The sequence below is a fragment of the Argopecten irradians genome, chromosome 10 (genome assembly GCF_041381155.1).
Source record: "Argopecten irradians isolate NY chromosome 10, Ai_NY, whole genome shotgun sequence".
NCBI lineage: Eukaryota > Metazoa > Mollusca > Bivalvia > Pectinida > Pectinidae > Argopecten > Argopecten irradians.
Window position 1 is genome coordinate 1,764,659 of NC_091143.1, and position 72,089 is coordinate 1,836,747.

At 40.7% G+C, this 72,089-nt stretch overlaps 2 protein-coding genes across 2 annotated transcripts; both read right to left on the reverse strand.

The window, feature by feature from the left end:
- Positions 1-44,212: 44,212 nt before the first annotated feature.
- Positions 44,213-45,083, reverse strand: LOC138334028 (uncharacterized). The gene is made up of 2 exons (XM_069282745.1): positions 45,003-45,083; positions 44,213-44,815 (listed from the first exon to the last, which is right to left on the reverse strand). Exons 1-2 carry the CDS (start codon positions 45,081-45,083, stop codon positions 44,213-44,215), a joined length of 684 nt encoding a protein of 227 aa, XP_069138846.1.
- A 552-nt stretch (positions 45,084-45,635) lies between these two features.
- Positions 45,636-48,119, reverse strand: LOC138334029 (uncharacterized). Its single transcript, XM_069282746.1, has 2 exons — positions 48,019-48,119; positions 45,636-46,332 (listed from the first exon to the last, which is right to left on the reverse strand). The coding sequence occupies exons 1-2, from the start codon at positions 48,117-48,119 to the stop codon at positions 45,636-45,638; spliced, it is 798 nt and encodes a 265-aa protein (XP_069138847.1).
- Between the last annotated feature and the right edge of the window lie 23,970 nt (positions 48,120-72,089).

The window sequence follows — 72,089 nt, forward strand, 5'->3', positions numbered from 1 at the left end:
CCGAATTACTTATCGTCTGTTCACCTCCCCGCTCGCCGAATTACTTATCGTCTGTTCACCCCCCCCGCTCGCCGAATTACTTATCGTCTGTTCACCTCCCCGCTCGCCGAATTACTTATCGTCTGTTCACCTCCTCGCTCGCCGAATTACTTATCGTCTGTTCACCTCCCCGCTCGCCGAATTACTCATCGTCTGTTTCACCTCTCCGCTCGCCGAATTACTTATCGTCTGTTCACCTCCCCGCTCGCCGAATTACTTATCGTCTGTTCACCTCCCCGCTCGCCGAATTACTCATCGTCTGTTCACCTCCCCCTCGCCGAATTACTCATCGTCTGTTCACCTCCCCGCTCGCCGAATTACTTATCGTCTGTTCACCTCCCCGCTCGCCGAATTACTTATCGTCTGTTCACCTCCCCGCTCGCCGAATTACTCATCGTCTGTTCACCTCCCCGCTCGCCGAATTACTTATCGTCTGTTCACCTCCCCGCTCGCCGAATTACTCATCGTCTGTTCACCTCTCCGCTCGCCGAATTACTTATCGTCTGTTCACCTCCCCGCTCGCCGAATTACTTATCGTCTGTTCACCTCCCCGCTCGCCGAATTACTTATCGTCTGTTCACCTCCTCCCTCGCCGAATTACTCATCGTCTGTCAACCTCCCCGCTCGCCGAATAACTTATCGTTTGTTCACCTCCCCGCTCGCCGAATTACTTATCGTCTGTTCACCTCCTCCGCTCGCCGAATTACTTATCGTCTGTTCACCTCCCGCTCGCCGAATTACTTATCGTCTGTTCACCTCCCGCTCGCCGAATTACTTATCGTCTGTTCACCTCCCCGCTCGCCGAATTACTTATCGTCTGTTCACCTCCCCCGCTCGCCGAATTACTTATCGTCTGTTCACCTCCCCGCTCGCCGAATTACTTATCGTCTGTTCACCTCCTCGCTCGCCGAATTACTTATCGTCTGTTCACCTCCCCGCTCGCCGAATTACTTATCGTCTGTTCACCTCCCCGCTCGCCGAATTACTTATCGTCTGTTCACCTCCCCGCTCGCCGAATTACTTATCGTCTGTTCACCTCCCCCGCTCGCCGAATTACTCATCGTCTGTTCACCTCCTCGCTCGCCGAATTACTTATCGTCTGTTCACCTCCCCGCTCGCCGAATTACTTATCGTCTGTTCACCTCCCCGCTCGTCGAATTACTTATCGTCTGTTCACCTCCCCGCTCGCTCGCCGAATTACTCATCGTCTGAATACTTATTCACACCTCCCCGCTCGCCGAATTACTTATCGTCTGTTCACCTCTCCGCTCGCCGAATTACTTATCGTCTGTTCACCTCCTCCGCTCGCCGAATTACTTATCGTCTGTTCACCTCCCCGCTCGCTGAATTACTTATCGTCTGTTCAACCTCCCCCCTCGCCGAATTACTCATCGTCTGTTCACCTCCCCGCTCGCCGAATTACTTATCGTCTGTTCACCTCCTCCCCTCGCCGAATTACTCATCGTCTGTTCACCTCCCGCTCGCCTCTCATCTCTCTCCGCTCACTGAATTACTTATCGTCTGTTTACCTCCTCCCTCGCCGAATTACTTATCGTCTGTTCACCTCCCCGCTCGCCGAATTACTTATCGTCTGTTCACCTCTCCGCTCGCCGAATTACTTATCGTCTGTTCACCTCCCCGCTCGCCGAATTACTTATCGTCTGTTCACCTCCCCGCTCGCCGAATTACTTATCGTCTGTTCATCACCTCCTCCGCTCGCCGAATTACTTATCGTCTGTTTCAACCTCCCGCTCGCCGAATTACTTATCGTCTGTTCACCTCCCCGCTCGCCGAATTACTTTCATCGTCTGTTCTAACTCGCGCTCTCGACGAATTACTTATCGTCTGTCAACCTCCCCGCTCGCCGAATTACTTATCGTTCTGTTCAACCTCCCTCGCTCGCCGAATTACTTATCGTCTGTTCACCTCCCCCTCGCCACGTGGGAAATACGTATCCGTCGCTTCGAATTCAACCTCCACGCTCCGCTCGCCGAATCAAGTATCGTATGTTCACCTCACCTCCCCGCTCGCCCCTCGCCCCCTGTCGATGTTCAAATCAAGCAAAAGTCTTAGTGATTTAAAAAATGTTCAGATTCAATCATTACGCACTTTTAACTATTTTCGTCACTCTCAACAAAGTCACATATCACAAATAAAACAGAAAAACGCAGGCGAACGCGGAACGGATAAAACAATGAAATGTATTGGAGGACATGTTCAATTTTCTGCTCCATTATTGTCAAACAGTATCGGTGCTGATATGGATCTTGTAGCACAGATTTGTGTTCCACGTGAACTTGTGTACAGTGACATAGCAGCACCGATATTGTAGTTTAGATATTGATAGTTCAATTCACAAGGGAGCATTTATGTATACGCGAACCGCACCAGCGGTTACATTAATCAGAATCACTGATTGATTTATGAAACTGACCAATCAGAACTCAATTTGTCATGCCTCAAGAACCCATCGTATTCCCATAAGAAATGCAAATGTAAGTGGATTTGCTACTTGAAGCGAACGACTACAAATGACCCGACATTATGACTAGTCTATAGTATTCGGCAAAGACAATATTATATGTATCAGTAATTTGTGAATATTTTTTTATCTTGATTTTAATGTCTTTTTTGCCCCCCCCCCCCCATTTTCACCGAGTGAAATGTTCTTAAAATGCACATTTGAAAGAAAAAAGGCTACTTCTGCGAATTTTTCGTACTTCATTTTCTAAAATTTTCCGCTGCGTGGCGCGTTTCCTAAAACGTTCAAGCATGTTATGCTCAAACCTATATAATGAAATTATTACACACGAACTAGACTGAAAATGTCCATCAAGGGATTATACTATTCCAAAAAATGTCTCTTATAAGATTAATTTGTTTATATGTCTCAACAAGATAACTAATTTATTATTAATTTGAGTTACACAACAATGTGCTGATGGTTTGAATCCGGTAAGTTCAGATCGAGCAGAATGCATAATGGTATGACGACATTCACAATGATCATTTCTAAATGCACGTAACTTTAAATCGAAAAATTACCGTGTTAAGAACGCTTTAAAATCATCAAAATACATCGTAAAACTCATCTCAGCTATTCTAAATCGTAATTTTTTTACCGGGGGAGACCCCCGGATCCCCACCAAATACAAATATCTCGCGCCTTCGGCGCTGGTAAATTCATAAAAACACATTATAAAAATCTTCACAGCCATTCTAAATCATAATTTTTTTCCAGGGGAGACCCCCGGACCCCCAAAATACGAAAATCCATCAAATCAATCAAAATACGTTGTAAAACTCATCTCCCCCATTCTAAATCGGTAAAAAAATCCCAGGGGAGAGACACCCCCCTCCCAAACAACAAACAACAAAATCTCGTGCCTTCGGCGCTCGCAAATCCATCAAAATGCATCGTACAACACATCTCAGACATTCTAAACAGTAGCATTTTTCCATTTTGCATATTAATTAATATACTCTGTTAGCGCCCACTGTATATAGATGTGTACAATGATTATATCTAATGATATATGAAAAAAGTATATAAAGTATCTCCTGTGGGTGCGAAGACCGCAAGGGGGGGGGGTGTTACGAAATATTGGGGACCTTTGCATCCCCCCCATAACGTTTCATCTTCCTACGCCACTGCCGCATAAAGGGAGTATAGAAGCTGGTTGGGTGGGGTGGTCGGTATCTTTGGCGTCATACCTCAGTGAGATAGCAATGTTCGCACATGCACAACTAACTTTAATCATCACCACCATGTTCATTTTTCTCTCGGAATGCTTCTCGATTTTACTTGTCGTGACTGCAATATGCAAATTATATAGTGTTGTGCTTGTCTGTAAAATCGAGAAGCGTTCCGAAGAACAAGTGACCATGGCGGTGATGGTTAAAGTAAGTGAGCTACATGATGTTTAAATGAAGTTTCTACAAAGTACGGGTCATGACACCTCCAAAGGAGATTGTGGACGAACACAGTTATGGGTATTGTTTACCATCACAAGCGTAGATTTTATGATTTTGGCTTGGTTTTGAGGTACCTATTAGAGTGAGCCTGGTGTCCTGGCCTACCCATAATGTTCTCTACTATGCGGAGCATTATGGGTGAGCCAGGGCACCAGGCTACCCATTAGAGGCGATACGACATTTCGACCGGACAGGGAAATGTCTACCTAGCATATTTTTTTGTGAATTTTCCGATTCATCAAGCCACAACTTCGTCAATACTTGGCCAATTTTGCTCATCAAGCACGTACTGGAAAGATACATTATTTCACTTTAAGATAAGATGTGCGTCAATGGTGTATAGAGCTCATTTATTAAAATAATCACGGTTTTTTTAAAAAAAATTGGTCCGTTTTTCTCGACCGCTGAGTTCATACCCTTGATACTATAATATATATATGTATACTGGTAGTTAAAAAAATCGTGTCAGGTCCCTGTGCGCACATGTAGCAGTTATAGCAACGTGGATATAACGACAGTGATAGTAACCCATGTGGCAGATTCCCTGTTCTATTATTCGTTTTCCTTGTACAGTAACACCTCTCACTCGCTTCCATCAGGACCATTCTCAATACTCCAGGGGTTACTATCACTGACGTTATATCCACGTCATTGATAGTAACCCCTGGAGTATCGAGGATGATCAGGACCAACTCTACGGTACATACAACTTGTTGGAATAAATTTTCTTCTATTATTATTAGGCATAATCTAACTACTTCGGCCTTAAAATCATTTATTGATAAAATCATGAATAGAAAATTACCTATTCATTACAATTTTGTAACTCCTAAGGGACAAATGCCGGTTTGAACTCCTCTTTTAAGAAAATACTATGTTTGCGGTAAAATTGATAACCCCAATGCCTTTTAGAATGTACTTTAGGTACACTATCATATACTATAACTGAAGATCTTCTATTTGGGAACGAAACACGAAAATAAGGTAATCTTATTGGCAGTTCATAATTACATAAACCAGTAGATTTTCAACTTTTCCTGTAATGCAAACTCTTCCACCTCCTCTCTATTTATTCAGAATTCCTATCTTAACTTTTTCCTACATCAATTTATTTCATACCTTGCTATCTCTAGACATATAGCAGCCGCGGTGGCCGAGTGGTTTAGATGTACCGACATATTCACCACAAGCCCTCCACCTCTCGGTCGCGAGTTCGAATCCCATGTAGGGGCAGTTGCCAGGTAATGACCGCTTGTCGGTGGTTTTCTCTAGGTACTCTGGCTTTCCTCCACCAACAAACCTGACACGTCCTTGCATTACCCTTGCTGTTAATACGACGATAAACTAATAAAACATAAAACTCTCTCTAGACAGCTCCGTTACTGCATTGTCATTCAGATTATTTTCAATCATTATAAAAGTTAACTTTATATGTCCTGCGATCACGAACGTATCATTCACATTAATATTTACATATGTGTCTTTTAATGTCTATTTTCTTTTATATCGATTGTGTATTATATAATTGAATAAAAAATAGAAAATTTCAAATTAAATTAAAGCGGAATTTGAGTTTTAAAATACCTTCCAAGATCGAAGTTGTCAGACTCTCACAAACACATGCTTGTCAAACAAACAATGACATGGCAATGCATTTTGTCTAATTAAGCACAAATCATTCATCAAATATGTCTGTATAATATAAAGGTAGTGTGTCAGTATGGATGACAATTAATCGGTGTAATCGCATGCCACAGATATATATTAACTTAATGTTCTTTCTGGAATGGCTGTTTCACGAACATCTCAGCTATGTTCTAACCACACACGTTACTTCTGTGTTGGTCTGTATTGCCAGGTGTTGACCAGACTATATGGACGAAATCATCACTGACCACTAGAGGTCATTGACCATGGACAAGACATTTTACCTTGTCTCAGAGCCAAGTTGACCAGTCGTGGTTTTGTCCGTCTGTAGGCACGAGCTCATCAAAATGTCTATAAATATAAGTTACAGAATCAATTCCTGGTCAATCACATATTTTCCCTGTTCGATAGTGCACATTTGATTACATTCACACAGCATGTTTGACCGTTTATGACGGTACGTAAGCTGTCTCATCAGTACAGGTATATCCTTATGTACATGCCTTAGCAGACATTTAGAAATAGCATATTGATATCAGTCATAAACTATGCCATTTGGAATGGAATAAAATTTGAATCAGTAAACACAGTGTGCCTATATTTATACGCCCTGACGTGTCCGATAGGTATATACTGATAGATCATAATTGTTGAACTTGTTTAATTTACATGAATATATTACCAAATTTTGGAAAGACATCATACAAGTAATAGATAACGACTTATACCTAGATATCGTATATGTGTAAGGACACAAGCATGCATATCTTAATCAGGATAACTATATCGGCGTCACGGATCCTTTGGGAGCCCCTATTAATTTGAATATGTGGTTGTTGAACAGTACATCATCGTATGTCCGACAGGTATTCTCTGTTTGATGTATCGTGTGATTAAGACACAAAAAGTCTATGTGTCAAAATAATTTAACCAGAAACTATCGTAGATGGATGAGAGTTAATGATCGTTATACGTCACAAATAGCCATACGGATTTCGACTGATACTGTGTAGGATTAGTCTGTTTTGTGATGGAGAAGTCGACGCCCTTTTGCTTCTATTGAGCAAGCTTATTAATACATTCTTCTAGCGTTCACGTGGAACACAGGACGAAGGGCATTGAGTAGGCCCCTAACGAATACGGTAAATGACGTTGTCATCCCGCAGTATATACCTAGAGGATGATACGGACATGTGTGTAGAGTACATACAGTCACTGATACAACGATCGCTTACCTGTTCATTGGCTGTAAACAAGGTTTCCTACTTACCGACGATAGGCATAAAAACGTTCACTCTGTTGTCGCAATACATTTTATTGCCATTCGCTTTAAAACGAGACAGGGACCAAACGAGGTCACATTATAACCCGAGTTGTGAGGACGGCACCACGCTTTCTGGATTTACAAGAAGAAAGACCAAAGGGGATTTATCGAGAAATCTGTTTCACCACTATGGACAAATTTCACGTGATTTTATCACTTTTAGTGCTTTTATCAACATCACGTGACACCATTGCTCATGAAGATGAACATCCCCATACACATCCGCATGAAAAGGAATTCGCAATTACTCAGAGTGCCGGTTTTAGTGGATTCGGAGACTTACTTCCGCCAACATGCCGCAATCTTATGGATACATTGAAGATTAATATGACCAGAATACAGAACAAATCGATCCCGGTCGAGGATGAGTTCACCAGTCTAGCGGTATATTGTCCGTTTTCGTCCGTACTACTAACGTGTATGATGCAGAACGTTTACGAAATTAGACAAACGCCGAACTCTCTTATTTGGTCATCCGGGTACTTGTTAAACTTTCGGATGGCCTCGGATCTCTCCCAAAAGGTTTGTCTTTGGTATCAATACCCTTCGAAAGGTACGAAAGAGTGTTTAAAGAAGACAGAGCATGCGCGAGCACTTTGTCGAGATAGGGTTATAAAGAATCTACAGTATGTCCGCACGACAATGTATCCAGAAATCAAAACATTCGACCAATTTAATATGATCTGCTCCGTTCAACAGCAACTTCCGGATTGTGTAGCAAGTGAACTAGCAGGTCACTGTGACAACGAAACAGTAGACAAAATGAGAATGTTCTACCAAATACTCGGTCGCCAAAACTGTTCCATCATCGACCCTTCAAGCACAGAATCAAAGGCAGCAGCCATGGTCAATCTAAAAGAAAACCTAGTGCGGACAGCGTTATCCGAATGTGGGTTCGAGGAGGCTTTGTATGGCCTGCCTACACAAAGATTCTCGTTTGACCGGTATGTCTCCTCACTAACTAGAATTTGTGGCAAACTTTCCAGTATTATTACATGTTTGAATGACAAAATCGGAAATCCTAAAACAAGCAATGAGAGATATCTTAAAGAGAGTATTGATCTTAAAGCCATGATGTCGTATACCCGCACTCTCTGCAGCGCCGAGGACATATTCCAGAAGGAGGTCAAATGCTTGGAAGGTTTGGATAATAATGTTGAATATTGTATAAACACTGTAAAAAGTAACAATATGATCGATAGATATTTTGATGTGAAAAAGCGCAATGAACCAATGATTTGTTCTGTACTGGAAGACTTTACGAGTTGTTTTACGATCCAGTCCAGTCGATGTAGCTCAAAATTATCCGATGTTTTAAGGAAATCTCATTCGGACGGAATGCATGGCATGTGTAAATTAGGAAAACACACCCCTAGTCACATTGGAGGAGCCGTGCTTCTACATTGCGGCGTTACCATGGCGATAAAGGTGGAGGGACTAATGGCGACGGTAAAAAACAACAGTGCCACCATGCTCACCATTATTGATCGGCTGATAGATTTTGGGTGTTCAGAGATAAATAACTACATGGACTGTCTCGATCGCTATTTTGATAAATCAACCAGTTTGTTAGATGGATTCATGAGAAGTATTTTGAATTTCTCCAAAAAGGATAAGATTAGAGCCGTGCTTACGGAGACATGTCAACACGCCAGTCACATTAAACAGAATATGCCATGTCTATTACAGCACCAGAGGGACTTCCAGACATGCGCAAGTTTGTCTCTCCCAGTAGTGAAAAATAATCTAATGACATTACATAATTCTAGTGGACGACAAATCCGGGCCAAATTCTGCTCCGATCTTGCCGCCATGATGGCGTGCTCGATCGATGCTTTAGGACATTGTGATCCAAGCTTGGCCACTTTCGCTAACAAAACTGTCTTACAGCTCCTTAACCACCAACACTGTGGCGAGGTGGACACCGGTTTCCATGGTAGCCTTCAATCCCATAATTCCGCAGTGACGTTGGACATCCGAATAGGACTTGTGTTTTTATGTTTATTATTTTTATGTTTTCTTTAATTAATGTGCAAATATAGCTTATTTCTATTATTTCTTTTAGTTAAGTTAATTGTGTTTCCGGTTTTTGTTACATGCACATGTACAGTTGCATGTCGAGGACCTGACAGAATCTGTCACAAGGGGATACTATTTGGTCTGTTGAGGGGTTTTAGTATAATTATGATACTTAAAGGCCCACTACCTTTCCGGAGCAATATTTAAAGGTTTCTTGAAAACATTAATAACATAAGAATATACATATCGATGGCCTAAGATGAGGTAACAACACCAAACAAATGCAAGATTTCCTGCGTAATATGTGATAAATGTCGAGATCCACTTCGCTGTTTTGCCGTCTGGCGCAGTAATAATCAACTACCGCGCGGTATTTAGGACGACGGCGGGAAACATAAGACGACCCGCGTTATGAAATTAACATTTTATTTATTTTAATTATTTTTTTCCTACGATGATGATGAGTGTAGTATTAACGGTAAGTTAATAACTTTTGCGACTCTTCAAAATTATCGACCTCGTTTTCCATTCCCATTTTAAAAATTAAAAGCTGTTTCGGAAAGGTAGTGGACCTTTAAAACTTGAAATTACTTCACGAAGGCAACTAATAATTGTCGAACATTAAAATTTTATTTAACTCATAACACTTTAGTGAATATGATAACGCGTGGTAGGAATGTAAAAGTAGTTCGGACTAACTTCCGGTGCAGAATGCCAGCACGCGCTAATCAGTTACTGATGTGCTGATACTGTATTCATTGATATACCTCTTTCAAGAGTACATAGATAAGCTCTTTAATTCAATTAAACAGCATGTTAGCATAAGTTTAGGCGGAAGGTGGATATAATTTATGTAAGATGTGCAACATTGGAATAATGACAAAGAATAAACAGTACATACATCGATCGTAGATAATGCTGGTGGTCGTGAAAATTTCCTAGTTTTCCTAAACAATTCCCGAAATTAAACCCCGCCAAAATAAGAAATGGCGGTAATTGCGAAGGTCAATTTGGTTAGCCTTTGAGCTACATACTCGTTAAACACACACGGGATCAATACGGCGACAGGCGATCGACGTTTCGGTTTACACCTCGCCAGTAGATATCTAGTTTGTCGGATTGATTGACACATTTGAAGGTGGCAGTACTCGTCAACGAAACGCAACGTCACACAATCTCAGACTTGTGTGGAATAATTATCCCCTAATTGCCATCTCTGTACGCTCAATAAAAACCCGAAGGTCTTAAGTCACATCGGCATACTTCTTATTCATTAATTTTCTTGTGTTTTTCCTATTCAAGTGTATGTTTAAGATTTGCATAACGGCATTCGTTTCAAGTCGCGGTAGAGATTGGTTCGGATTTTAAAGGATTGTTAAAGGCCCACAGTTGTGAGAGTTTTTCAGTGTAAAGCATATTGTCTACATGGTAGGGTTTTAGAAACAAACTTGTGAAATACTATTTCTTGATTTTGTAAATACAACATAAAATCGGTTTTCCGTAACATTAAAACTGGTTTCCATATTTCATCATGGAGTAGGCATATATTTTTATCAATGCGGGAACTATTAATTGGTTTGTTTGCGTTTCCATTCAGTTTTCGTACAATACAAGTTAATAATGGAAAACTGTAAACCGGAAGAAATGTCTATTGCATTTGTTCACATTGCCCTTGAGTTGACGAAAAGCGCCATTTTCTGCAGTTTCTGTGCAATAATTCCAATTAATAGACTACTATATTTCCTTGAAGATGCTTCACCGCCGATAGACCATAAACGATATTCATTATTTGAACAACAATTGGTGTTTAATCGTGTATATTTATGTCTAATTAACACAAAAAATATTATGAAATAATTCATTTTGCTTTTGGTGCATGCGCAGTCAGAACTTCATTCTATATAGAACATAGTGCCACAGATTTTTTTCGGGATGCAATTAATTATTTCTAATATTTTTATCTTGAAGTAAAATTAGAAGCTCAAACTTTCCAATGGTGGTAATGGTGTGAAGTACGTTACTTTTGTAACTGAAGAAAAATTCCAAATCGTCTGATCCTATTTTTGATAGTGAAAAAATACCATTTGTCAGCGGTGGAGCATCTTTAACTTTATAAATTATCTTATGGGAACTGCCATACTACTTCCGACAAACGTAATGATGTTGTTGTGAACTGATTGGATTAAAACTTGGTTCTACAGCTTTAGTTTATTATTGTAAACTCTGATCTGCATACACATACATATACATGTGAAGCTAGGAGTCCGCTAATTCTACATACACATACAAATACATGTGAAGCTAGGAGTATGCTAATTCTACATACATATACAAATACATGTGAAGCTAGGAGTCCGCTAATTCTACAAACACATACAAATACATGTGAAGCTAGGAGTCCGCTAATTCTACATCCACATACAAATACATGTGAAGCTAGGAGTCAGCTAATTCTACATACACATACAAATACATGTGAAGCTAGGAGTCAGCTAATTCTACATACACATACAAATACATGTGAAGCTGGGAGTCAGCTAATTCTGCATACAAATACATGTGAAGCTGGGAGTCAGCTAATTCTGCATACAAATACATGTGAAGCTAGGAGTCAGCTAATTCTACATACACATACAAATACATGTGAAGCTAGGAGTCCGCTAATTCTACATACACATACAAATACATGTGAAGCTAGGAGTCAGCTAATTCTACTTACACTTACAAATACATGTAAAGCTAGGAGTCTGCTAATTCTGCATACACATACAAATACATGTGAAGCTAGGAGTCAGCTAATTCTACATACACTTACAAATACATGTAAAGCTAGGAGTCTGCTAATTCTGCATACACATACAAATACATGTGAAGCTAGGAGTCAGCTAATTCTGCATACAAATACATGTGAAGCTGGGAGTCAGCTAATTCTGCATACAAATACATGTGAAGCTAGGAGTCAGCTAATTCTACATACACATACAAATACATGTGAAGCTAGGAGTCAGCTAATTCTACTTACACTTACAAATACATGTGAAGCTAGGAGTCCGCTAATTCTACAAACACATACAAATACAAGTGAAGCTAGGAGTCCGGTAATTCTACATCACACACACAAATACATGTGAAGCTAGGAGTCAGCTAATTCTACATACACATACAAATACATGTGAAGCTAGGTGTCAGCTAATTCTACATACACATACAAATACATGTGAAGCTAGGAGTCCGCTAATTCTACATTCACATACAAATACATGTGAAGCTAGGAGTCAGCTAATTCTACTTACACTTACAAATACATGTAAAGCTAGGCGTCTGCTAATTCTGCATACACATACAAATACATGTGAAGCTAGGAGTCCGCTAATTCTACATCCACATACAAATACATGTGAAGCTAGGAGTCAGCTAATTCTACATTCACATACAAATACATGTGAAGCTAGGAGTCCGCTAATTCTACATACACATACAAATACATGTGAAGCTAGGAGTCCGCTAATTCTACATACACATACAAATACATGTGAAGCTAGGAGTCCGCTAATTCTACATTCACATACAAATACATGTGAAGCTAGGAGTCAGCTAATTCTACTTACACTTACAAATACATGTAAAGCTAGGAGTCTGCTAATTCTGCATACACATACAAATACATGTGAAGCTAGGAGTCAGCTAATTCTGCATACAAATACATGTGAAGCTAGGAGTCAGCTAATTCTACATACAAATACATGTAAAGCTAGGAGTCTGCTAATTCTGCATACACATACAAATACATGTGAAGCTAGGAGTCAGCTAATTCTGCATACAAATACATGTGAAGCTAGGAGTCAGCTAATTCTACATACACAAACAACATGATACATGTGAAGCTAGGAGTCCGCTAATTCTACATACACATACAAATACATGTGAAGCTAGGAGTCCGCTAATTCTACATACACATACAAATACATGTGAAGCTAGGAGTCCGCTAATTCTACATACACATACAAATACATGTGAAGCTAGGAGTCCGCTAATTCTACATACACATACAAATACATGTGAAGCTAGGAGTCCGCTAATTCTACATTCACATACAAATACATGTGAAGCTAGGAGTCCGCTAATTCTACATACACATACAAATACATGTGAAGCTAGGAGTCCGCTAATTCTACATACACATACAAATACATGTGAAGCTAGGAGTCCGCTAATTCTCCTCCATGTGGATATTCTCTTATCAATGTGATAACTGTTGAGTGTTGTTGTAATTGTTATAACATTATATCCCCCGGAGACTGTGTTGTTTGGTGTCCTACACTGAGATCGTATTAAATGCAATGAATGAAAAGCGTCATGACCTTACTCGGTCTGATGACTGCACACTTATGATTATATAGTCATTAATCATTGAAAATTTAGTTTAAAAAGCCTGTCGACAGGTGTCTGATAAGGTAGACGTTACTGTACTGATATACGTACATGTAAGGATCCTTATTTACCTGATGCAAATCATTTTACCTACATCTACAAATAGTATCTATATCTGGGACTGGTTTTAACTTAACATATAGCATTTAGTTACATGTATGTGTAGTGACACTTTAAAAGATGATTATATATCAGTCTTTATATAGATGTTCCACAAACAAGAGGTCGTTGTATACAGGTAATAAGAGTGACTGGTCAGTTTAAAGAGGTTCCACAGACAAGAGGTCGTTATATATATACTTGTAACCAGAGTGACATGTCTTTATATAGATGTTCCACAGACAAGAGGTCGGTATATACAGGTAATAAGAGTGACTGGTCAGTATATAGAGGTTCCACAGACAAGAGGTCGTTATATACAGGTAATAAGAGTGACTGGTCAGTTTAAAGAGGTTCCACAGACAAGAGGTCGCTATATATATACTTGTTACCAGAGTGACATGTCTTTATATAGAGGTCCTAAAGACAAGAGGTCGGTATATACAGGTAATAAGAGTGACTGGTCAGTATAAAGAGGTTCCACAGACAAGAGGTCGCTATATATATACTTGTTACCAGAGTGACATGTCTTTATATAGAGGTCCTAAAGACAAGAGGTCGGTATATACAGGTAATAAGAGTGACTGGTCAGTATAAAGAGGTTCCACAGACAAGAGGTCGTTATATATATACTTGTTATAAGAGTGACATGTCTTTATATAGAGGTTCTAAAGGCAAGAGGTCGGTATATACAGGTTATAAGAGTGTCTGGTCAGTTTATAGAGGTTCCAAAAACAAAAGGTCCTAAGAGGTTATAAGAGTTGATTGGTCACTATATTGAGGTTTTACTGTAGACTTATATGTGATCAGACATTGTAAATTGAAGACCTAAACATGACTTATCATAAATCTCAGTAGTTTACTTTAAAACTGGACACTTTCAGTTGTTTATTTAATGATTATCGACCATCTTTATTTTGTTTCTATTGTCGACACTTAAAATAATTAAGATTTTAGTATTAAATACAACGCCTTTGGAAACATATCCAACAGTTTCTGTTTTTACCACTGTTTTCGTCATGTTCTGTAAACTTCAATATTATTCCGTTTCTATAATATGCACGTTGTAGATAAAAGCATATTTCTAGGTAATTAACACTTGACAAATTAAGCGCAACAAGTAGTGATGGATCTATCTAAAGTGAAATTGTGACATTACAGCTAACTTTGATAAATCTATTTTGCAGAAACAGAACAACTGATTTATGAATATATAGCTCTTGAGAGGTGACAAAATGATAACTTTTACAGCTATAATTCTACTAGTGACATATATTATGTACTACGCAATGTTAGAGATCCAATCAGTACAGCGGACTTAATTTCCCTCATTAGAGCTCCTAATAAACCAATTTTTATTACAGCCGATCATATACAGGTATATGTCCCTATTTATATACCGATTATTCGGGACAACTGTCATATCCCCTCACTTAAACCCATGTCATGACGGAGTCATATACACTGACTTTCCGTAGGTACTCTAACCCAGATTGTAGCCTTTATATATCACGATATATCTCACGACATAACCCGGCCTTTTACACTCTGTATCCGTTCACTCAAGTCCCCCGACCCGGCCACCAAAACTTACACATAGACCCTAAACACTCACATCAAAGTGCCCTTTATACTCATATCCCCTCACTAATTTATAGGTGCCTGTGTGAAGAAACTTGGTTACACTCATATCCCCTCATCTCAAATCCGGCCTCAAACCCGACATCAGTATCCACGGTTCAACTCATAACCGACCCATTACACATTCAATATCCCCTCACTCAACCCATCCGACCCCTTTATACTCATATCCCCTCACTCACTCAACCCGACCCTTTAGAGTCATATCCCCTCACTCAAACCCGACCCCTTACACTCATATCCCCTCACTCAAACCCGACCCCTTAGAGTCATATCCCCTCACTCAAACCCGACCCCTTAGAGTCATATCCCCTCACTCAAACCCGACCCCTTAGAGTCATATCCCCTCACTCAAACCCGGCCCTTTACACTCATATCCCCTCACTCAAACCCGGCCCTTTACACTCATATCCCCTCACTCAAACCCGACCCTTTACACTCATATCCCCTCACTCAAACCCGACCATTTACACTCATATCCCCTCACTCAAACCCTTCCCTTTACACTCATATCCCCTCACTCAAAACCCGACCCTTTTACACTCATATCCCCTCACTCACATACCCGACCCCTTTACACTCATATCCCCTCACTCTCACGCCCGACCCCGTTACACTGTCATATCCCCTCACTCAAGCCCGGCCGACCCTTAGTGAGTCATATCCCCTCACTCAACCCGACCCTTTAGAGACTCATATCCCCTCACTCAAACCCGGCCCTTTACACCTCATATCCCCTCACTCAAACCCGGCCTTTATTCACACTCATATCCCCTCACTCAAAACCCGGCCCTTTACACTCATATCCCTCACTCAAACCCGACCCATTTACACTCATATCACCCTCACTCAAACCCGGCCCATTTACACTTCATATCCCCTCTCTCAAACACGACCCCTTTATCACTCATTATCCCCTCACTCAAACCCGGCTTTACCCTTTATACATCATATCCCCTCACTCAATCCCCTCACTCGATCGACCCTTTACGAAATCATATCCCCTCACTCAAACCGACCCCTTTACACTCATATCCCCTCAACTCAAAAACCCTTCCCTTTACACTCATATCCCCTCACTCAAACCCGTCCTTGATTTACATCATATCCCTCACTCAAACCCGAACCACTTTTTAACAATCATATCCCCTCACTCAAACCCGCCCCCTTTACATTCATTATCCCCTCTCTCAACCCGACCCTTTACGACTCAACATATCCCCTCACTCAAACCCGACCCTTTACGACTCATATCCCTCACTCAAACCCGTCCCCTGTACTATATCATATCCCCTCACTCAAACCCGGCCCTTTTACATTCATATCCCCCTCACTCAAACCCGACCCTTTACGACTCATATCCCCTCACTCAAACCCGTCCCTTTACACTCATATCCCCTCACTCAAACCCGACCATTTACATTCATATCCCCTCACTCAAACCCGGTCCCTTTACACTCATATCCCCTCACTCAAACCCGTCCCTTTTTACACTCATATCCCCTCACTCAAACCCTCAATCCAGCCCTTTACATTCATATCCCCTCACTCAAACCCGACCATTTTACACTTCATATCCCTCACTCAAACCCGACCCCTTTACAAGTCCACAAAACGCTTAGAGGATACCCCTACACTCAAACCCGTCCATTTACAATCATATCCCCTCACTCAAACCCGACAATTTACACTCATATCCCCTCACTCAAACCCGCACCCTTTACACTCATATCCCCTCACTCAAACCCGTCCCTTTACACCATATCCCCCTCACTCAAACCCGTCCCTTTACACTCCATATGCCCCTCACTCAAACCACTCTCCTTTTCAATCATATCCCCTCACTCAAACCCGTCCCTTTACATCATATCCCCTCACTCAAACCCGGCCCTTTTTTACACTCATATCCCCTCACTCAAACCCGACCATTTACACTCATATCCCCTCACTCAAACCCGACCCTTTACACTCATATCCCCTCACTCAAACCCGTCCCTTTACACTCATATCCCCTCACTCAAACCCGACCATTTACACTCATATCCCCTCACTCAAACCCGACCCTTTACACTCATATCCCCTCACTCAAACCCGTCCATTTACACTCATATCCCCTCACTCAAACCCGTCCCTTTACACTCATATCCCCTCACTCAAACCCGTCCATTTACACTCATATCCCCTCACTCAAACCCGTCCCTTTACACTCATATCCCCTCACTCAACCCGACCCTTTACATCAAAACTCATATCCCCTCACTCACAAACCCGACCCTTTACACTCATATCCCCTCACTCAAAACCGTCCCTTTACACCCATATCCCCTCACTCAAACCCGACCATTTACACTCATATCCCCTCACTCAAACCCGACCCTTTACACTCATATCCCCTCACTCAAACCCGTCCCTTTACACTCATATCCCCTCACTCAAACCCGTCCCTTTACACTCATATCCCCTCACTCAAACCCCATATTACGCAAACCCGGCCCTTTACACTCATATCCCCCTTTACACTCATATCCCCTCACTCAAACCCGACCATTTACACTCATATCCCCTCACTCAAACCCGACCCTTTACACTCATATCCCCTCACTCAAACCCGTACCTTTTACACTTCATATCCCCTCACTCAAAACCCGTCCCTTTACACTCATATCCCCTCACTCAAACCCGACCATTTTACAAATCATATCCCCTCACTCAAACCCGGCCCTTTACCACTCATATCCCCTCACTTTCAAACCCGGCCATTTACACTCATATCCCCTCACTCAAACCCGTCCCTTTACACTCATATCCCCTCACTCAAACCCGTCCCTTTACACTCATATCCCCTCACTCAAACCCGACCCTTTACACTCATATCCCCTCACTCAAACCCGTCCCTTTACACTCATATCCCCTCACTCAAACCCGTCCCTTTACACTCATATCCCCTCACTCAAACCCGACCCTTTACACTCATATCCCCTCACTCAAACCCGTCCCTTTACACTCATATCCCCTCACTCAAACCCGACCCTTTACACTCATATCCCCTCACTCAAACCCCGTCCCTTTACACTCATATCCCCTCACTCAAACCCGACCCTTTACACTCATATCCCCTCACTCAAACCCGACCCTTTACACTCATATCCCCTCACTCAAACCCGACCCTTTACACTCATATCCCCTCACTCAAACCCGACCCTTTACACTCATATCCCCTCACTCAAACCCGACCCTTTACACTCATATCCCCTCACTCAAACCCGACCCTTTACAGTCATATCCCCTCACTCAAACCCGACCCTTTACAGTCATATCCCCTCACTCAAACCCGGCCCTTTACACTCATATCCCCTCACTCAAACCCGTCCCTTTACACTCATATCCCCTCACTCAAACCCGTCCCTTTACACTCATATCCCCTCACTCAAACCCGACCCTTTACACTCATATCCCCTCACTCAAACCCGACCCTTTACACTCATATCCCCTCACTCAAACCGACCATTTTACATATCATATCACCCTCACTCAAAACCCGACCCTTTACACTCATATCCCCTCACTCAAACCCGACCATTTACACTCATATCCCCTACTCAAACCCGTCCCTTTACACTCATATCCCCTCACTCAAACCCGTCCCTTTACACTCATATCCCCTCACTCAAACCCGACCCTTTACACTCATATCCCCTCACTCAAACCCGACCCTTTACACTCATATCCCCTCACTCAAACCCGACCCTTTACACTCATATCCCCTCACTCAAACCCGTCCCTTTACACTCATATCCCCTCACTCAAACCCGTCCCTTTACACTCATATCCCCTCACTCAAACCCGACCCTTTACACTCATATCCCCTCACTCAAACCCGACCCTTTACACTCATATCCCCTCACTCAAACCCGACCCTTTACACTCATATCCCCTCACTCAAACCCGACCCTTTACACTCATATCCCCTCACTCAAACCCGACCCTTTACACTCATATCCCCTCACTCAAACCCGTCCCTTTACACTCATATCCCCTCACTCAAACCCGACCCTTACACTCATATCCCCTCACTCAAACCCGGCCCTTTACACTCATATCCCCTCACTCAAACCCGACCCTTTACACACTCATATCCCTCCCCTCACTCAAACCCGACCCTTTACACTCATATCCCCTCACTCAAACCCGACCCTTTACACTCATATCCCTCACTCAAACCCGACCCTTTACACTCATATCCCCTCACTCAAACCCGGCCCTTTACACTCATATCCCCTCACTCAAACCCGACCCTTTACACTCATATCCCCTCACTCAAACCCGACCCTTTACACTCATATCCCTCACTCAAACCCGACCCTTTACACTCATATCCCCTCACTCAAACCCGACCCTTTACACTCATATCCCTCACTCAAACCCGACCCTTTACACTCATATCCCCTCACTCAAACCCGACCCTTTACACTCATATCCCCTCACTCAAACCCGACCCTTTACACTCATATCCCCTCACTCAAACCCGCCCTTTACACTCATATCCCCTCACTCAAACCCGACCTTCACTCATATCCCTCACTCAAACCCGACCCTTTACACTCATATCCCCTCACTCAAACCCGGCCCTTTACACTCATATCCCCTCACTCAAACCCGACCCTTTACACTCATATCCCCTCACTCAAACCCGACCCCTTTACACTCATATCCCCTCACTCAAACCCGACCCTTTACAATCATATCCCCTCACTCAAACCCGACCCTTTACACTCATATCCCCTCACTCAAACCCGGCCCTTTACACTCATATCCCCTCACTCAAACCCGGCCCTTTACACTCATATCCCCTCACTCAAACCCGACCCTTTACACTCATATCCCCTCACTCAAACCCGACCCTTTACACTCATATCCCCTCACTCAAACCCGACCCTTTACACTCATATCCCCTCACTCAAACCCGACCCTTTACACTCATATCCCCTCACTCAAACCCGACCTTTTACACTCATATCCCCTCACTCAAACCCGCCCTTTACACTCATATCCCTCACTCAAACCCACCCCTTTACACTCATATCCCCTCACTCAAACCCGCCCTTTACACTCATATCCCTCACTCAAACCCTTCCCTTTACACTCATATCCCCTCACTCAAACCCGACCCTTTACACTCATATCCCCTCACTCAAACCCGGCCCTTTACACTCATATCCCCTCACTCAAACCCGGCCCTTTACACTCATATCCCCTCACTCAAACCCGACCCTTTACACTCATATCCCCTCACTCAAACCCGACCATTTACACTCATATCCCCTCACTCAAACCCGTCCCTTTACACTCATATCCCCTCACTCAAACCCGACCCTTTACACTCATATCCCCTCACTCAAACCCGACCCTTTACACTCATATCCCCTCACTCAAACCCGTCCCTTTACACTCATATCCCCTCACTCAAACCCGACCCTTTACACTCATATCCCCTCACTCAAACCCGACCATTTACACTCATATCCCCTCACTTAAACCCGGCCCTTTACACTCATATCCCCTCACTCAAACCCGACCCTTTACACTCATATCCCCTCACTCAAACCCGACCCTTTACACTCATATCCCCTCACTCAAACCCGACCCTTTACACTCATATCCCCTCACTCAAACCCGCCCTTTACACTCATATCCCCTCACTCAAACCCGACCCCTTTACATCATATCCCCTCACTCAAACCCGACCCTTTACACACTCATATCCCCTCACTCAAACCCGACCCTTTACACTCATATCCCCTCACTCAAACCCGACCCTTTACACTCATATCCCCTCACTCAAACCCGACCCTTTACACTCATATCCCCTCACTCAAACCCGACCCTTTACACTCATATCCCCTCACTCAAACCCGACCCCTTAGAGTCATATCCCCTCACTCAAACCCGACCCCTTAAAGTCATATCCCCTCACTCAAACCCGACCCTTTACACTCATATCCCCTCACTCAAACCCGACCCTTTACACTCATATCCCCTCACTCAAACCCGACCCTTTACACTCATATCCCCTCACTCAAACCCGACCCTTTACACTCATATCCCCTCACTCAAACCCGACCCTTTACACTCATATCCCCTCACTCAAACCCTCCCTTTACACTCATATCCCCTCACTCAAACCCGACCATTTATTTCACTCAACCCACCTTTCACATCCCCTCACTCAAACCCGACCATTTACACTCATATCCCCTCACTCAAACCCGACCATTTTACACTCATATCCCCTCACTCAAACCCGACCCTTTACACTCATATCCCTCACTCAAACCCGACCTTTACACTCATATCCCCTCACTCAAACCCGACCCTTTACACTCATATCCCCTCACTCAAACCCGACCCATTTACACTCATATCCCCTCACTCAAACCCGTCCCTTTACACTCATATCCCCTCACTCAAACCCGCCCTTTACACTCATATCCCCTCACTCAAACCCGTCCCTTTACACTCATATCCCCTCACTCAAACCCGCCCTTTACACTCATATCCCCTCACTCAAACCCTCCCTTTACACTCATATCCCCTCACTCAAACCCGACCCTTTACACTCATATCCCCTCACTCAAACCCGTCCCTTTACACTCATATCCCCTCACTCAAACCCGACCCATTTACACTCATATCCCCTCACTCAAACCCGCCCTTTACACTCATATCCCCTCACTCAAACCCGACCTTTACACTCATATCCCCTCACTCAAACCCGACCCTTTACACTCATATCCCCTCACTCAAACCCGGCCCTTTACACTCATATCCCCTCACTCAAACCCGACCCTTTACACTCATATCCCCTCACTCAAACCCGACCATTTACACTCATATCCCCCACTCACTCAAACCCGACCATTTACACTCATATCCCCTCACTCAAACCGACCCTTTACACTCATATCCCCTCACTCAAACCCGCCCTTTACACTCATATCCCCTCACTCAAACCCGTCCCTTTACACTCATATCCCCTCACTCAAACCCGTCCCTTTACACTCATATCCCCTCACTCAAACCCGTCCCTTTACACTCATATCCCCTCACTCAAACCCGTCCCTTTACACTCATATCCCCTCACTCAAACCCGACCCTTTACACTCATATCCCCTCACTCAAACCCGACCCTTTACACTCATATCCCCTCACTCAAACCCGACCCTTTACACTCATATCCCCTCACTCAAACCCGACCCTTTACACTCATATCCCCTCACTCAAACCCGACCCTTTACACTCATATCCCCTCACTCAAACCCGACCCTTTACACTCATATCCCCTCACTCAAACCCGTCCTTTACACTCATATCCCCTCACTCAAACCCGACCATTTACACTCATATCCCCTCACTCAAACCCGACCCTTTACACTCATATCCCCTCACTCAAACCCGTCCCTTTACACTCATATCCCCTCACTCAAACCCGACCCTTTACACTCATATCCCCTCACTCAAACCCTTCCCTTTACACTCATATCCCCTCACTCAAACCCGTCCCTTTACACTCATATCCCCTCACTCAAACCCGTCCCTTTACACTCATATCCCCTCACTCAAACCCGTCCCTTTACACTCATATCCCCTCACTCAAACCCGGCCCATTTTACACTCATATCCCCTCACTCAAACCCGACCCTTTACACTCATATCCCCTCACTCAAACCCGGCCCTTTATACTCATATCCCCTCACTCAAACCCGTCCCTTTACACTCATATCCCCTCACTCAAACCCGACCCTTTACACTCATATCCCCTCACTCAAACCCGTCCCTTTACACTCATATCCCCTCACTCAAACCCGACCCTTTACACTCATATCCCCTCACTCAAACCCGGCCCTTTACACTCATATCCCCTCACTCAAACCCGTCCCTTTACACTCATATCCCCTCACTCAAACCCGACCCTTTACACTCATATCCCCTCACTCAAACCCGGCCCTTTAAGAGTCATATCCCTCACTCAAACCCGACCCTTTACACTCATATCCCCTCACTCAAACCCGACCCTTTACACTCATATCCCCTCACTCAAACCCGACCCTTTACACTCATATCCCCTCACTCAAACCCGACCCTTTACACTCATATCCCCTCACTCAAACCCGACCCTTTTACATTCATATCCCCTCACTCAAACCCGACCCTTTACACTCATATCCCCTCACTCAAACCCGTCCCTTTACACTCATATCCCCTCACTCAAACCCGTCCCTTTACACTCATATCCCCTCACTCAAACCCGGCCCTTTATACTCATATCCCCTCACTCAAACCCGTCCCTTTACACTCATATCCCCTCACTCAAACCCGACCCTTTACACTCATATCCCCTCACTCAAACCCGACCCTTTACACTCATATCCCCTCACTCAAACCCGACCCTTTACACTCATATCCCCTCACTCAAACCGCCCTTTAACCTTATCCCCTCACTCAAACCCGCCCTTTACACTCATATCCCCTCACTCAAACCCGACCCCTTTACACTCATATCCCCTCACTCAAACCCGACCCCTTAGAGTCATATCCCTCACTCAAACCCGACCCCTTAGAGTCATATCCCCTCACTCAAACCCACCCTTAGAGTCATATCCCCTCACTCAAACCCGGCCCTTTACACTCATATCCCCTCACTCAAACCCGGCCCTTTACATCATATCCCCTCACTCAAACCCAACCCTTTACACTCATATCCCCTCACTCAAACCCCTAACAGGTCATATCCCCTCACTCAGACCCGACCCTTTACACTCATATCTCCTCATCCAACCGTCCCTTTATACTCATATCCCCTCACTCAAACCCGGCCCTTTACACTCATATCTCCTCACTCAAACCCGTCCCTTTATACTCATATCCCCTCACTCAAACCCGACCCTTTACACTCATATCTCCTTACTCAAACCCGAACTTTTACACTCATATCCCCTCACTCAAACCCGTCCCTTTACACTCTATCCCCTCACTCAAACCCGACCATTTATACTCGTATCCCCTCACTCAAACCCGTCCCTTTATACTCATATCCCCTCACTCAAACCCGTCCCTTTACACTCATATCCCCTCACTCAAACCCGACCCTTTACACTCATATCCCCTCACTCAAACCCGACCATTTATACTCGTATCCCCTCACTCAAACCCGACCCTTTACACTCATATCCCCTCACTCAAACCCGACCCTTTACACTCATATCCCCTCACTCAAACCCGTCCCTTTACACTCATATCCCCTCACTCAAACCCGACCATTTATACTCGTATCCCCTCACTCAAACCCGACCCTTTACACTCATATCCCCTCACTCAAACCCGACCCTTTACACTCATATCCCCTCTCTCAAACCCGACCCTTAACACACATATCCCCTCACTCAAACCCGGCCCTTTATACTCATATCCCCTCACTCAAACTCGTCCCTTTACACTCATATCCCCTAACTCCAACCCGGCCCTTTACACTCATATCTCCTCACACTTGACTACAGTCTCACTTACCCTCATCTATTCTCCAATCAAAACATATAAGAGAAACTTTCGGCAATCTTCGGAAGTTGTCGTGTTATATTTACAAAATAATGATTCTTTTAACACATTTAATAACAAGTTTAGTTTTTATTTTAAGCGCTGTTACGACTAATCTTTGACCATACGTCAAACTGGTTCATAGTGTTGGTGACGATGGAAGGATACACAAAGCCTGCTGTCTTTCCGTAGTCGATAGTGCAAATAGGTTAGCGAAATACAGGCGAATTCCTATAACTATCGCCACTGACGGCTTACAGATAAACAAAAGCTTAACATTTCACGATCCTAACATAAATGGTCTTATTACATGTAAATATTCTACTGTGTATGGGTAATACATGTAAATCTAATTAGTGCTACACAAAGAGGCCAATCATTATCATAATTATGTTATCATATATACATGTATATTGCAACATCTACATCTATCTATGTAAACATACAATGTATGTGTGTATTGGGCACAAATATTAGACTACTTCCGTAAATAGTTTGTTCTATAAGGTAAGAACATAAAATTATATCCTTGAGGACAAATCTCAATTACATGCATTTTTACATATAAATACAACAATTATGAAATGAACAACAAAATTATGAAATTACTCCTGTGCATCACAACCTTAGGAAACCCGACAGTGTAATGTAACCACCAAGTTTAATTGAAATCCATCCAGTAGTTTAGGAGTAGTCGTTTAATTCTATTGCTCCAAAGGGACGTTCATTGGAACTCTCAAACCAGGCGGAGCTATATTGTTCTACATTGTTCACTGTATAAGGATTATTGCCACACAATTTCGTTGAAATCTCTCCAGTAGTTTAAGAGGAGGAGTCGTCTGGTAATAAAAGGGGCACAACTTTTAAAAGTGGAGATATCTTGTTCCGATATAGATTATGTACATTTACATTGTATAATGATCATTTCCACTAAGTTTCACTGAAATCCTTCCAGTAGTTGTGTAGACAGACAGACAGACAGTCAGACAGACAGACGGACAGACGGACAGACGAACAGACAGACAGACGGACAGACAGACAGACAGACGGACGGACGGACGGACGGACGGACGGACGGACGGACGGACGGACGGACGGACGGACGGACGGACGGACGGACGGACGGACGGACGGACGGACGGACAGACAGACAGACAAACAAACAAACAGATGGTCAACTGAATCCACTAATGTCGTTACTGGGTATGAGTATAAAATAAAAAAAAAACGAACAAAATGACAGAAAACAGTCACCATAGAAACGCCATTAAATACAAGCCCTATACGTTGGTGTTGATATTTTGGTTGGGAAGAAGGTTTATTGATATTAAAAGGATATGGAAAGATGATATTTGTTGACGTCTCCAATCGGAAACCACGGACATTTTCCGTAGGAATCGTCGGCACTTTCCGACACATGCGTCTCACATAATCGGCAATCGGATCGGATCACCTCGGGATTTCCGGCAATCTTCGGTAATAATTCCCGAAGGTTGCCAGATTGTTGCGATTGGCGCGTCTTATAAACAGAACATTTCATGGTCCTGAGGCGCCTAAACTGATCAGTATTCTAAATGGCAGTCGTGTTTTCTATCCAATTAGCCCGAGATACTCTCGCTCTGACACCACACTTAGACATTATGACAGATAGATGTCTGGCGGACATCAAGAAATGTCTAAGTCTGGTGTCAGGGCCAGAGTATCTCGGGCTAGACATTGCCCAAGTTTTGGTTTGCGTTCAGTTAGGTAACACTACACATATCGAAAGTCACAATAAGTTTACCTCAGGACTATGGCGGAAATCAATCGGCCATTGGCCAATGACCCCATAATATCTGTCCACGTTTTTTCATCTGATTTAAATGTATTTTCTTGTGATATTTACGTACAATGGAATTGGGCACAAGTTTACCAACTTATAAGAAGCCCTCTCCTTACAGAATTATAATTACTAACGTAACATGGAACACAAAATGGCATGAATATACATATTTACATATAGACATGTTTTTCCACGTTGTACCTGACTGTATTAGTATCGTCCATGTTACCAATGTCAGAATTATTTTAGAGCACAACTGAAGATAAAGCAAGATAAACACGATAGTCTTACAGTATATCAAACCAGACGAGTTACCACTAAAAGACTAGCAACCAAACTAAATGCATCGCACCTCCAATTAGGCGAATGAAGGGCAGAACGGTCGACTAATGTATATGTGAATTAACGAAGGCATTGTAAAATGTGAGACATGATGATTGAGCTAGGAAGGGATGAATTCATTTAGGGCAATTGATAAAGGTTTTACTAGACATCATCAATTGTCTTCAGATAAAAATAGGCTGAAAAATCTCAATATTACGTTCTTCAGACTTATATGTGGCGTTACTACTATGCCATGATTATAGATTGTCTAAATGGCTTATTATCTTTTTAGTGTTGCAGTGAACGTGATTACTGTTTCTACTGTTAGTTATCGTTGCTTTTGTTGTAACTATTGTTAACGTCACTTTTGTTATAACTGTTGCTACCGCTGCTTTTGTTGTAACTGTTGCTACCGTTGGTTTTGCTGTAACTGTTGCTACGTTGGTTTTGCTGTAACTGTTGCTACCGTTGGTTTTGCTGTAACTGTTGTTAACGTCACTTTTGTTATAACTGTTGCTACTGCTGCTTTTGTTGTAACTGTTGCTACCGTTGGTTTTGCTGTAACTGTTGCTACCGTTGGTTTTGTTGTAACTATTGTTAACGACACTTTTGTTGTAACTGTTGCTACCGTTGGTTTTGCTGTAACTGTTGCTACGTTGGTTTTGCTGTAACTGTTGCTACCGTTGGTTTTGCTGTAACTGTTGTTAACGTCACTTTTGTTATAACTGTTGCTACCGCTGCTTTTGTTGTAACTGTTGCTACCGTTGGTTTTGCTGTAACTGTTGCTACGTTGGTTTTGCTGTAACTGTTGCTACCGTTGGTTTTGTTGTAACTATTGTTAACGTCACTTTTGTTATAACTGTTGCTACCGCTGCTTTTGCTGTAGACTGGTTCCCTTCCCTTAGTTCTCTACTCTCCGCCAGGCTGCGCTCCGCTCACTAGGGACTAGACTGGTTCCCTTCCCTTAGTTCTCTACTCTCCGCCAGGCTGCGCTCCGCTCACTAGGGACCGGTAGCGGGTAACCATGATGATTTTTTTGATTGGTCAATCTACATATCCGGTTCGCCTGCATCACTTTTTTTAGGCGTGGGAAACCCCTTTACGCACGAAGCGACGGATCTTAACGTAAAGAATAAATAATTTATTTGAACGATATATAAACAAAAGTAAATGAGATCTTAATTTTTGAAATTATTTCGTGCTAACAGAGTTTAGAGTGTTCATAGGAACGACGTTAATGACGTTATTTTTTCTTAACGGAAGTAGCCGTCTCCATGATGACATATCATGCGCAGAAATGATGCGCACTACTCTGGAGTTGGAATTCCCACTCAAGATGGCTACCCGCTACCGGTCCTCAGTGAAGCGTACGTAAGGGAGGTAACTGAGGCGGGAACCAGTCTACTTTTGTTGTAACTGTTGCTACCGTTGGTTTTGCTGTAACTGTTGCTACCGTTGGTTTTGTTGTAACTATTGTTAACGTCACTTTTGTTATAACTGTTGCTACCGTTGGTTTTGATGTAACTGTTGCTACCGTTGGTTTTGCTGTAACTGTTGCTACCATTGCTTTTGTCGTAACTGTTGCTACCGTTGGTTTTGCTGTAACTATTGCTACCGTTGCTTTTGTTATAACTGTTGCTACCGTTGGTTTTGTTGTAACTGTTTGCTACGTTGGTTTTGCTGTAACTGTTGCTACCGTTGGTTTTGTTGTAACTATTGTTAACATCATTTTTGTTATAACTGTTGCTACAGTTGCTTTTTTATGAATGTTGCTACCGTTGCTTTTGTCGTAACTGTTGCTACCGTTGCTTTTGTTGTAACTGTTGCTACGTTATTTTTGTTGTAACTGTTGCTACCGTTGGTTTTGCTGTAACTGTTGCTACCGTTGGTTTTGCTGTAACTGTTGCTACCGCTGTTTTTGTTGTAACTGTTGCTACCGTTGGTTTTGCTGTAACTGTTGCTACGTTGGTTTTGTTGTAACTATTGTTAACGTCACTTTTGTTATAACTGTGCTACCGTTGTTTTGTTAACTGTTGTGTTTGCTACCGTTGGTTTTGCTGTAACTGTTGCTACCGTTGGTTTTGTTGTAACTATTTTAACGTCACTTTTGTTATAACTGTTGCTACCGTTGGTTTTGATGTAACTGTTGCTACCGTTGGTTTTGCTGTAACTGTTGCTACCATTGCTTTTGTTATAACTGTTGCTACCGTTGGTTTTGCTGTAACTATTGCTACCGTTGCTTTTGTTATAACTGTTGCTACCGTTGGTTTTGTTGTAACTGTTGCTACGTTGGTTTTGCTGTAACTGTTGCTACCGTTGGTTTTGTTGTAACTATTGTTAACATCATTTTTGTTATAACTGTTGCTACAGTTGCTTTTTTATGAATGTTGCTACCGTTGCTTTTGTTGTAACTGTTGCTACCGTTATTTTTGTTGTAACTGTTGCTACCGTTGGTTTTGCTGTAACTGTTGCTACCGCTGTTTTTGTTGTAACTGTTGCTACCGTTGGTTTTGCTGTAACTGTTGCTACCGCTGTTTTTGTTGTAACTGTTGCTACCGTTGGTTTTGCTGTAACTGTTGCTACAGTTGCTTATTTATGAATGTTGCTACCGTTGCTTTTGTCGTAACTGTTGCTACCGTCACTTTTGTTATAACTGTTGCTACCGCTGTTTTTGTTGTAACTGTTGCTACCGTTGGTTTTGCTGTAACTGTTGCTACCGTTGGCTTTGTTGTAACTGTTGCTACCGCTATTTTTGTTGTAACTGTTGCTACCGTTGGTTTTGCTGTAACTGTTGCTACCGTTGGCTTTGCTGTAACTGTTGCTACCGCTGTTTTTGTTGTTACTGTTGCTACCGTTGGCTTTGCTTTAACTGTTGCTATCGCTGTTTTTGTTGTAACTGTTGCTACCGTTGGTTTTGCTGTAACTGTTGCTACAGTTGCTTATTTATGAATGTTGCTACCGTTGCTTTTGTCGTAACTGTTGCTACCGTCACTTTTGTTATAACTGTCGCTACCGCTGTTTTTGTTGTAACTGTTGCTACCGTTGGTTTTGCTGTAACTGTTGCTACCGTTGGCTTTGTAACTGTTGCTACCGCTATTTTTGTTGTAACTGTTGCAACCGTTGGTTTTGCTGTAACTGTTGCTACCGTTGGCTTTGCTGTAACTGTTGCTACCGCTGTTTTTGTTGTAACTGTTGCTACCGTTGGTTTTGCTGTAACTGTTGCTACCGTTGGTTTTGTCGTAACTGTTGCTACCGTTGGTTTTGATGTAACTGTTGCTTCCGTTGGTTTTGCGTAACTGTTGCTACCGTTGGCTTTGCTGTAACTGTTGCTACCGCTGTTTTTGTTGTAACTGTTGCTACGTTGGTTTTGCTGTAACTGTTGCTACCGTTGGTTTTGCTGTAACTGTTGCTACCGTTGGTTTTGCTGTAACTGTTGCTACCGCTGTTTTTGTTGTAACTGTTGCTACCGTTGGTTTTGCTGTAACTGTTGCTACCGTTGGTTTTGCTGTAACAGTTGCTACCGTTGGCTTTGCTGTAACTGTTGCTACCGTTGGTTTTGCCGTAACAGTTGCTACGTTGGTTTTGCTGTAACAGTTGCTAACGTCGCTGTTGTAACTATTGTTACCGTTGTTTATTGTTGATGTTGCTAACGTTGTTTTTGTAACTTTCTAACAGGTCTTTTCTGGTGAAAGTATTTTTTCTCAAATATTCAAAGGTATTCGTCAAGGTGGTTTTTTGGTCCCTTAGTATTCAAGCGTTATAGTGTGTTACAGATTGTTTTGTTCACAAGACAGACAATTTGCTTTATTTTACCCCAAATCTGCCAATCTCATAAAATATGACAATATGTTCGGCTTTAAATGTTACAACAAACGTAATCGATTGTAAAATAAAAATGTAAACAAGGTCACAAACTACAGGGGACTGTATCCTGTGTGTGATAGAGAAACCTTATTTATCGACTACATGACTCTGCCTTTTGTTTCTATGTGACAAGCCCTAGTCTATTACAGTCAAACTCGACATACGCATGCGTCTCCTCTTCCGAACTCCCATTCAATAAATAGTTACTGGATATCTATATATTAAGTGAATTGACAGATGTGCCAAGTTCCTATGTTTACTCGTGCATCCTCCCGTACACAGGGGAGATCGTAACTCGTTTTGCCGGACCATAGCTGTCCAATCGACCGCTTCCAGTTGTCCCTGTGTCCAGATCCATGTTTGTTATTTGTATTCCGCCGTAAGGAGCTGCTAGGTGAAGATAAGAGCTCCAATTCCACGGCCGATGATAGTCAACCATAGCAACCGTTTTACATTGGCCGAGAACGGCTCAGTTGTGTTAGATAATAATATCTAAAGAATACAGTTCTCTAAGTAAGGACTTACGAGGCTTATTGCGCACCAGTTGGGGTTTGTTTTCTGTACAGCGTATTAAATAACTTCATAGAAACGCTCATCCACGGATGAAAGTGGCATTAAAATCATAAAACATCGAGAATAACTTGTTGTTGTTAATATCAATTCAGAAATATTCGGAAAGAACATAAAATCATATTGATATATAGCTGCAATAGTGTAGCTCAAAAGACTTTTTGACAGAAAATGGTGTCGTGACCGAAAGGTATAGTAGGCCGGGTACGCATATTCGTTCTAATTGATATACAGCCCGGAATTGCTTATTTCTCAGGCTTAAAGGCCCATTACCTTTCCAAAACGGCTTTTAATTTTTAAAATGGGAATGTAAAAAGAGATCGATAATTTTGTAGAGTCGCAAAAGTTATTAACTCATTTTTAATACTTCACTCATCATCATCAGAAAAATTTGATAAAAAATAAGTAAAATGTTAATTTTCATAACGCGGGTCGTCTTATGTTTCCCGCCGTCGTCCTAAATACCGCACAGTAGTTGAATATTTCTGCGCCAGACGACAAAACAGCGAAATGACTCTCCACTGTTATCATATATTACGGAGAAAATCTTCCATATGTTTGATGTTGTTACCTCATCTTAGGCCATCGATATTGGATAGGCATTTTCTTGTGTTATTGATGTTTTTAAGAAACCTTTAAATTTTGCTTCGGAAAGGTAGTTGGCCTTTAAAGAAAATAGCTGCACCCTAATTTTCGTTCATAATATTTTCTTTTCATATCAAATTCAGCCTGAAATAGCAATTGAACAGCTATCCCATGTCATGTTAAAAATAACAGAATTCGATTGAAATGTGTCACGTACCATAATCATTATTTTGCCAGTCGTGTTACAGGTGCCCTGTTTTAGACACCTCATCGCCCCGGTTCTCATGTGATAGCAGTTCTTTTACCGTCGATTTGGTTCTTGTACAGCTTTGTATAACATTTCCCCATTCTCCTCTACTTTCTTCCAGTTACTACTACAAATACACGTGTGAGAATAGTGCCTCCAAAGAACTATGACCCTAGGTTTGGGGCTTAATGATTTAACATAGCGTTATTCCAGTGTGATAAAACTATAAAAGGTTCTGTCAACATAAATAAATATCATCATCGTTTGGTGGTCAGGTCTAATTAGGATTTCGCCACAAACTAAACTAATTGAGATGACCTCTGTCCCTTGTGTATACGATATACGGTTTATGAACCTGACTTTCTGACGAACTCTCTAAATCGACCGAAATGTGAATAGCGTTAATACCGTTAGCAGACCAGGGAGTAATAACTCTCTGGCCATCCCCATCCTATATGTATTATACATGGTTATGTATGATTGGTCCCCAGTGTTTTACTGTGCCCGAATCGTCTCGATCTTTTCCCCCTGAAAATCATCCTTGCTATAGCAATTCTCGGCTTCCCAGCTGCTGCCCAGTCCGTGGTTCTCCGCGCTAATAATATTGTGCTGATAATTGCAATATGCTAATAAAAAGACCTCACTATATGAAAGGGATTTGCAACCAATCTGGGCTTGTTTGCATTTGACGTCGGACTAAATGCCAGGGGAACGATTTCTATAGCGACACACGTATCTTATCGCGTAGGATCATTATAATAATAGCGGGTTATTGATAAATCGAGCGAGTTATTGGTGACTCGGCGATGATAACTTAAATTTTTGTGTAATGACTATAATCTGCAATAAGAGAAACCGTTGGCATTATATTCCGTAGATAGAGGGTTGGTATACACGTGCACCTGTGTATGTGTGGGTATGTACACACCTTTGACCTCCCCTAGATATCTATACATAATATCTGAGGATCCCCCTTGCTATTCCTATCAATAAGCACCGTTCCGATAGGTCTGATCGCCAGCCTCGCTGGAGATGAGAACAGAGAGCTAGTGTTTTTACGTTTTCATGGTAGTGTCATGTCGAATCCACTCCTGCAATGGCGAGAGTACAGTTGTTAAAATAACACATGTTGTTTAACACAATTTCTATGATGTCAAAATTTCCACGCGCGATGAGATGAAGGACAATATTTTCACGCCTGCCGCTAGTTACTACATGTGAGATGTTTGGCGATACATTGTAGACGTGGGGAGCGTATCGATGACCAATATTGGGTGTTTGAATATAGTGATAACAGGTGTGACAGCCACCTGGTCACTACTGATGGCAGCCTGTGTTTAATCGTTCACAGCCGGAGGAAATGGGTTGTGCTCCGAGTATCCATGTCAATCAAACTGGTGTTGTTGCCTATTGTAAGGATTCAGAGGAATCGAATTCTCCCTACAATTCCCAAAATGTTTCATACAATGCTCAAATAATGTTTCCCGACGGGTCGGGCGAGCCCGTGGGGGCGGGAGGCAAACGAGACATTCCTGTAATCGAGGATACAAATGAATCTAGTGGAATTATCAATATTGAAGCTGAGACACAGACAAGTCATTTACACACTCAGGTAGGTATATATGTGTGTGTGGTGTTGATAATTACTATAGCATATTGGGAACAAAGAAATGGAACCATTAAAATGTCGTTTCTGGGACAGATTTATCACAAAATTATGGATTTTCCATTCAACTATGTCGTTTTCCATTATCGGGAATGTAAACATTCATAACTGTACTCGTTATGTAACGCGCACGTGTCCTGCATGGTACATGTATAGCAGTGAGGATAACTGTTTGAACCAAAAATAATTAGAGTCAAGCTAGAAAGTTACATTAGACTGGAGAAAAACAGACAGTATTTCAAGACAGCATGAGATATTTTTTCACACGGCAACCCTTTCAGCATTTATCAGCTTTGAGCGAAGAGGATATCTGCAAACACGATCAAGTAAAGACTGACCTTGGTCTCGAGGTCACGTATCAAACCACTGCGCGTGCAGTATTACATATGCTGCCGCTTGGAGTTTAAACGTGTGTCGGGAGCTGTTAGTACACAGCAAAGAAGATAATTCATAACTATAGTCCATACACAGCCAAACAGTTTGTGTTGAAACTGTGAGCTGGCTACCATGGAAACCGTTCATTGAAAACAACATTTATCTAACGCGTTAGTTGTAGACAAAAACAGACTCATAACAAGTTCTTAATATAACCTCCAGTTTGCTGTAGGTAAATAATATTTGAACGTTTTTGCAGGAATCTGTTTTCAAAATAATATAAACTGATGCCAATGGCTTAGAGTTACAAGGAGTGAGTGCGTTCCTACGAACTGTAAGCATTCCTCGTGCCGTTCCTTAGTCGTGTCGTGTCTAAATACGTAACAAGCTTGCCATTAGTTCGGAATTCGATTTTATTTTTAAACTTTCCAGTTTCTACAATAATGTTCTAATTATGTAATGAAGCTCTGATAAAATCTACTAATACATTCACGGGCACATACATGTATCTGGTAATGCATGCCTTCAGGACTAAGTTAATATGAGATTTTGTGCAAGTCGATCAAATCTATGAAAATATATTTGTGTGTGTTTTTTACATTTAACTCATGATTTTGGGTGTCAAAATGTGTTTGGTGAGAAAGGCAGCCCCGTCCTAACGATGGGTAATTAACTATTAAATTATTGCAAGCTAAAATTGTATTTGAATTAGGATTTTGTCTATGAATCATTTTGAAAAAGACACTAGTGTCATTTGACCATTAATGACGCCACGACATAGCGTGACGTCAGGAAGTATAATCATGGCGGAACAAAATGAGGTTGTGATTGGTTTAGTCGAGCTTTCTGATTGGTTTAGTCGAGCTTTATAATTGGTTTAGTCGAGCTTTCTGAGACGAGCTTTCTGATTGGTTTAGCCGAGCTTTCTGATTGGTTTAGTCGAGCTTTATAATTGGTTTAGTCGAGCTTTCTGATTGGATTAGTCGAGCTTTATGATTGGTTTAGTCGAGCTTTCTGATTGGATTAGTCGAGCTTTATAATTGGTTTAGTCGAGCTTTCTGATTGGATTAGTCGAGCTTTATAATTGGTTTAGTCGAGCTTTCTGATTGGATTAATCGAGCTTTATAATTGGTTTAGTCGAGCTTTCTGATTGGATTAGTCGAGCTTTCTGATTGGTTTAGTCGAGCTTTCTGATTGGTTTAGCCGAGCTTTCTGATTGGTTTAGTCGAGCTTTCTGATTGGCTTAGTCGAGCTTTCTGATTGGTTTAGTCGAGCTTCTGATTGGTTTAGTCGAGCTTTATGATTGGTTTAGCCGAGCTTTCTGATTGGTTTAGTTTATAACAGATTTAGTTTATAACAGATTTAATTACATGTGAAACCAAAATGTGAACACTGAGAGTGATTATTAATTTGCTAAAAAAGAATCCAAAATGTCAGTGTCTTGAAAATCAGCGATGGAGTATCCGATTTTCAATTTTATCAAGGTATGGGAACACGTATATTACTTCCCAATACCTTGGATGTGTGTAGGTGATTTCGCAAGGACCTTATTTCAGTGTCTCTTTGTACTGATTTAATATTTTAGGCCCCACACGACCTACCTTCTTCTACGTCTAGAATATAACCCCTCAACCCTAGACTGTCGCTAGCCCCACACGACCTACCCTCTTCTACGTCTAGAATATAACTCCTCAACCCTAGACTGTCGCTAGCCCTACTCGACCTACCCTCTTCTACGTCTACGTCTAGAATATAACCCCTGGTCATATGTTTTGTAACTCTTCAGCTTCGAAGCTTCTTCAGTCTTTGAGTTAGTAGATCTGAGAAGAACGCATCTGACGAGTCCTTCCAATCAAGGATGTTCATTTTGCAATTTGTCATGTCAGTCCGTGTAATGTATAATAAAATGCCAGACCACATGAATCAATTTTAAAACATTTTGATAAAACCGGGTGACTAGATGTTTTATAAGACTGGGTGACTAGATGTTTCGTTTTATCTCCTGATTGTTCCCATCAGTATCGTGATATACTAACACAAAAGGAATATTTTTTGTGTCTGTCACATTTGAGCAATTGTTTTACTTCCCACGTCCTTAGTCTCGGGCTATGATTTTGTAATTATGTTACAAAATCTTAGGACTTGACTGAGATAACCCGATCTCGATCACTCACAGGTAACAGATTTTATTGCAGAATATGTGGTTTCTTCATACATACGATGATAACATGTATCTGTCACTCGTATTTCCCGATGCATATGTATGGTAGTCTACATACTGACGATTTACCGTACATACAATCTGATTTAAATACAGATCCTTATAACCATTCCGTTGCATAGAGTAACTGACAACATCCCATGAGAGGTCATGTTCGGATGACCTTTGTACCACGTGTACTTCAGATCCAGTACATTTTCTACTCATTGCTACATCAATTAACAATGCTATTTCGTCCCAGTATACATAAACAATTTATTAGGTTTGTTGTGCTGTTTGGTCGAGATGACTTCGTTCACGAAATATATTGACAGCTTTTTCAAACAATTTCTTCCCCTTAAAGTCACATTCAAGATTCTAGCAGCAGCAATTTGATTGGCCATTTCCAAAGGTCACCTGGACAAGACCCCTAATTGGATGCTATCAGATCCTCTTATCCAACGCAGTGATAATACGGATCTGTATTTTAATCAGATTGCTGTATAAAGAGTATGTCGCCCTCTTTGACTATAGCCTAGGATCACACGGATCTGATAGTTACTGTTTATATATGGTACACATTCATAAGGTTGTTTACGGAAATCGCTTGCCTTTATACTGCGTTCATTTTTTGTCCGTATTTGATGAACTGTAGTCGATACACAACTCGTCATTATTTGATGGACTATTGTTATTCTATGATAAGCTTTAGAAGCCATATTGCGTTCTTTAGTCTTAAAACATACATAACATTCCATGCTTGTAATATATCTAGAGATATCTCATTGACCCGTTCTTTGGATTGACCTCTGAATGACCTCAGAACTTTTGGTCAAGGTTATACCAAATCTGCAGTGCAGCACTGCACTTTGACTTTGATATTATAACTATAACATTAACGTTCATTACCGAGATCAAAAACACTAAAATCTCAAAGAAAAACAACTTCGACCTTGAGATAAATGACCTCAGAACATTGTTACACAATGGCTTTAGGTCGTGCTTATGAGCCGGCTTAAATGGTCAACATCGGTACATTGTATCAACGTTTTCTCGTGTGTCTAATTCTATAATACAGATCTCAAGTCTGGAACACCTACAACGTTTCACATTAGAAAATCCTGCAGTTGATCCCCTACCGACAGTATACATTATTATTATCGTAGATACCCACAATTATGTCACCAAAGTAAGAAAGATAATTATCTCAAAACTGTCTATTGACATCAACGGATAGCCAGATAAACACAGTCCAACTGGTTTCGGTGAAATGTGGTCAAATCAGAACATCTAAATGATTAATTCACCCTTTTTTGTGTTACTTTCATTCTTTGTAATTGTACACATACAACTTAATTTATCGTATTTTTATATTACTGCCAACTAGATATGATTACATTATAAGAGAATTCCTCGTCATTTGTGTGGACGCCCGCTGAAGGGGAGGTCGTGCGTCTCTATAATAAAATTACGTACATTAAAGATGCTCCACCGCCGACAGAGCATAAACGATTGTCATGATACAAACAATAACAGGTGTTAATTGTGTGTATATGTGTCTAATTAACACACACAAAAAAAAACAACAAAAAAAACACCATATGAAATAATTTTTTTTTTTTTGGCGCATGGGAAATCAATATTTATTTCATATTGGTCATAGTGCCATGGATTTTTTTCGGGACGCAATTATAAGAACCTCAAACTTTTCAATGGTGGTAATTTGGTAGAGTAAGTAAATTGTTTTACTAAAGAAGACTACCAATTCGTCTGCTCCTTTGTACTCCGTGTCTGACAAACACCTTTGAACATTGAGATTGTTCTGTGTCCAGCTGTAGAAAATAAAAATCGTGATGCATTTAAATTTTATATTAAAAAAATTACTATTAGTTTGTAACTAATTAATCTATTAATTTGTGAGTAAATAAAGGGAGTTTTGATGACACTCAGAAATAGTGTTCTGGAAAAAACTAAAACGTATAAATTTTGTTACGCAAGCAATGTCACTAACAAGAAATCATTTGAAGAAAGAGTTCTACATTAGGATGGTTCTAAAAAAACACAAAGAGGCACAAACATTAGTACACCTGTCGAGGATAACTCGTCAACTACAGGTGTGATACACCAGCCAATGTGCCTGAATGAGGCGTTAGTGGTATTAACGCAGCATCGTCTTGTTTAAGGTGCTGTGTAAAACTGTCCATGAGTTATGTGAAGGTAAGCTCATGGTAATTTACGTTTAAAAATTATACATAACCTCTCTCTCCCTCTCTATCAATATATATTTTTTACTAAAATGATTAACAACTTTGGGTTACATTGGCAAAAATAAAAAAAAATAGGGTTGGTAGGTCGGGAGGATTTTTCTTTAGTGTCTTTCACTCTAAAATAATGGCCGGAACCGGAGTCTGAGATCGAAATCCCGACTTTTTATTTTTTTCGTAGAAAAGTGGAAACAAAAATTAGGGTCGGGGGTGAAAAAAATTGGGTCGGTCGGGTAACCCTAAACAGACATTATTTTTCTGACCTTAAAGAAATAACGATTAAAATAAGTGGAATTCATGAAAAGCAAAATAACTACAGTATATGTCTGCTTCTCAATTTTCACATTGGTGTTGTTGGTAGTGCAGCTGCCATATTATTTTTGTTGGGGGATCTGGCGTGATTTATAAGATAGTTACGCGTAATTGTATTCATTTTGATTGATAACCAAGGCGGTTAACAAGGTCGTAATGTTCGAGTTGCCTCCCTTGGTATGTAATATATCACCATTATATAAGGCTTTTCATGGAGAAAAGTACAAAAAATGACACTTGATAATTGTCATAACTATTAAGTCCAAGTTTTATAATTGTCCTGATAAATAACATTTTTTACTCATGTTTTTTTTAAAAATTTGTTTGTGTTTTTATTTGGTGTAAATCCTTAATATTGATAGGGGAACTTTTTCATCATTTACATACATGTATATATACTGTGTTTATCCTCTGTATATGTTTGCCACTACTAACTTGTATGTCACTTTAACACCTAAAACAGAGAATTAGATACATACTAAGTAAATCTCTAATATACTATTACATGTGACAGTAATACAATTTCTCCAATAACAAGCAGGTTTAAAACCTGAAGAAAATGGCACTAAATGCATAATTTTTAAAGACAATTCTCTGATAGGATTATGGTGTGTGTGGCCTCACTGGATCCTCCTCAGTGTATCTAAGGAGCATCCCCAATCACCCCAACCAAAGTTTTTGTATCTCTAGTTTCTGACCTCTAGTCTCTGACCTCTAGTCTCTGACCTCCAGTCTTTGACATCTAGTCTCTGGATCTCAGAGACTATAAATTGATCTATTGTCCCTGGACATCTATTTTCTGACTTCTAGGGTTTGACACCTCTGACCTCTAGTCTTTGACCTCTAGTCTTTGAAATCTAGTCTCTGGATCTCAGACACTTCAAATGGACCTATTGTCTCTAGACATCAAGTCTCTGACCTCTAGTCCTGTGAATCTTGTCTAAGACCTCTAGTCTCTGACCTCTAGTCTCAGACATCTAGTTTTTGACCTCTTGTCTCAGACCTCTAGTCTCTGTATATCTAGTCTCTGACCTCAAGTCTCTGACCTCTAGTGGCTGACTTCTAGTCTCTGACCTATAGTCTCTGTATATCTAGTCTCTGAACTCTTCTCTATGACCTCTAGTCTCAGACATCTAGTCTCAGACCTCTAGTCTTTGACCTCTAGCCTCTGTAGATCTAGTCTCAGACCTCTAGTCTCAGACCTCTAGTCTTAAACCTCTAATCTCAAACCTCTAGTCTCAGACCTCTAGTCTCTGTATATCTAGTCTCTGACCTCAAGTCTCTGACCTCTAGTCTCAGACCTCTAGTCTTTGACCTCTAGTCTCAGACCTCTAGTCTCTGACCTCTAGTCTCAGACCTCTAGTCTCTGACCTCAAGTCTCTGACCTCTAGTCTCAGATCTCTAGTCTTAAACCTCTAGCCTTTGACCTCTAGTCTCAGACCTCTAATTTTTGACCTCTAGTCTCTGTATATCTAGTCTCTGACCTCAAGTCTCTGACCTCTTCTCTATGACCTCTAGTCTCTGTTTATCTAGTCTCTGACCTCTAGCCTCTGTACATTTAGTCTCTGACCTCTAGTCTCTGACATCTAGTCTCTGACCTCTAGTCTCTGACTTCTAATCTTTCTCTGACCTCTAATCTGTCTCTGACCTCAATTCTCTGACCTCTTGTATTTGACCTCTAGTGGCAGTTCTCTAGTGTCTGACCTCTAATCTTTGAACTCTAGTCTATTTACATATAGTCTCTGGCCTCTAGTCTATGACCTCTAGTCTCTAGACATCTATTATATGAACCCTAGCATCTGACCTCTTTTCTCTGACCTCTGAGACTACAAATTGGCCTCTGTGGCTGATCTATAATGTCTGAACTCTAGTCTCTGACCTCTTGTCTATTTACATCTAGTCTCTGACCTCTTGTCTATGACATGTAGTCTATGAACTCTTTTCTCTGATATTTGAAACTAGTCTTTGACCTCTAGTCTTTGACCTCTAGTCTTTGACCTTTAGTCTCTGATCTTTACGCTCTGATCTTAAGTCTCTGACCTCTAGTCTCTGTACATCTAGTTCTTTGTTATAACTTCATTCATGATGTTTGTGAAGATATTAAAAACAATCCATCATATATGTTCAGTATAAAGAGTCACTGTCCCAAATGTCCTCAACTCTGTATAGACAGCAGATCAGTAGAAAGAATAGAAAGTTAAAATAATCTACAATGTTATTGACACTTTTAAAGGAACTTCTATTGAACTTAGAAATAAGAGAATTTACATCTCTCTCAGGTAATGTATTTTAGGATGTTTGATGATATTTATGGACAATATGATGGGAGACTCAGCTGGTCTATATGTTATAGAAGACTTCTCAGTGATCCCCACGGCCTGTCTGTCACACCCAATAGTGGCTACAGCCACAATATTTACTCACACCCAATAGTGGCTACAGCCACAATATTTACTCACACCCAATAGTGGCTACAGCCACAATATTTACTCACACCCAATATTGGCTCCAGCAACAATATTTACTCACACCCAATAGTGGCTCCAGCAACAATATTTACTCACACCCAAAAGTGGCTCCAGCCACAATATTTACTCACACCCAAAAGTGGCTCCAGACACAATATTTACTCACACCCAATAGTGGCTCCAGACACAATATTTACTCACACCCAATAGTGGCTCCAGCCACTATATTTACTCACACCCAATAGTGGCTCTAGCCACAATATTTACTCACACCCAACAGTGGATCCAGCCACAATATTTACTCACGCCAAATAGTGGCTCCAGCCAGTATATTTAATCAAACCCAAAAGTGGCTCCAGCCACAATATTTACTAACACCCAATAGTGGCTCCAGCCACAATATTTACTCACACCCAACAGTGGATCCAGCCACAATATTTACTCACGCCCTATAGTGGCTCCAGCCACTATATTTAATCAAACCCAAAAGTGGCTCCAGCCACAATATTTACCAACACCCGAAAGTGGCTCCAGCCACTATATTTACTCACACCCAATAGTGGCTCCAGCCACAATATTTACTCACACCCAACAGTGGATCCAGCCACAATTTACTCTCACCCAACAGTGTCTCCAGCCACAATATTTACTCACACCCAATAGTGGCTCCAGCCACAATATTTACTCTCACCCAATAGTGGCTCCAGCCACAATATTTACTCACACCCAATAGTGGCTCCAGCCACAATATTTACTCACACCCAATAGTATCTCCAGCCACAATATTTACTCACACCCAATAGTGGCTCCAGCCACAATATTTACTCACACCCAATAGTGGCTCCAGCCACAATATTTACTCACACCCAATAGTGGTTCCAGCCACAATATTTACTCACACCCAATAGTGGCTCCAGCCACAATATTTACTCACACCCAATAGTGGCTCCAGCCACAATATTTACTCACACCCAATAGTGGCTCCAGCCACAATATTTACTCACACCCAATAGTGGCTCCAGCCACGATATTTACTCACACCCAATAGTGGCTCCAGCCACAATATTTACTCACACCCAATAGTGGCTCCAGCCACAATATTTACTCACACCCAATAGTGGCTCCAGCCACAATATTTACTCACACCCAATAGTGGCTCCAGCCACGATATTTACTCACACCCAATAGTGGCTCCAGCCACAATATTTACTCACACCCACTAGTGGCTCCAGCCACGATATTTACTCACACCCAATAGTGGCTCCAGCCACGATATTTACTCACACCCAATAGTGGCTCCAGCTGCAATATTTACTCACACCCAATAGTGGCTCCAGCCACAATATTTACTCACACCCAATAGTGGCTCCAGCCACAATATTTACTCACACCCAATAGTGGCTCCAGCCACAATATTTACTCACACCCAATAGTGGCTCCAGCCACAATATTTACTCACACCCAATAGTGGCCCCAGCCACAATATTTACTCACACCCAATAGTGGCTCCAGCCACAATATTTACTCACACCCAATAGTGGCTACAGCCACTATATTTACTCACACCCAATAGTGGCTCCAGCCACGATATTTACTCACACCCAATAGTGGCTCCAGCCACGATATTTACTCACACCCAATAGTGGCTCCAGCCACAATATTTACTCACACCCAACAGTGGATCCAGCCACAATATTTACTCACACCCAACAGTGGATCCAGCCACAATTTACTCTCACCCAACAGTGTCTCCAGCCACAATATTTACTCACACCCAATAGTGGCTCCAGCCACGATATTTACTCACACCCAATAGTGGCTCCAGCCACAATATTTACTCACACCCAATAGTGGCTCCAGCCACGATATTTACTCACACCCAATAGTGGCTCCAGCCACAATATTTACTCACACCCAATAGTGGCTCCAGCCACAATATTTACTCACACCCAATAGTGGCCCCAGCCACAATATTTACTCACACCCAATAGTGGCTCCAGCCACAATATTTACTCACACCCAATAGTGGCTACAGCCACTATATTTACTCACACCCAATAGTGGCTCCAGCCACAATATTTACTCACACCCAACAGTGGATCCAGCCACAATATTTACTCACACCCAACAGTGGATCCAGCCACAATTTACTCTCACCCAACAGTGTCTCCAGCCACAATATTTACTCACACCCAATAGTGGCTCCAGCCACGATATTTACTCACACCAAATAGTGGCTCCAGTATTAACATTTATTTACTTTATAAGTGGACACCTCTGATGAATTTTAATTCCTTTGTTGAGTTAATACTCACACATGCACAGGCTGATAGTTCTTTAAATTTTCATCTAGTGCTCCATAGAGTATACATTTTTTTTATTCATGAAGATTCTTCAATGAGCCAGAGAAAAATAGGAACTGCTGTAGAAAATAGTTCATTAAGTTTTTAGCACTACTTAATTTAGTTGTCAGTTTGTTGTAAAGGTTAGCACCAGGAACTTGTTTGTTTTTTTCTTTATAGTAAACTATGGTTACAAATTATAATGAATTCTACCATTCTATTAGTAACAAATCTACATAAAAAGACGATAGAATAATTTGGACTTGGTACAGATGTACTTATTGAGAATTGTAAGCACTAAATCAGTAAGATTTTGAACCTATTTTACACTCAGGCTAACCAAAGTGTGTTAATGATGCCTAATTATATAGCCTTTCATGTTAACAAGGATGTGTGATAAATGACGGCTATTTCTCGTTGTGGTATAAGATTGTTGTGGGGAGGGGGATTGTAGGTGTAAGATTGTTTGGGGAGGGGGGCTGCCGGTGTAAGATTGTTGGAGGAGGGGGCTGTAGGTATAAGATTGTTTGGGGAGGGGGCTGTAGGTGTAAGATTGTACGGAATGGGGCTGTAGGTGTAAGATTGTTGGGAGAGGGGCTGTAGGTGTAAGATTGTTGGTAGAGGGGGCTGTACATGAAAGATTGTTGGGGGAGGGGGCTGTAGGTGTAAGATTGTTGGGAGAGGGGGCTGTAGGTGTAAGATTTTTGGGGACGGGGCTGTAGGTGTAAGATTGTTGGGAGAGGGGCTGTCGGTGTAAGATTGTAGGGGATGGGGCTGTAGGTGTAAGATTGTTGGGAGAGGGGCTGTAGGTGTAAGATTGTTGGTAGAGGGGGCTGTACGTGAAAGATTGTTGGGGGAGGGGGCTGTAGGTGTAAGATTGTAGGGAGAGGGGGCTGTAGGTGTAAGATTTTTGGGGACGGGGCTTTAGGTGTAAGATTGTTTAGGGAGGGGGCTGTAGGTGTAAGATTGTTGGGGGAGGGGCTGTAGGTGTAAAATTGTTGGGGTAGGGGCTGTAGGTGTAAGATTGTACGGGGGGAGAGGGGCTGCCGTTGTGTTATTGTTTGGGGAGGGCACTGCAGGTATAAGATTGTTGGGGAGGGGGGCTGTCGGTGTAAGATTGTAGGGGATGGGGCTGTAGGTGTAAGATTGTTGGGAGAGGGGCTGTAGGTGTAAGATTGTTGGGAGAGGGGGCTGTACGTGAAAGATTGTTGGGGGAGGGGGCTGTAGGTGTAAGATTGTAGGGAGAGGGGGCACTAGGTGTAAGATTTTTGGGGACATGGCTGTAGGTGTAAGATTGTTTAGGGAGGGGGCTGTAGGTGTAAGATTATTGGGGGAGGGGCTGTAGGGGTAAGATTGTTGGGGGAGGGGCTGTAGGTGTAAGATTGTACGGGGAGAGGGGTTGCTGTTGTGTTATTGTTTAGGGAGGGGACTGCAGGTATAAGATTGTTGGGGAGGGGGGCTGTCGGTGTAAGATTGTTGGGGATTGGGCTGTAGGTGTAAGATTGTTGGGAGAGGGGCTGTAGGTGTAAGATTGGTGGGAGAGGGGGCTGTAGGTGTAAGATTGTAGGGAGAGGTGGCTGTTGGTGTAAGATTTTTGGGGACGGGACTGTAGGTGTAAGATTGTTTAGGGAGGGGGCTGTAGGTGTAAGATTGTTAGGGGAGGGGCTGTAGGTGTAAGATTGTTGGGGGAAGGGCTGTAGGTGTAAGATTGTTGGGGGAGAGGGGCTGTAGGTGTAAGATTTTGGGGAGGGGGCTGTAGGTGTAAGATTGTTAGGGGAGGGGCTGTAGGTGTAAGATTGTTGGGGGAGGGGGGCTGTAGGTATAAGATTGTTAGGGGAGGGGCTGTAGGTGTAAGATTGTTGGGGAAGGGGCTGTATGTGTAAGATTGTTGGGAGAGGGGCTGTAGATGTAAGATTGTTGGGGGAGGGGCTGTAGGTGTAAGATTGTTAGGAGAGGGGCTGTAGGTGTAAGATTGCTGGGGGAGGGGGGCTGTAGGTGTAAGATTGTTGGTGGAGTGGCTGTAGGTGTAAGATTGTTGGGGGAGGGGCTGTAGGTGTAAGATTGTATGGGGAGAGGGACTGTAGGTGTAAGATTGTTAGGGGAGGGGCTGTAGGCGTAAGATTGTACGGGGAGAGGGGCTGTAGGTGTAAGATTGTTGGGGGAGGGGGGCTGTAGGTGTAAGATTGTTGGTGGAGTGGCTGTAGGTGTAAGATTGTTGGGGGAGGGGCTGTAGGTGTAAGATTGTACGGGGAGAGGGGCTGTAGGTGTAAGATTGTTGGGGGAGGGGATGTAGGTGTAAGATTGTTTAGGGAAGGGACTGCAGGTATAAGATTGTTTGGGAGATGTGGGGGGCTGCCAGTGTAAGATTGTTGGGGGAGGGGCTGTAGGTGTCAGATTGTTGGGGGAGGGGGCTGTAGGTGTAAGATTGTTGGGAGGGGGGCTGTAGGTGTAAGGTTTTTTGGGGGAGGGGCTGTAGGTGTAAGATTGTTGGGGGAGGGGCTGTAGGTGTAAGATTGTTGGGGAGGGGCTGCAGGTGTAAGATTGTTGGGGGAAAGGGGCTATATGTGTAAGATTGTTGGAAGAGGGGCTGTAGGTGTAACATTGTTTAGGGAGGGGACTGCAGGTATAAGATTGTTTGGGAGAGGTGGGGGGGCTGCCAGTGTAAGATTGTTGGGGGAGGGGGGGGGTCTGTAGGTGTGAGATTGTTGGGGGAGGGGCTGTAGGTGTAAGATTTTTGGGGACATGGCTGTAGGTGTGAGATTGTTTAGGGAGGGGCTGTAGGTGTAAGATTGTTGGGGAGGGGGCTGTAGGTGTAAGATTGTTAGGAGAGGGGGCTGTAGGTGTAAGATTGTTGGGGAGGGGGCTGTAGGTGTAAGATTGTTAGGAGAGGGGGCTGTAGGTGTAAGATTTTTTGGGACGGGGCTGTAGGTGTAAGATTGTTTAGGGAGGGGGCTGTAGGTGTAAGATTGTTGGGGACGGGGCTGTAGGTGTAAGATTGTTTAGGGAGGGGACTGCAGGTATAAGATTGTTGGGAGAGGATGGCTGCCGGTGTAAGATTGTTGGGGGAGGGGGCTGTAGGTGTAAGATTGTTGGGGGAGGGGGCTGTAGGTGTAAGATTGTTGGGGGAGGGGGACTGCAGTTGTAAGATTGTTTGGGGAGGGGTACTGCAAGTGTAAGATTGTTGGGGGAGGGGGCTATAAGTGTAAGATTTTTGGGGACGGGGCTGTAGTTGTAAGATTGTTAGGGGTGGGGCTGTAGATCTAGTTGTTGTTGTGTAAGTTTGTGGGGGAGGGGGCCTGCTGTATTTAATAGTCACATAATTAGACCTGTATTTCTGGGACTATTGCTGATAATGAGTGTAAAGCTTATCACTATACCTACGTCATTGTAAGTGCTTGGTGACATCATACCTATTTGACCCACATCATTTGGCCTGCTATCAGCCCTATAACACACACTTATCAGGCCTTACTGAGGCCTTCTCTACCTAATAATTAAACGCCTGTTTAAGTTCACTGTATAAGATGTTTGTGTCTATGCTCACCTGTGTTGATACCTGTACAAGCTCGCTGGTGTTTAGGTACATGTATACGGCGTTTGTATACCTATAATACACCTGGATTCTTACCTGTATACGTACGTACCTATATACACAGCTGATGACATGACTGATAATAGCTGCTTCGTTTAGAAATTTGCATGAGCTTTACCTTTTATCATATTATAATTTATGTAGACCTCTTTTTACATGAATAATTTCTTCAACGTTTACAGAAACTTAAATAATAAAATTTCTCGTTAAATCACCTGTGCCATTTCAGCAAGTCATTGTTTTGTTTTCTAAAGCTGAAATGGATATGGATGGTTATAAGATATCAGAAATGCTAATGTAGAAAAAAGTCTTTTAATGAAATCAGCTGAAGTGTGAAAATTTATTCTAATAATGAACATTAATCTATCGAATTGAATTCTCTGTAGTGTATTTTTAATTATTAGTACTTCATTCCATTTCAGCCAATTAATTCAATTATATTGTTAGGTGAGCATTTTCACTGATAATGCTCTAAAGGTTTATTTGACTTTGACAAATTATGAGCCTCCTTCATTTTCAATTCAGTTGTTAATATAGATTTAGGTCAACCTATTCTTCTGTCAATTTTCTCATTATCTTATTGGGAAAAGTACCTTAACAGGTCCTCTGTCAGATAACTACTAGCCCTCCAGCTCTGAGTTGTCGGTTAGAAACCCATATGGGTCAATTTCCAGGCACTGATCGTTGGCCAAAGATTTTCCTCCTTGAACTTTGTTTTTCATTTTCCTCCTGGAACTTTGTTTCTCCTCAAATATCCTAAATTTTTGCAGTACATATCAATGAAAAGAGGGAGAACTTTAATTTGATTCATATATACCATGGCAGAGAAACAGAATCTTAGTTTGATACATGTATACCATGGCAGAGAAACAGAGTCTTAGTTTGATACATGTATACCATGGCAGAGAAACAGAACCTTAGTTTGATACATGTATACCATGGCAGAGAAACAGAATCTTAGTTTGATACATGTATACCATGGCAGAGAAACAGAATCTTAGTTTGATACATGTATACCATGGCAGAGAAACAGAATCTTAATTTGATACATGTATACCATGGCAAGAGAAACAGAATCTTAATTGGATACATGTATACCATGGCAGAGAAACAGAATCTTAGTTAGATACATGTATACCATGGCAGAGAAACAGAACCTTAGTTTGATACATATATACCATGGCAGAGAAACAGAACCTTAGTTTGATACATGTATACCATGGCAGAGAAACAGAATCTTAGTTTGATACATGTATACCATGTCAGAGAAACAGAATCTTAATTTGATACATTATACCATGGCAGAGAAACAGAACCTTAGTTTGATACATGTATACCATGGCAGAGAAACAGAACCTTAGTTTGATACATGTATACCATGGCAGAGAAACAGAATCTTAGTTTGATACATATATACCATGGCAGAAAACATGGCAGAAAACAGAACCTTAGTTTGATACATGTATATACCATGGCAGAGAAACAGAATCTTAGTTTGATACATGTATACCATGGCAGAGAAACAGAATCTTAGTTTGATACATGTATACCATGGCAGAGAAACAGAATCTTAGTTTGATACATGTATACCATGGCAGAGAAACAGAATCTTAGTTTGATACATGTATACCATGGCAGAGAAACAGAACCTTAGTTTGATACATGTATACCATGGCAGAGAAACAGAATCTTAGTTTGATACATGTATACCATGGCAGAGAAACAGAATCTTAGTTTGATACAGAATCTTAATTTGATACATGTATACCATGGCAGAGAAACAGAATCTTAGTTTGATACATGTATACCATGGCAGAGAAACAGAACCTTAGTTTGATACATGTATACCATGGCAGAGAAACAGAACCTTAGTTTGATACATGTATACCATGGCAGAGAAACAGAACCTTAGTTTGATACATGTATACCATGGCAGAGAAACAGAACCTTAGTTTGATACATGTATACCATGGCAGAGAAACAGAATCTTAGTTTGATACATGTATACCATGGCAGAGAAACAGAATCTTAGTTTGATACATGTATACCATGGCAGAGAAACAGAATCTTAGTTTGATACATGTATACCATGGCAGAGAAACAGAACTTAGTTTGATACATGTATACCATGGCAGAGAAACAGAACCTTAGTTTGATACATGTATACCATGGCAGAGAAACAGAACCTTAGTTTGATACATGTATACCATGGCAGAGAAACAGAATCTTAGTTTGATACATGTATACCATGGCAGAGAAACAGAATCTTAGTTTGATACATGTATACCATGGCAGAGAAACAGAACCTTAGTTTGATACATGTATACCATGGCAGAGAAACAGAACCTTAGTTTAATACATGTATACCATGGCAGAGAAACAGAATCTTAGTTTGATACATGTATACCATGGCAGAGAAACAGAACCTTAGTTTGATACATGTATACCATGGCAGAGAAACAGAATCTTAGTTTGATACTTGTATACCATGGCAGAGAAACAGAATCTTATTTGATACATGTATACCATGGCAGAGAAACAGAATCTTAATTTGATACATGTATACCATGGCAGAGAAACAGAATCTTAGTTTGATACATGTATACCATGGCAGAGAAACAGAACCTTAGTTTGATACATGTATACCATGGCAGAGAAACAGAACCTTAGTTTGATACATGTATACCATGGCAGAGAAACAGAATCTTAGTTTGATACATGTATACCATGGCAGAGAAACAGAACCTTAGTTTGATACATGTATACCATGGCAGAGAAACAGAATCTTAATTTGATACATGTATACCATGGCAGAGAAACAGAATCTTAATTTGATACATGTATACCATGGCAGAGAAACAGAATCTTAATTTGATACATGTATACCATGGCAGAGAAACAGAACCTTAGTTTGATACATGTATACCATGGCAGAGAAACAGAACCTTAGTTTGATACATGTATACCATGGCAGAGAAACAGAACCTTAGTTTGATACATGTATACCATGGCAGAGAAACAGAATCTTAGTTTGATACATGTATACCATGGCAGAGAAACAGAACCTTAGTTTGATACATGTATACCATGGCAGAGAAACAGAATCTTAGTTAGATACATGTATACCATGGCAGAGAAACAGAATCTTAGTTTGATACATGTATACCATGGCAGAGAAACAGAACCTTAGTTTGATACATGTATACCATGGCAGAGAAACAGAATCTTAGTTTGATACATGTATACCATGGCAGAGAAACAGAATCTTAGTTTGATACATGTATACCATGGCAGAGAAACAGAATCTTAGTTTGATACATGTATACCATGGCAGAGAAACAGAATCTTAGTTTGATACATGTATACCATGGCAGAGAAACAGAATCTTAGTTTGATACATGTATACCATGGCAGAGAAACAGAACCTTAGTTTGATACATGTATACCATGGCAGAGAAACAGAATCTTAGTTTGATACATGTATACCATGGCAGAGAAACAGAATCTTAGTTTGATACATGTATACCATGGCAGAGAAACAGAACCTTAGTTTGATACATGTATACCATGGCAGAGAAACAGAATCTTAGTTTGATACATGTATACCATGGCAGAGAAACAGAATCTTAGTTTGATACATGTATACCATGGCAGAGAAACAGAATCTTAGTTTGATACATGTATACCATGGCAGAGAAACAGAACCTTAGTTTGATACATGTATACCATGGCAGAGAAACAGAACCTTAGTTTGATACATGTATACCATGGCAGAGAAACAGAATCTTAATTTGATACATGTATACCATGGCAGAGAAACAGAATCTTAGTTTGATACATGTATACCATGGCAGAGAAACAGAATCTTAGTTTGATACATGTATACCATGGCAGAGAAACAGAACCTTAGTTTGATACATGTATACCATGACAGAGAAACAGAACCTTAGTTTGATACATGTATACCATGGCAGAGAAACAGAACCTTAGTTTGATACATGTATACCATGGCAGAGAAACAGAATCTTAATTTGATACATGTATACCATGGCAGAGAAACAGAATCTTAATTTGATACATGTATACCATGGCAGAGAAACAGAATCTTAATTTGATACATGTATACCATGGCAGAGAAACAGAACCTTAGTTTGATACATGTATACCATGGCAGAGAACATGTATAACCTTAGTTTGATACATGTATACCATGGCAGAGAAACAGAATCTTATTTGATACATGTATACCATGGCAGAGAAACAGAATCTTAATTTGATACATGTATACCATGGCAGAGAAACAGAATCTTAATTTGATACATGTATACCATGGCAGAGAAACAGAATCTTAGTTTGATACATGTATACCATGGCAGAGAAACAGAACCTTAGTTTGATACATGTATACCATGGCAGAGAAACAGAATCTTAATTTGATACATGTATACCATGGCAGAGAAACAGAATCTTAATTTGATACATGTATACCATGGCAGAGAAACAGAACCTTAGTTAGATACATTTTTACCATTTTTTTTCTGGAAAGAAGAATTTCCTGTTGTTTTATCTCAGGTCCAATGTAAGAGGTAAATGGTTAATGTTATACATAACACAGGATAAAGGAGAAATGAGGGTTTGTTGAAAAAAAAAGGTCAATGGAAATTATGAAATGAAAGTATGAAAATACGTAGCAAAATTGGACTGGGTGGGTCATTGTCCACTGTATAGCTCCATCGGTAAAGTGTCAAGTGTTCAGAAGATCCAGATTCAAGTCCTAGTCTGGACATTAGATATTGTCAATCAGGCGGCAGCACATGCTTCTTTGTCAATCTGTGATCTAGGTTTAATTAGGACACTCTACAAGACTGTGAAAACAAATGTCATATGTGTATTAGAGTCCTCTCCCTGACACTCAATACAATCTAACCTCAAGTGTCCCTATCGTAAAAACAATATTCTAACATTGCAATTGCTTTTACTCTCATTGACGTCATCACAGGTAAAGTGTTAAAAAATACACAGACCAAAATTTGTACAAAAGCCTATGAATGAAATGGCCCGAATATAGTGTTTATACAGAGATTAACTGCACAAGAAAATGTAAATATATTTTAATGAGGCGAAATGCCGAGGCATTCATGTTATACCTATACACATACGTCATCACCTTCGGTTGGGGATAAAAGCCTTTGTTAGGGGAAGAATAAGGCTCACTTGCGACTGTGTGCTCTGCTAACATACAAAAGCACTGTAATGTAGAATTAGTGATTTAAATTTATTGGCTAATTTTTGACTGTCTATACTACCACCATACTTTAGGTGTATAGTGAGTCTCCAGTCCCACATACATAACTCCTGGAATCGCCTCAAAGCTTTAATTATCTTAATTTCACCACAGTGCCACAATTTGCCCTTGATTTTATAAAATTACACATCATAATCACAGATAATTCATGGTAATTTCTTAGTTAGTAGTGTCAATTTGTCAGTTCTTTTTTTTCGATGCAAATATTGAATAATTATTTATACTTTAATGTGTATGAAGTTGACTAAACTTTTAAACAGGCTGGCATATAGCATTAGGTAAACGCATGTAGGCAACGAGTAGATAAAGTCTGGGCTCAGGGAATCATTTAACATGGAGAAGGCAGAATAATGACCTACAAGACGCCTTTCCTGTTGTCAAGTGTACTATCACGTTAAACTTACATTTCCTACCTCGGATGTAAAGATGTGGAACTACCTGTAAAGGAGTATGATTTTCGTGTTTCTGTGTCAGTGAGGAGTGGTGTATACATTGCTGGTGTTTTTATGATAACCTCCTCCGTCCACTAGCTCCATCTACAAGTATACAAATATTTGTCCAATACTCTCAGCTTATATATGTTAATGAAAATGAAATTCATTCCAAGTACAATATTAGCTATGGCTTATAATACGAGGAGGAATACCAGTGAAGATAAAGTGTAGACATCTCGTAGGGATACTATACAAATAAGTACAATGTATAAAATTTCACTCACTTGACCAGATTGTGCATGCTTTTTCATGGGATTTCTTAACCAGGTAGAAATGATACTGACCGATTCTGGAGATCAGAAGTTTATGAAATTTGGCGTTAGACGTGCATGTGTCAGTGAAAGAGTGTTACCAAAATGGCCGAGGATGTGGCCGCTAAACTCTGTCAACTTAAGATCAATCTGTGTTTAGAACCGATGCAGGAGGACGACAACGTTTACCTATCTGACCATGACAAGGATAACGTAAAATCTAAGGTTAGTATCTCCACTGCCCAGTACCAGACAGTAGCCTGTGAGAGTCATATCTCAGGAGTTACTGTAAAAATATAGGTTTTAGTGGTGATCTGATTTTTGGATATTCTATTTATATAAAATAGTGCCCATCGTGCTTTCCTTATGTTTTCTGTGTGCTCTCATCAGTCCATTCAGCCTGTTGATTGGTTTCATCAGCACCTAATATGGTATTGTAAGCCACTAATGGTCTGTTAAAAATGTGTGGTTGTCTCCCTTGATTGGTATCATCAGCCCCTATTAGTCTGTTGAGATTGTGTGGTTGTCTCCCTTGATTGGTATCATCAGCCCCTAATAGTCTGTTGAGATTGTGTGATTGTCTCCCTTGATTGGTATCATCAGCCCCTAATAGTCTGTTGAGATTGTGTGGTTGTCTCCCTTGATTGGTATCATCAGCCCCTAATAGTCTGTTGAGATTGTGTGATTGTCTCCCTTGATTGGTATCATCAGCCCCTAATAGTCTGTTGAGATTGTGTGATTGTCTCCCTTGATTGGTATCATCAGCCCCTAATAGTCTGTTGAGATTGTGTGGTTGTCTCCCTTGATTGGTATCATCAGCCCCTAATAGTCTGTTGAGCTTGTGTGATTGTCTCCCTTGATTGGTATCATCAGCCCCTAATAGTCTGTTGAGATTGTGTGATTGTCTCCATTGATTGGTATCATCAGCCCCTATTAGTCTGTTGAGATTGTGTGATTGTCTCCCTTGATTGGTATCATCAGCCCCTAATAGTCTGTTGAGATTGTGTGATTGTCTCCCTTGATTGGTATCATCAGCCCCCAATAGTCTGTTGTGATTGTGTGATTGTCTCCCTTGATTGGTATCATCAGCCCCTATTAGTCTGTTGTGATTGTGTGATTGTCTCCCTTGATTGGTATCATCAGCCCCCAATAGTCAGTTGAGATTGTGTGATTGTCTCCCTTGATTGGTATCATCAGCCCCTAATAGTCTGTTGAGATTGTGTGATTGTCTCCCTTGATTGGTATCATCAGCCCCTAATAGTCTGTTGAGATTGTGTGATTGTCTCCCTTGATTGGTATCATCAGCCCCTAATAGTCTGTTGAGATTGTGTGATTGTCTCCCTTGATTGGTATCATCAGCCCCTAATAGTCTGTTGTGATTGTGTGATTGTCTCCCTTGATTGGTATCATCAGCCCCTAATAGTCTGTTGAGATTGTGTGATTGTCTCCCTTGATTGGTATCATCAGCCCCTAATAGTCTGTTGAGATTGTGTGATTGTCTCCCTTGATTGGTATCATCAGCCCCTATTAGTCTGTTGAGATTGTGTGATTGTCTCCCTTGATTGGTATCATCAGCCCCTAATAGTCAGTTGAGATTGTGTAGTTGTCTCCCTTGATTGGTATCATCAGCCCCTATTAGTCTGTTGAGATTGTGTGGTTGTCTCCCTTGATTGGTATCATCAGCCCCTAATAGTCTGTTGAGATTGTGTGTTTGTCTCCCTTAATTGGTATCATTAGCCCCCAATAGTCAGTTGAGATTGTGTGGTTGTCTCCCTTGGTTGGTTTCATCAGCCCCTAATAGTCTGTTGAGATTGTGTGATTGTCTCCATTGATTGGTATCATCAGCCCCTAATAGTCTGTTGAGATTGTGTGATTGTCTCCATTGATTGGTATCATCAGCCCCTAATAGTCTGTTGAGATTGTGTGATTGTCTCCCTTGATTGGTATCATCAGCCCCTAATAGTCTGTTGAGATTGTGTGATTGTCCCTAATAGTCTGTTGAGATTGTGTGATTGTCTCCATTGATTGGTATCATCAGCCCCTAATAGTCTGTTGAGATTGTGTGATTGTCTCCATTGATTGGTATCACCAGCCCCTAATAGTCTGTTGAGCTTGTGTGGTTGTCTCCCTTGGTTGTTTCACCTAAGTAGGTTTATTTTGGTTTGGTTGTTTGTTACACTGGATTATGACGATCTTATCATAAATCATGATAATATTGTAATTAATACAAGATTACAGATGGGAGGTTTGAGCTTACTGACCTCTGTGACTTAATGAACTGTCCTAAAACACATTCACTGGTTGTTGTGAGCTTACTGACCACTGTGACATAATGAACTGTCCTAATACACATTCACTGGTTGTTGTGAGCTTACTGACCACTGTGACTTAATGAACTGTCCTAATACACATTCACTGGTTGTGAGCTTACTGACCACTTTGACTTAATGAACTGTCCTAATACACATTCACTGGTTGTTGTGAGCTTACTGACCACTTTGACTTAATGAACTGTCCTAATACACATTCACTGGTTGTGAGCTTACTGACCACTGTGACTTAATGAACTGTCCTAATACACATTCACTGGTTGTTGTGAGCTTACTGACCACTGTGACTTAATGAACTGTCCTAATACACATTCACTGGTTGTTGTGAGCTTACTGACCACTGTGACTTAATGAACTGTCCTAAAACACATTCACTGGTTGTTGTGAGCTTACTGACCACTGTGACATAATGAACTGTCCTATTACACATTCACTGGTTGTTGTGAGCTTACTGACCACTGTGACTTAATGAACTGTCCTAATACACATTCACTGGTTGTGAGCTTACTGACCACTGTGACTTAATGAACTGTCCTAATACACATTCACTGGTTGTTGTGAGCTTACTGACCACTGTGACTTAATGAACTGTCCTAATACACATTCACTGGTTGTGAGCTTACTGACCACTGTGACTTAATGAACTGTCCTAATACACATTCACTGGTTGTTGTGAGCTTACTGACCACTGTGACTTAATGAACTGTCCTAATACACATTCACTGGTTGTTGTGAGCTTACTGACCACTGTGACTTAATGAACTGTCCTAATACACATTCACTGGTTGTTGTGAGCTTACTGACCACTGTGACTTAATGAACTGTCCTAATACACATTCACTGGTTGTTGTGAGCTTACTGACCACTGTGACTTAATGAACTGTCCTAATACACATTCACTGGTTGTTGTGAGCTTACTGACCACTGTGACTTAATGAACTGTCCTAATACACATTCACTGGTTGTTGTGAGCTTACTGACCACTGTGACTTAATGAAAAGTCCTTATACACATTCACTGGTTGTTGTGAGCTTACTGACCACTGTGACTTAATGAACTGTCCTAATACACATTCACTGGTTGTGAGCTTACTGACCTCTGTGACTTAATGAACTGTCCTAATACACATTCACTGGTTGTTGTGAGCTTACTGACCACTGTGACTTAATGAACTGTCCTAATACACATTCACTGGTTGTTGTGAGCTTACTGACCACTGTGACTTAATGAACTGTCCTAATACACATTCACTGGTTGTTGTGAGCTTACTGACCACTGTGACTTAATGAACTGTCCTAATACACATTCACTGGTTGTGAGCTTACTGACCACTTTGACGTAATGAACTGTCCTAATACACATTCACTGGTTGTTGTGAGCTTACTGACCACTGTGACATAATGAACTGTCCTAATACACATTCACTGGTTGTGAGCTTACTGACCACTTTGACTTAATGAACTGTCCTAATACACATTCACTGGTTGTTGTGAGCTTACTGACCACTGTGACTTAATGAATTGTCCTAATACATATTCACTGGTTGTTGTGAGCTTACTGACCACTGTGACTTAATGAACTGTCCTAATACACATTCACTTGTTGTTGTGAGCTTACTGACCACTGTGACTTAATGAACTGTCCTAATACACATTCACTGGTTGTTGTGAGCTTGCTGACCACTTTGACTTAATGAACTGTCCTAATACACATTCACTGGTTGTTGTGAGCTTACTGACCACTGTGACTTAATGAACTGTCCTAATACACATTCACTGGTTGTGAGCTTACTGACCACTTGACCTGTGACTTAATGAACTGTCCTAATACACATTCACTGGTTGTGAGCTTACTGACCACTGTGACTTAATGAACTGTCCTAATACACATTCACTGGTTGTGAGCTTACTGACCACTGTGACTTAATGAACTGTCCTAATACACATTCACTGGTTGTGAGCTTACTGACCACTGTGACTTAATGAACTGTCCTAATACACATTCACTGGTTGTTGTTATTTAGTGTTGTATGGCCTTAAAACATTTACAGATGTTGTCATGATGGTGGAGACTTAGTGTAGGAGGAAGTAGGATGTTAGCCTGCCTGTTTTGTATGTTGTCTTGATGGAGGAGACTTGATGTAGGAGGAAGAAGGATGTAAGCATGACTGTCGTCATTAGTGTGTATGTAACTTAGGATGATGACAGCTTCCTGTTTAGTCCCATCACAAGCTGTTTGTCCCAAGAGGTCACTGTAGTGGGGACAAGCAATTTTTCATCACTCTTTTATAGTGATATTATAAATAATGTGTTCTATGTTAATATAAATGTAGAAGAAGCATGTTGATGACTGGGAGAGTGTGTTAAAAATTGTTTCTGTCACACGGCTGACACAGTGTCCTCCTCTGTGTAGATAGGTATACCTACAGATGATCACATCACTTTTAGACTGAGGTTAGATTCCTGTGAAGGTGATGGGCAGTTAGGTGTTCATCTCAGTAGAAAACTGTTTGATTGATACAGGTCATTGATATGTTTGTGGGAAACAATTTGATATTTGATGTTTGGATTTTTGTTGTAAGTAACCAATTACCACCTTTGTGACTCTAACAAATTAGGTTTCACAACACAGATTAAAATAATTGTTGTATCATAACACAACACAGGGGTGGAAGGCTAATGGTAGAATGTCATACACCTAAACCACTGGTCACCACAACACAGGGGTAGAGGACTAATGGTAGAATGTCATACACCTAAACCACTGGTCAACACAACACAGGGGTGGAGGACGAATGGTAGAATGTCATACACCTTAACCACTGGTCACCACAACACAGGGGTGGAAGGCTAGTGGTAGAATGTCATACACCTAAACCACTGGTCACCACAACACAGGGGTGGAGGACTAATGGTAGAATGTCATACACCTAAACCACTGGTCAACACAACACAGGGGTGGAGGACTAATGGTAGAATGTCATACACCTAAACCACTGGTCAACACAACACAGGGGTGGAGGACTAATGGTAGAATGTCATACACCTAAACCACTGGTCACCACAACACAGGGGTGGAAGGCTAATGGTAGAATGTCATACACCTAAACCACTGGTCACCACAACACAGGGGTGGAGGACGAATGGTAGAATGTCATACACCTAAACCACTGGTCACCACAACACAGGGTGGAGGGCTAATGGTAGAATGTCATACACCTAAACCACTGGTTACCACAACACAGGGGCGGAGGGGTAATGGTAGAATGTCATACACCTAAACCACTGGTCACCACAACACAGGGGTGGAGGACAAATGATAGAATGTCATACACCTAAACCACTGGTCACCACAACACAGGGTTGGAGGACAAATGATAGAATGTCATACACCTAAACCACTGGTTACCACAACACAGGGGTGGAGGACAAATGATAGAATATCATACACCTTAACAACTGGTTACCACAACACAGGGGTGGAGGACAAATGATAGAATGTCATACACCTAAACCACTGGTCATCACAACACAGGGGTGGAGGGCTAATGGTAGAATGTCATACACCTAAACCACTGGTCAACACAACACAGGGGTGGAGGACTAATGGTAGAATGTCATACACCTAAACCACTGGTTACCACAACACAGGGGTGGAGGACAAATGATAGAATATCATACACCTTAACAACTGGTTACCACAACACAGGGGTGGAGGACAAATGATAGAATGTCATACACCTAAACCACTGGTTATCACAACACAGGGGTGGAGGGCTAATGGTAGAATGTCATACACCTAAACCACTGGTAACCACAACACAGGGGTGGAGGGCTAATGGTAGAATGTCATACACCTAAACCACTGGTCACCACAACACAGGGGTGGAGGACTAATGGTAGAATGTCATACACCTAAACCACTGGTCAACACAACACAGGGGTGGAGGACTAATGGTAGAATGTCATACACCTAAACCACTGGTTACCACAACACAGGGGTGGAGGACAAATGATAGAATGTCATACACCTAAACCACTGGTTACCACAACACAGGGGTGGAGGACTAATGGTAGAATGTCATACACCTAAACCACTGGTCAACACAACACAGGGGTGGAGGACTAATGGTAGAATGTCATACACCTAAACCACTGGTCACCACAACACAGGGGTGGAGGACTAATGGTAGAATGTCATACACCTAAACCACTGGTCACCACAACACAGGGGTGGAGGACTATGTAGAATGTCATACACCTAAACCACTGGTCACCACAACACAGGGGTGGAGGACTTATGGTAGAATGTCATACACCTAAACCACTGGTCAACACAACACAGGGGTGGAGGGCTAATGGTAGAATGTCATACACCTAAACTACTGGTCAACACAACACAGGGGTGGAGGACAAATGATAGAATGTCATACACCTAAACCACTGGTTACCACAACACAGGGGTGGAGGACTAATGGTAGAATGTCATATACCTAAACCACTGGTTACCACAACACAGGGGTGGAGGACTTATGGTAGAATGTCATACACCTAAACCACTGGTCAACACAACACAGGGGTGGAGGACTTATGGTAGAATGTCATACACCTAAACCACTGATCACCACAACACAGGGGTGGAGGACTAATGGTAGAATGTCATACACCTAAACTACTGGTCACCACAACACAGGGGTGGAAGGCTAATGGTAGAATGTCATACACCTAAACCACTGGTTACCACAACACAGGGGTGGAGGACTTATGGTAGAATGTCATACACCTAAACCACTGGTCAACACAACACAGGGGTGGAGGACTTATGGTAGAATGTCATACACCTAAACCACTGGTCACCACAACACAGGGGTGGAGGGCTAATGGTAGAATGTCATACACCTAAACCACTGGTCACCACAACACAGGGGTGGAGGACTTATGATAGAATGTCATACACCTAAACCACTAGTCAACACAACACAGGGGTGGAGGGCTAATGGTAGAATGTCATACACCTAAACCACTGGTTACCACAACACAGGGGTGGAGGGCTCATGGTAGAATGTCATACACCTAAACCACTGGTCACCACAACACAGGGGTGGAGGGCTAATGGTAGAATGTCATACACCTAAACCACTGGTCACCACAACACAGGGGTGGAGGGCTAATGGTAGAATGTCATACACCTAAACCACTGGTCACCACAACACAGGGGTGGAGGGCTAATGGTAGAATGTCATACACCTAAACCACTGGTCACCACAACACAGGGGTGGAGGACTCATTGTAGAATGTCATACACCTAAACCACTGGTCACCACAACACAGGGATGGAGGACTCATGGTAGAATGTCATACACCTAAACCACTGGTCACCACAACATAGAGGTGTAGGGCTAATGATAGAATGTCATACACCTAAACCAATGGTCACCCCAACACAGGGGTGGAGGACTAATGGTAGAATGTCATACACCTAAACCGCTGGTCATCACAACACAGGGGTGGAGGGCTAATGGTAGAATCAGCAGGATGTCATACACCTTAACCACTGGTTACCACAACACAGGGGTGGAGGGCTAATGGTAGAATCAGCAGGATGTCATACACCTTAACCACTGGTTACCCACAACACAGGGGTGGAGGACTCATGGTAGAATGTCATACACCTAAACCACTGGTTACCACAACACAGGGGTGGAGGGCTTATGGTAGAATGTCATACACCTTAACCACTGGTTACCACAACACAGGGGTAGAGGACTAATGGTAGAATGTCATACACCTAAACCACTGGTCACCACAACACAGGGGCGGAGGGGTAATGGTAGAATGTCATATACCTAAACCACTGGTCATCACAACACAGGGTTGGAGGACAAATGGTAGAATGTCATACACCTAAACCACTGGTCACCACAACACAGGGGTGGAGGGCTAATGGTAGAATGTCATACACCTAAACCACTGGTCATCACAACACAGGGGTGGAGGGCTAATGGTAGAATCAGCAGGATGTCATACACCTTAACCACTGGTTACCACAACACAGGGGTGGAGGGCTTATGGTAGAATGTCATACACCTAAACCACTGGTCACCACAACACAGGGGTGGAGGACTAATGGTAGAATGTCATACACCTAAACCACTGGTCACCACAACACAGGGATGGAGGGCTAATGGTACCAGTATATCATTGACTTGTTGCTTGAGGTAAGGTGTTACTATCTTTGACTTTTTGCCATGAGTTTTGTGCTATCAGGATTTCCCTTTACAACTACAGTTAGAATGTCTACTGGTGCTGACATTGTGTATATCTTGCCTTTACAGTATATCCTGTTGTGTCCTATATATCCTGTTGTGTCCTATATATCCTGTTGTGCCCTATATATCCTGTTGTGCCCTATATATCCTGCTGTGTCCTATATATCCTGTTGTGCCCTATATATCCTGTTGTGTCCTATATATCCTGCTGTGTCCTATATATCCTGTTGTGCCCGATATATCCTGTTGTGTCCTATATATCCTGTTGTGCCCGATATATCCTGTTGTGTCCTATATATCCTGTTGTGTCCTATATATCCTGCTGTGCCCTATATATCCTGTTGTGCCCTATATATCCTGTTGTGCCCTATATATCCTGTTGTGTCCTATATATCCTGTTGTGTCCTATATATCCTGTTGTGTCCTATATATCATGTTGTGCCCTATATATCCTGCTGTGTCCTATATATCCTGTTGTGCCCTATATATCCTGTTGTGTCCTATATATCCTGTTGTGTCCTATATATCCTGTTGTGCCCTATATATCCTGTTGTGTCCTTTATATCCTGTTGTGCCCTATATATCCTGTTGTGTCCTATATATCCTGTTGTGTCCTATATATCCTGTTGTGTCCCTGTTGTGCCCTATATATCCTGTTGTGCCCTATATATCCTGTTGTGTCCTATATATCCTGTTGTGTCCTATATATCCTGTTGTGTCCCTGTTGTGCCCTATATATCCTGTTGTGTCCTATATATCCTGTTGTGTCCTATATATCCTGTTGTGTCCTATATATCCTGTTGTGCCCTATATATCCTGTTGTGTCCTATATATCCTGTTGTGTCCTATATATCCTGTTGTGTCCTATATATCCTGTTGTGTCCTATATATCATGTTGTGCCCTATATATCCTGTTTTTTCCTATATATCCTGTTGTGTCCTATATATCCTGCTGTGTCCTATATATCCTGTTGCTCTATATATCCTGTTGTGCCCTATATATCCTGTTGTGCCCTATATATCTTGTTGTGTCCTATATATCCTGTTGTGCCCTATATATCCTGTTGTGCCCTATATATCCTGTTGTGCCCTATATATCCTGTTGTGTCCTATATATCCTGTTGTGTCCTATATATCCTGCTGTGTCCTATATATCCTGTTGTGTCCCTATATATCCTGTTGTGTCCTATATATCCTGTTGTGTCCTATATATCCTGTTGTGTCCTATATATCCTGCTGTGTCCTATATATCATGTTGTGTCCTATATATCCTGTTGTGCCCTATATATCCTGTTGTGTCCTATATATCCTGTTGTGTCCTATATATCCTGTTGTGTCCTATATATCCTGTTGTGTCCTATATATCCTGTTGTGTCCTATATATCCTGTTGTGCCCTATATATCTTGTTGTGTCCTATATATCCTGTTGTGTCCCTGTTGTGTCCTATATATTCTGTTGTGTCCTATATATCCTGTTGTGCCCGATATATCCTGTTGTGTCCTATATATCCTGTTGTGTCCTATATATCCTGCTGTGTCCTATATATCCTGTTGTGTCCTATATATCCTGTTGTGCCCTATATATCCTGTTGTGCCCTATATATCCTGTTGTGCCCTATATATCCTGTTGTGCCCTATATATCCTGTTGTGCCCTATATATCCTGTTGTGCCCTATATATCCTGTTGTGTCCTATATATCCTGTTGTGTCCTATATATCCTGCTGTGTCCTATATATCCCTGTGCCTATATATCCTGTTGTGCCCTATATATCCTGTTGTGTCCTATATATCCTGTTGTGTCCTATATATCCTGTTGTGCCCTATATATCCTGTTGTGTCCTATATATCCTGTTGTGTCCTATATATCCTGTTGTGTCCTATATATCCTGTTGTGTCCTATATATCCTTTTGTGCCCTATATATCCTGTTGTGTCCTATATATCCTGTTGTGTCCTATATATCCTGCTGTGTCCTATATATCCTGTTGTGCCCTATATATCCTGTTGTGTCCTATATATCCTGTTGTGTCCTATATATCCTGTTGTGCCCTATATATTCTGTTGTGCCCTATATATCCTGTTGTGTCCTATATATCCTGTTGTGCCCTATATATCCTGTTGTGCCCTATATATCCTGTTGTGCCCTATATATCCTGTTGTGTCCTATATATCCTGTTGTGTCCTATATATCCTGTTGTGTCCTATATATACTGTTGTGCCCTATATATCCTTTTGTGCCCTATATAGATGAGAATTAATTAAGAAAAAGAGTAAGATAATAGATATCGTCCTTACAAAAAGATTGCAGTTTAGTTGGCAGCCATATTGAAAACTTGATTTCAATTTTGAGATACTGTAAGCTATAGCTATATATCCTGCTAAATGTTATAGAAATGACATTTAGAAATGGAACTTTTTGACAATATAAAAGTGCAATTAATCTAGTACAAATGACAGCATATCCATGTCATTCAAATCAACTATCAATGACATGAATCAAGATTCAGAATGACTATAATTTCTTTATTTTTTTTCCTAATAGGAGATACTCGTGACAGGAAATGTAATTATGGCAAATTGAACGTGCGTTTGACTGATGTACATACAGCATCTGTCTCCATGGCTATTATTGTACCATCATAATGGTCAGTTATCGGAATTCACTGCTTGATAAGTACCGTCACTTAATCTGTGGCATAGCATTATTATGTCAAATGTAAATATATACGGCACTATAACCCTGCATTGTATATCACTCTATGTATACCAACAGTGTTAACGCCAGAAGGCAATAAATACAGTTTAACCCTGTCACGAGATCTGCATCCTCTGTACGTTTAAATCATATGGACATTATGTCAGTATATGGACACTGCGAATACCTTAGTGACATCTATGGCCTGTTGGGGGCCAATGTAGTGGCTGTGCCTACATCCATATAGAGCCAGCGCAGAGAGTAGAAGACCTTGCCAGCTGTCCGGACCTATAGATCTGGCCTGTAGTATCAATGAGTGGAGGATGGAGATTGTAATTAGCTTAAGTCGCCTGTTTAATTGCAGTGATGTGTGTAATTGAGAAGTGTGGTAGGGCACACAGTGTGTATACATCCTACCTTACTGGATAATCTACCTGAGCTCAATCAGTCTGTCACCGAATTTTTCTCAAGGAGATGCCACTCATTATGCCGATCATGTCAATGAATATATTGCTACACTGAAAGATTCTTCCTGCTAAATACTTCAGGTTTATTATCAATACCATGGGGACTTGCCAGTGCCGACGAAAACGAAAGGTAATCATAAGCCATCGTCACTGCTGTCATTTAACACAGTATTGATATAATACATGAAAAATTATGACAAATCAGTTGTAATTGTATATTTTAAATCTAATACTATATTCCTTAGCTTCAAAATCCTGTTACATAGACAATAAAGAGGCTTTCAAATCTAATGGTGTAGAGGAATGATAGAAAAAATTCATCAGTATCTGATTGTTGAATATAAGGCAAAATTCATCAGTATCTGATTGTTGAATATAAGGCAAAATTCATCAGTATCTGATTGTTGAATATAAGACAAAATTTATCAGTATCTGATTATTGAATATAAGACAAAATTTATCAGTATCTGATTGTTGAATATAAAACAAAATTTATCAGTATCTGATTGTTGAATATAAGACAAAATTCATTTTTTTATGATTGTTGAATATAAGAAAAAATTCATTTGTATATGATTGTTAAATATAAGACAATATAAGACAAAGTTCATCATTATTCAATTGTTAAATATAAGACAAAATTCATGATTATTAGATTGTTGAATATAAGAAAAATTCATCATTATTTGATTGTTGAATATCAGACAAAAATCATTGGTATGTAATAATTGAATATATGGTCAAATTAATTCTGCATAGCATACTAGGTGTGTTTATGATTATTTTTTACATAAGAATAAAAAATGAAATTAAAACAGTGATATTAGTTCACATTTGCATATGTATTGTGGGAAAATATATGATTAATTTATATCTAATATCATATATGTTTGTTCATGAAAAAGACTGTAAGTTTAAATTCTAATTGTAGGCTCACAGTTGTGTATTTCATGTTGTAGGTTCACATTTGTGTATTTCATGTTGTAGGTTCACAGTTGTGTATTTCATGTTGTAGGTTCACATTTGTGTATTTCATGTTGTAGGTCCACAGTTGTGTATTTCATGTTGTAGGTTCACAGTTGTGTATTTCATATTGTAGGTTCACAGTTGTGTATTACATGTTGTAGGTTCACAGTTGTGTATTTCATGTTGTAGGTTCACATTTGTGTATTTCATGTTGTAGGTTCACAGTTGTGTATTACATGTTGTAGGTTCACAGTTGTGTATTTCATGTTGTAGGTTCACAGTTGTGTATTACATGTTGTAGGTTCACATTTGTGTATTTCATGTTATAGGTTCACAGTTGTGTATTTCATGTTGTAGGTTCACATTTGTGTATTTCATGTTGTAGGTCCACAGTTGTGTATTTCATGTTGTAGGTTCACAGTTGTGTATTTCATGTTGTAGGTTCACAGTTGTGTATTACATGTTGTAGGTTCACAGTTGTGTATTTCATGTTGTAGGTTCACATTTGTGTATTTCATGTTGTAGGTTCACAGTTGTGTATTACATGTTGTAGGTTCACAGTTGTGTATTTCATGTTGTAGGTTCACAGTTGTGTATTACATGTTGTAGGTTCACAGTTGTGTATTTCATGTTGTAGGTCCACAGTTGTGTATTTCATGTTGTAGGTTCACAGTTGTGTATTTCATGTTGTAGGTTCACAGTTGTGTATTACATGTTGTAGGTTCACAGTTGTGTATTTCAATTTTGTGAAGAGTGATAGTTCATGGTTCTATTTTAATAGTAGCAACATTTGAACAGGCAGGATATTTGTTCACAGTTGAGTAATTATGTATGATAATTCTATAATCTTGTTAACATATAGCAAGTTCAGGTTCTTTCTTCATAAAATACCAATTAGTTCACCAAAACCTTTAATCCAATAATTACGACTTGTGATATGACTTATTGAGGTGTTTGATTTGGTGACCTAGCTAGATTAGTTGTACACACGGCTATACAAAGTAGAGTTTGATGGCGTTGTGAGGTCTGATATCTAGGTCTCCCTCTTGATTTCAAGGTCGAGGACTGATAAGGACTGTTATATCAAAATGTTGACGTATATAATCTTTTTATCCTCTGTTTGTGTAAACAGTGTTGTTTGTTTATTTACCTTACTACAAATGTAAATTAGGAAAGAAAGAAAATGTTTTAATCATTGTAACAAAAATGATCTGACGAACAGATGAATTAAGTTTCAATTACCGTAATCATCCTATTGTAAACTCTAGCCTGATCATAAAGACACGTCAGACAAATAAGCCTTTACAAGTTCACATCTAAATTAAAGCCTATTCCTCATTTAACGTCCATGCTTTAAATTATAAAAAGTTTACATCTAGTTGTAAGTCCATGTTTTGTAATATGCCTTTATTTAATGTCATCTATCATGAAAATATGGAAGTAGGTCAGTATTTGGTACTTCTAATCAGCCATGCCTGGTAATAAGCCCATGGTTAGATTCTACATCATGCATGGTGAATAGGTGCCTGCCTCAAAACCCATGAATAGTAGTAATTAATATGTCTTAGATAAAGATTCATATTCACTTTATTTATAAGTTAATGTTTTGTGGTAAGCCTATGCCTGGTAATAAGCCCATGGTTAGATTCTGCACCATAGATGGTAAAAGGCCTCTGTCTGACAATAAGCCCATGTCTAGTAATAAGACCATGCCTGGTAATAAGCCAATGCCTGGTAATAAGCCAATGTCTGGTATTAAGCCCATGGTTAGATTCTGCATCATAGATAGTAAAAGGCCTCTGTCTGGCAATAAGCCCATGTCTAGTAATAAGACCATGCCTGGTAATAAGTTCATGTCTGGTAATAAGCCCATACCTGGTAATAAGCCCATACCTGGTAATAAGCCCATACCTGGTAATAAGACCATGCCTGGTAATAAGCCCATATCTGGTAATAAGACCATGCCTAGTACTTAGTCCATCATGCATTAGGCCAAGGCCAGTACAGTAGTAAAGACTGATACTAATTTAGTCCATGGATGAATATTATTATAGATACACATACATTCAGTATTCATCCTTTGGGCTTGTTACAGGAAATATATGGTAATGCTAATTTATCTGAAAAAGTTATGTATATGATAAGATAAATGAATGGGGAGGTATTTCGTTTTAATTTAAATTGCTGCTACATGAATTTACTGTATCTAAGGCACTAGTCAATAATAAATTATATGTCAAACAATGACACTATAGTAAGCTAAAATTGATGTTATGTTATCATTAGAAAAAATTATAAATGAAATGAATAATAAAAGAAAGGTCATCATGTTTATACTAGTATAGAAATCTACGAATGATGTACATTTGCTAATAGATAGATGGTAAATATAAGCAGAGAATCATCTACGATTATATACAATACTAATAGATAGATGGTAAATATAAGCAGAGAATCATCTAATATACAATACTAATAGATAGATGGTAAATATAAGCAGAGAATCATCTACGATTATATACAATACTAATAGATAGATGGTAAATATAAGCAGAGAATCATCTACGATTATATACAATACTAATAGATAGATGGTAAATATAAGCAGAGAATCATCTACGATTATATACAATACTAATAGATAGATGGTAAATATAAGCAGAGAATCATCTATGATTATATACAATACTAATAGATAGATGGTAAATATAAGAATCATCTACGATTATATACAATACTAATAGATAGATGGTAAATATAAGCAGAGAATCATCTACGATTATATACAATACTAATAGATAGATGGTAAATATAAGCAGAGAATCATCTACGATTATATACAATACTAATAGATAGATGGTAAATATAAGCAGAGAATCATCTACGATTATATACAATACTAATAGATAGATGGTAAATATAAGAATCATCTACGATTATATACAATTCTAATAAATAGATGGTCATCCAGTTTACATAGGGAGACAAAATCTTTTCAAGGAAACAAAATAATAAATCCTTTTTTTTTTCTTTGTATTTTTTAGAGTGTCAGCTAATAGGTAGAGAAAATGTACCTGCTCTTTAAGGTGTAGTGTGTACATTATTATCCCTGAGGCGATGGTCACTGCTCCAGATCTTATTTATGGCTGACGGACTGACCCATTTACTTGGCGACATTCCGTCTGTAGGCATTGTTATAAGTCTGTCAAGAGAACTAGACAATACTGGCTAGTGTATAGACAATACTGGCTAGTGTATAGACAATACTGGCTAGTGTATAGACAATACTGGCTAGTGTATAGACAATACTGGCTAGTGTATAGACAATACTGGCTAGTGTATAGACAATACTGGCTAGTGTATAGACAACACTGGCTAGTGTATAGACAACACTGGCTAGTGTATAGACAATACTGGCTAGTGTATAGACAACACTGGCTAGTGTATAGACAATACTGGCTAGTGTATAGACAATACTGGCTAGTGTATAGACAATACTGGCTAGTGTATAGACAATACTGGCTAGTGTATAGACAATACTGGCTAGTGTATAGACAACACTGGCTAGTGTATAGACAACACTGGCTAGTGTATAGACAATACTGGCTAGTGTATAGACAACACTGGCTAGTGTATAGACAATACTGGCTAGTGTATAGACAATACTGGCTAGTGTATAGACAACACTGGCTAGTGTATAGACAATACTGGCTAGTGTATAGACAACACTGGCTAGTGTATAGACAATACTGGCTAGTGTATAGACAATACTGGCTAGTGTATAGACAATACTGGCTAGTGTATAGACAACACTGGCTAGTGTATAGACAATACTGGCTAGTGTATAGACAATACTGGCTAGTGTATAGACAATACTGGCTAGTGTATAGACAACACTGGCTTGTGTATAGACAATACTGGCTAGTGCACGCTGAGCAAGACAGGTTATAGACAGTTTAACTCTTTAAAACAAGATTGGTGTGAGTACTTCACAAGATGTCTTAGAGAAAACGTAGAACAACACAGAAAAATCCTATAGACTGTTCAACGCTATAAGGCAGAACGTTTATGACTACAGTTTAATGCCATTTGTGTTATTTGTATACTACTTTGTCATACAAAATTAGTTTTCTTTTGAATAACTCTGTCAATATTGTATATATATGAGGAATATTGGGTGCATAGAACTAGACTGACTAAGTTCTTCGTTAAAGTGATCTCAGAGGACGAAAGAAATAATTCAATAACACAGGCCTAATGGACCTGTTGTTTGGAAGACAAACCTATCTCACTGATAAATCTGGGTTTAAAAAGCATTAGCTATCCTGACAACATCTTGTGTTTAATTTGCTAGAGAATAAAATTGGAAAGAAGTTTTGTGACAGTGTGCTATATGAGTGTAGTTTAGAAAGCAGTAATGGCATTGACTTGTTACTGTGTGTGTGATGTATAGGAGCGTGGAATCAATACGGGATACAGATCATGTAGGGCTGCAGGAGACACCTTACCTACCAAGATTTATCTGTCACTTAATATCCGCAACATTGTGTTCAATGAAATCAACAATATTGAATGTTCTATACTGTCAGTTACCATCCACAACATTGTGTTCAATGAAATCAACAATATTGAATGTTCTATACTGTCAGTTACCATCCACAACATTGTGTTCAATGAAATCAGCGATATTGAATGTGTTCTATACTGTCAGTTACCATCCACAACATTGTGTTCAATGAAATCAGCAATATTGAATGTTCTATACTGTCAGTTACCATCCACAACATTGTGTTCAATGAAATCAGCGATATTGAATGTTCTATACTGTCAGTTACCATCCACAACATTGTGTTCAATGAAATCAGCGATATTGAATGTGTTCTATACTGTCAGTTACCATCCACAACATTGTGTTCAATGAAATCAGCAATATTGAATGTTCTATACTGTCAGTTACCATCCACAACATTGTGTTCAATGAAATCAGCGATATTGAATGTTCTATACTGTCAGTTACCATTCACAACATTATGTTCAATGAAATCAGCGATATTGAATGTTCTGTACAGTAAGTTACCATCCACAATATTGTGTTCAATGATATTAATTGTTCTATACATTCAATCTGTTAAAAGGTGTTGAAAGACTTGTCTAGACCTATTTGTCTGAGAGACGGTGGTAGCTAAGGGAAGATAATAAAGTGATGCCCAAGACCCATAATTCTATCTAAGGAGTTGCAATAATGAAACAGACTTTATGACTATAAAAAGTAACGACCTTGAACCTTTATCTTATATCTAAGAGGCTGTGGTGGTCAAGTGGACCTAATGTCTATAAAAAGAAATGACCTTGACCAATAAATTTAAGGAGCTTCATCATTTCATAACAAGCCCTCCACACCTGATAATGAGGCTAAACCAAAGGCTTACTCTAACTTTCAGGCCTACACTAAGTTTAAGGTCTACTCTAACTTTAAGGCCTACTCTAAGTTTAAGGCCTACTCTAAGTTTAAGGTCTACTCTAAGTTTAAGGTCTACTCTAAGTTTAAGGTCTACTCTAAAGTTTAAGGTCTACTCTAAGTTTAAGGCCTACTCTAAGTTTAAGGTCTACTCTAAGTTTAAGGCCTACTCTAAGTTTAAGGCCTACTCTAAGTTTAAGGTCTACTCTAAGTTTAAGGCCTACTCTAAGTTTAAGGCCTACTCTAAGTTTAAGGCCTACTCTAACTTTAAGGTCTACTCTAAGTTTAAGGTCTACTCTAAGTTTAAGGCCTACTCTAACTTTAAGGTCTACTCTAAGTTTAAGGTCTACTCTAAGTTTAAGGTCTACTCTCAGTTTAAGGCCTACTCTAAGTTTAAGGCCTACTCTAACTTTAAGGCCTACTCTAACTTTAAGGCCTACTCTAAGTTTAAGGCCTAC

Excerpts from the sequence above, each read along its gene's own strand:
- LOC138334028 (XM_069282745.1), bottom strand. The coding sequence starts at position 45,083 with ATGTCCCCAAAAATCTTACACCTAGTGCCCCCTCTCCCTACAATCTTA. Across the intron at positions 44,816-45,002 it reads CTCCCCCAACAATCTTTCAC|CCCCTACCCCAACAATTTTA; the intron begins GTACAGCCCCCT and ends TTACACCTACAG.
- LOC138334029 (XM_069282746.1), bottom strand. The coding sequence starts at position 48,119 with ATGAAAAACAAAGTTCAAGGAGGAAAATCTTTGGCCAACGATCAGTGC. Across the intron at positions 46,333-48,018 it reads AACTCAGAGCTGGAGGGCTA|CCCCTCCCCAACAATCTTAC; the intron begins GTAGTTATCTGA and ends TTACACCTGCAG.